This window comes from Marmota flaviventris, chromosome 5 (genome assembly GCF_047511675.1).
Source record: "Marmota flaviventris isolate mMarFla1 chromosome 5, mMarFla1.hap1, whole genome shotgun sequence".
NCBI classification, from domain to species: domain Eukaryota; kingdom Metazoa; phylum Chordata; class Mammalia; order Rodentia; family Sciuridae; genus Marmota; species Marmota flaviventris.
In genome coordinates, this window is record NC_092502.1 from 22,899,988 (window position 1) to 22,972,076 (window position 72,089).

Sequence of the window (72,089 nt, forward strand, 5' to 3'; positions counted from 1 at the left end):
GAGACCAGTATTTTGAAATCAAGGTATAGCAGATGGGTTTCTTCTGGAAGCTCTGACAGGAAAAAAAAATCTATTAAATGTCTCTTTCCTAACTTCTGGTGGCTCCTAGCAATCCTTGAAATTCTACAGCTTATAAATGCAGAACGCTTAGCTCTGCCTCCATGTTGGCCTTGTCTTCTCCTATCTATGTTCTGTTTTGATAAGGACTCCCAGTCAATGGATTTAGTCCAATATGATCTCACCTGAATTCTTAACTAATTACATCTCCAAAGGCCTATTTCCAAATAAGGTCCTACTGAGTTTTTAAGCATGGATTTTTAACTTATTACAAGAAATCCTGATGGAAATAATCATTGAAGGTATAGTTCCATCATTAAATAAATACCATCTCCTGCGAGACCTTGTAACATCAAGTAACCAACTCCTGAAATTCATATTTATGTTGACAATTATTATTGATAACTTTCCTTGAGAAATAATAAAAGTGAGGAAAAAATCTATTGACTCATGAAATCAAAAGATGACTTTCTATGTATTGAAACTTATTTTGTGTGGGGCTCAGAGTTTGAACGTAGAAAATAAAAACTTTTAAGGAAATTATTATAAATATGTTTGAAGAATTAAATAAGCTAATAATAAAATAATAAGCATTAAACATAGAAATATTAAAGGTTAAAAGAATTTTAGAGTTGAAAAGTATAATTGAAATAAAAATTTCACTGGATAAGCTCAATGGCAGAACTGAGATAGAAAGATCAGCAAGATTTAGATCAATAAAAAGTATCCAATTCAAAGAACAGAGGTAAAAAGAATTGAAGAAAAATGACAGAGCATCAGAAACTTACAAGAAATTTTCAACACATGTAAATGAGAGTCCAAGAAGGAGAGGAGAAAGAGAATGGGTGAAAAGTATTTGAAGAAATAATGGCTGAAAACATTCCAAATTAAAAGGAAGGAAGGAGAAAGGGAGGGAGGGAAAGAGGGAGGGAAAAGAAAAATAAAACAACTTATGTATTCAAAAATTTCAAAAACTCCAAGTAGATGAACATAAAGAGAGCCATTAGACATATCAGAATCAAATTGATGAAAGCCGAAAACAAAGAAAGTTCTGAATGCTTTAAGAGAAAAAATAACTGATCCAAAAATATGATTACAAGCTGACTTCTCAGAAACAAAGAGTGTGGTGAATGACACATTCAAGATGCCAAAAGAAAAAAGAAAACATGTTCAACCATGAATTCTATATCCAGTAAACTAGCTATTTATTTATTTGTTTGTTTGTTTATTTAATAGCTTAGTATTTCAAAACTATTTGAAGGCATAATCATAAGGCTATGTGAATATTTTGGTCTAGATATATACAATCATAGTCTATATCATGACATCCTCAAAATACAGCCCTCAAGCAGGTTAACAGGGTACTTTGATTGTTACTCTAGTCCCAAATTTATTCCATCATAAAGTCTTTTTCTTTTTTTTTAACTGAAGAAATTATTTATTGTATTTGTTTTTAGGTGTGCATGACTGTAGAGTGTATTTTGACATATTATACATACATGGAATACAACCCATTCCAATTAGGATCCCAGTCTTGTGGTTGTACAAAATGTGGAGTACACTGGACACGTATTCATATATGAATATAGGAAAGTTATGTCCAATTCATTCTACTATCTTTTCTATTCCCATCCCCTCTCTCTTCTCTTCATCTCCCTTTTTTATTCTTAGTTATACATGGCAGCAGAATGTGTTTTGACATATCATACACACATGGAGTATAACTTCCCATTTTTGTGGTTGTATGTGATGTGGAGTTACACTGATCATGTATTCATACGTGAACGGAGGAAGGTTTATGTCTGATTCATTCTACTATCCATTCCCATCCCCCATCCCTTCCTTTATTCTTTACCCACCCCCCTTATTGTGAATTAGCATCTGCATATCAGATAAAATATTTGGCCTTTGGTTTTGGGGGATTGGCTTATTTTACTTAGCATGATATTCTAAAGCTCCATCCATTTACTGGCAAATGCCATGATTTCATTCTTCTTTATGGCTGAGTAATATTCCATTTGGTATACGTATCACATTTTCTTTATCCATTCATCTGTTGAAGGGCACCTAGGTTGGTTTCATAGCTTAGCTATTGTGAGTTGAGCTACTATAAACATTGGTGTGGCTGCATCACTATATTATGCTGATTTGAACTCCTTTGGGTATAAACTGAGGAGTGGAATAACTGGTTTAAATAGTGGCTCCATTCCAAATTTTCAAAAGAATTGCCATACTGCTTTTCATAGTGGTTGTACCAATTTGCAGTCTTACCAGGAATAGATGAGTAAATCTTTTCTCCCACATCCTCACATTTATTATTACTTGTATTCTTGATAATTGCCATTCTGAGTGAGATAGAATATCTCAGTGTAGTTTTAATTTGTATTTCTCTGATTGCTAGAGATGTTGAATATTTTTTCGGACATTTCTAGATCATTTGCTTTTCTCTGTAAAGTGCCTGTTCAGAGTTCCTTTGCCCACTTATTGGTTGGGTTATTTGTTTTTATGGTGTTAAGTTTTTTGAGTTCTTTTTATATCCTGGGGATTAATGCTGTATCTGAGGTGCAGGTGGCAAAGATTTTCTCCCATTCTGTGGGCTCTCTCTTCATGTTATTGTTTCCTGTGCTGTGAAGAAACTTTTTAGTTTGATACTATCCCATTTATTGATTCTTACCTATTATTGATTCTTGATTTTACTCCTTGTGCTTTAGGAGTCTTGTTAAGGAAGTTGGTTCTTGAGCAAACATGATGGAGAGTTGGGCCTACTTTTTCTTCTAGTAGGCATGGGGTCTGTGGTCTAATGCCTAGGTCCTTGATCCACATTGAGTTGAGTTTTTTGCAGGGTGAGAGGTAAGTGTTCAATTTGAATCTACTACAAATGGATTTCCAATTTTCCCAGCACCATTTGTTGAAGAGGCTTCTTTTCTCCAATGCAGGTTTATGGCACTTTGACTAGTATGAGATAACTCTATTTATGTGGTTATGTCTCTATATCTTCTATTCTGTTCCATGGGTCTTATCTTTTTGTGCCAATACTATGTTGTTTTTGTTACTGTAGCTCTGTAGTATAATTTAAGGTCTGATATTTGATGCCTCCTACTTCCCTTTTCTCACTAAGAATTGTTTTGACTATTCTAAGCTTCCAAATGAATTTCACAACTGCTTTTTCTATGAAGAATATCATTGGAATTTTAATAGGAATTGCATTAAATCTAAATAGTGCTTTTGGTAGTATGGCTATTTTGACAATATTATTTCTGCTTATTCAAGAACATGGGAGATCTTTCCACTTTCTCAAGGTGAGTCTGAACATCAGAGCTCAAGGTGAGGCTGGAACATCAGAACAGGAGAGTGTGGTAGAGGGAAGCAGCTTATATCATAATCAGGAAGCAGAGAGAGACTCCACTCTCCAGATAAAAAATATCTTCTTCCATTTCTTTCTTTAGTGTTCTATAGTTTTCATTGTAGATATCTTTCACCTCTTTTGTTAGATTGGTTCCCAAGTATTTATTTATTTATTTTTTTGAGGCTATTGTTAATGGGATAGTTTTCCTGAATTCTCTTTCAGCTAATGCATCATTGGTGTACAGGAATGAAATTGATTTATGGATGTTAATTTTACCTCCTGCTACTTTGCTGAATTTGTTTATGAGTTCTAGATGCTTTCTGGAACAGTTTTTGGGTCTTCTAAATAAAGAGTCATGTCATCAGCAAATTGGGATAGTTTGAGCTCTTTTTTTCCTATGTGTATCCCTTTCTTTCTTTTGTCTAATTGCTCTGGATAGGGTTATAAGGACTATGTTGAATAGGAGTGGTGAAAGAGGGCATTCTTGTCTTATTGCAGTTTTTAGAGAGAATATTTTCAATTTTTCTCCATTTAAAATAATGTTGGCCTTGGGTTTAGCATATATAGCTTTTAGAATGTTGAGATATGTTCCTACTATTCCTAGTTTTCTTTTGTTTCAGTCATGAAGGGATGATGAATTTTGTCAAATGCTCTTTCTGCATCTAATGAGATAATTGTGTGGTTCTTGTCTTTACATGTATAGATGTGATGAATTACATTTATTGATTTCCATATGTTGAACCAACATTGCACCCATGAAATGAACCTCACTTGATCATGGTGTACTATATAATACTTTTTGTATACAATTTACCAATTTTTCACTAAGAATTGTTGCATTTATATTCATCAGGGATATTAGTCTGAAGTTTTCTCTTCTTGGTGTGTCTTTGTCTGGTTTTGATATCAGGGTGATATCATAGAATGAGTTTGGAAGGGTTTCCTCCTTTTCTATTTCATGGAATAATTCGAGGAATGTTGGTGTAAGTTCTTGTTTGAAGGTTTGGTAGAACTTGGCTGATAATCTATCTGGTCCTGGGGTTTTCTTTGTTGGTAAGCTTTTGATGGTGTCTTTAATTTCATTGCTTGAAATCCATCTGTTTAAATTTTCTATGTCCTCCTGATTCAGTTTGGGTGGGTCATATGTCTCTAGAAGTTTGTTAGGTATTTATGATTTTCTGTTTTACTGGAGTATAGATTTTCAAAGTGGTTTCTGATTATCATCTTCATTTCTGTAGTGTCCATGGTGATATTTCCTTTTCCATCATGAATTTTAGTGATTTGAGTTTTCTCTTTTTCTTTGTTAGCTTGGCTGAGGGTTCATTGATTTTATTGAAGTTTTCAAAGAACAAACTTTTTGAATTTTTTTTTTTTGGTATCAATTTTTTTTTTTATTTTGGCTTAGATTTTAACTATTTCCTGTCTTCTTCTTTTGGTGTTGATTTGTTCTTTTTATAGGGCTTTGATATGTAGTTTATTTATTTGGTGACTTTCTATTCTTTTAAAGAATGCGCTCAATGCAAAAAACTTTCCTCTTAGAACTACTTTCATAGTATCCCATTGATTTTGAGAAGTTGTGTTGCTACTCTCATTTACCTCTAAATATTTTTATTTCATTCCTGATTTCTTTTACTATCCATTGCTCATTCAATAGCATATTCTTTAATCTCCAGATGTTAGAGTAGCTTCTATTATTTATTTTATCATTGATTTCTAATTTCATTTCATTATGATTTGATAGAAAGGAAGGTATTATCTCTATTTTTTATTTATTTGCTAAGAGTTGCTTTGGTTGCTTTGTTGCCTAAGATAATAGTCTATTTTAGAGAAGGATCCATGTGCTGCTGGAAAAAAGTGTATTCAGTCATTGATGGATGAATTATTCTATATATGTCTGTTTTTTTAGTCAGTTTTTTCACTGCTGTGACTAAAAGACTTGACCAGAACAACTGTAAAGTCAGAAAGGTTTATTTAAGGGCTCACAGTTTCAGAGATCTTAGTCTACAGAAGGCTGGTTCCATTCCTTGAGGCTCAAGGTGAGTCTGAACATCAGAGCAGGAGAGTATGGCAGAGAAAAGCAGCTCATATCATAATCAAGAGGCAGAGGAGACTACACTCTCCAGATAGAAAATATATATACCCTATAGCCATGCCTCCAATTCCCACCTCCAGCCACACCCTACCACTTCAGTTACCACTCAGTTAATCCCTACTAGGGGATTAATTCACTGATTGGGTCAAGACTGTCACAACCCAATCATTTCTTCTTTGAACCTTCTTGCATTGTCTCACACATGAGCTTTAGGAGGACACCTCTCATCCAAACCACAACATCTGTTAAGTGTAAATTATTGTATTAATTCTATAGCTTCTTCAGTGATGAGAGACATGTTAAAGTCAACCAGTATTATTGTATTGTGGTCTATTTGATTCTTGAAATTGAGAAGGGTTTATTTGATATACATAGGTGTTCAACTGTTTGGGGCATAAACATTTATGATTGTTATGCCTTGTTAATGTATAAACACTATGAAATGACCTTCTTGGTCCCTTGTGATTAACTTTGGTTTGAAGTCCACTTTATCTGATGTGAGGATAAATACTCCTGCTAATTTACAAGATCCATGTGAATGATATGTTTTTCCCCTCCTTTTATCTTCAATCTGTGGATGTCTTTGCTTATGAGGTCAGTCTCTTGGAGACAGCATATTGGTGGGTCTCATTTTTTAATCCAATCTGCCAATCTATGTCTTTTGATTGATGAGTTTAGGCCATTCACATTCAATATTATCATTTTGATTTATTTCTGGTTTTTAATTTGAATTTGTTTCTCCTTTGATGATTATTCTAGTGTAGTTCCTCTCTTTGCTGGTTTTCTCTTTCATTTTTCATTTCTTCTTCATGAAATAATTTATTCAATGTTTTGTAATGCCGGCTTTCTAGTTGTGAATTTGTTTCACATTTATTATGGAAGGTTTTTATTTCATCATCAATTCTGAAGCTTTATATGGCTAGGTATAGTATTTTTGTCTGGCATCCATTTTCTTTTGGAGCTTGGTATACATTATTTCAAGTCCTCCTAACCTTTGAAGGTCTGTGTTGAGAAATCAGCCATGATCTGGATTGGTTTCCCTCTGTGACCTGTCACTTTTTTATGGCAGTCTTTAAAATTCTATCCTTATTTTGGATGTTAGGCATGTTCATAATAATGTGCCTTGGTGTGGGTTTGTGCCCCAGTCTGGCTGGGCACAATTCAGGAGCCACTTGTCAAAAGAAATGAACTTTATTTTTAGAACCACACACCAAAAAAAACAGCTCCTCAGGAAAACCTTCAGAGCCCAACTGCCACCACCAGCTTCCCACAAGCCTCTCAACCTCCCCCACTCCTCCTGCTCTTGAGGCTGATTGGCTGGGTCCTGTGGGCAGAGCCAAAAAAAGTCCCCCAATGAACAACTCCCTGGTCTGAAAGGGCGGGGAAACAGCCCAATGAGCATCACCGCAGAGGAGCCAATCAGTTGGCAGCTAGAAGTTGCTGGGGCCGCTGTGAGCCAATCATCAGCTGGCAGCTGGAAGTTTGCTGGCAGCTGGAAGTTTGCTGGGGCCCCTTTTGGCTGTGGCTCTCAACAGGTTTGTTGTAATTTTGCATGTCTGGGGTATTGTAAGCCTTCTGTATTTCTCTTTTCATTTTATTCTTAAGGTTTGGAAAACTTTCTGATATTATTTCATTGAAAAGATTGTGCATTCCTCTGATTTGTATCTCTGAGCCTTAATCCAACCCAATAAATTTTATGGTTGGTCTTTTCATGTTATCACATCTTTTTTTGGAAGTTTGGCTCATGGTATCTTAACATCTTTTCTCCATGGCCAATTTATGTTCAAGATCATATATTTTGTCTTCATTGCCTGAAAGTGTCTTTCAAGTGGTCTAGTCTGCTGGTTATACTTTCCAGTGAATTTTTAATTTGATTTATTGATTTTTTGAGAATTTCCAAGTGATTCTTCTTCAGGATCCTTATCTTCTTATTGTAATGATATTTCACATCTTCTATTTGATTTCTTTTCTTATGTCATCTTTTACCTCACAGATCAGTTTAACCATGAACTTTCTGAATTCCATCTGACATTTCCTCCACTGGGGAGTATATTATTGCAGTATTTTGTGTTGTGTGGAATGGCTTTGTTCCCTTGCTTTTTCATTGTGTTTGTGTTTCTATCCATCTATCTGGATGGACCTGATGCGGTAGTTTCTACCTTTGAGTTTATAGTGTCCCTCAATATTACTAGTACCTCACAGATTAGGAGGGGGAGTCCAATGATAGCGACAACTTAACACAAAAAATATATAGCAGTAGACTAGGTCCTTAGTTCCTATTTTGCTATCTAGTGTTTATTGTATTATGGGCCAGGCTATATGGGCAATGACCAAACAGACTCCATTTTGCTTTGAGACTCTCTGACTGTAGAAAAAGCTTCTCCCATGGTAACACCTCACCTCTGTACTTATCAGTAGTTGCTTAGCAAGGCATGTTTGGCAACACAAAATTGCAAGTTTCATATAATGTAAAATTGTTTTCTCTTTGGTTCCCATTTTTCTTGGTCAATATACCCTAGCTACATAGAATATTAGTGTTTGTTTAAATATTAGTTACTATTCTTTAAAGTGTACTCAACCAGGGTCATTTTGACCCACTTCCCCTTCTGCTTATGACTTGTAGATCTCATGACGTTTGTTTATGGAATTAAATCATAGTAACAATAACTTTTGATTAATGATTTGATATGTTTTACTTGTGATCTAAAAAAGATTTGTTCTGACTCTTGGAGGGGGTCAAAGAGTACAGACTTACAGTCCTTCCTTCTTTATTGTGTTATTCACCAAGTTGAAGGTTGGGGTTTAAGACTTCCCAACTTTGCTTCTTTAGAGATTAGTGCAGGTGGGCCAGGCTGCCTGCTAGGTGTCAAAGCAGCTGGCTGGGTTGGATGGGCCTGGCAGCAAAGTAGCATGCTGAGCAAGATTGGTTGTAGAAGGGTGGTTAAGTGGCTGGCCATGTCTGGGGGGCCCAGGTGGCCTGTGTTCCCCTGGGTGAAATGCTCCCAGTTTTTGAATTTCCGTGGATTTGCTAAGCCCAGCCCAATCCTTGCTAGGCTCCTTCAGACCTACCATCTGGCTGCAAACTCAGTTTCTTCTGGCTCCCCTGCAGTCCCAAGATGGTTACTGGATGGAACTAATAAACACAGGGCTGTGGGTTTTTTTTTTTTAATTTTTATTTTTTTAAGATCACTTTAATGAGTCTAACAGTCTGTGATTTGACTACAGCAGTCTCAGGATTTTTCACTCTAAGCCTCAGAGAGAAGCAGTATTCCCATTGCTTGAGTTCTAGGTAGCCAAGCTAGGAGAAATGTTGCCTTGCTCTAACCTGCCATCTTGCCTCCCCCTCCCCCCCCAAAACTAGCCCTTTAAAGATGGCCAGGTGTAGTAGCATATGTCTGTAAACACAGCTACTCAGGAGGATCACAGGTTCAAGATCAGCATGGGCCACTTAGCAAGACCCTGCCCTCAAAAAATAAAAAGGGCTAGGGATTTAAGTCAGTGGTAGAACACCCCTCAGTTCCACTTAAAAAAAAATAGAAAAAGAAAAAGAGAAAGAGAGAGATAAAGAAGTTTGAAGGTGAAATAAAGGTATTTGCAGATAAACAAAAACAGATTTTGTTGCTAGCAGACCTGTATTCCAAGAAAAACCACATATTGATGCTGGATAATAAGTTGGATATTCATGAAAGAAAGAATAGCATGGGGGAATAGTTAATAGTTAATATATGGCTAATGTAAAGCACTATATATTTTTCTCTCAATTTCTCTAAAAAAATCACAATTTTTTTTGAAAGTAATATTTTACTATGTTATCTGGTTTGTAAATTTATAAGATATATGTGTGTGCATGCACACACACACGTAAAATAGCATAAAGGGGGAAGATGAAAATGGAGTTCTGGTGAAATGTATTTATATGTGACAAGAATTAAGTGACTGTTAACCTGTATTAACTGTGATACATTAAAGCTGCACATATAACTAATACGAAAAAATTGCCTTTTAAAAGCAACAGAAGAATTTAAATGCTATACTAAAAATTTGTATAACCAAAAGAGAATAAAAAGCAGTATAGAAGAAACAAAGGAACAAAAAAGCATGGCAGACATAAATCTATCAATAATTACATTAAATTTTACTTGACTAAAAATCTCCAACCAATAGGCAAAAATAGTCACTTTATAAAAACAATATTATGTATGCAAAGGAAACAGTTAATATTTAAAATACAATAGATTAAAAGCAATAGGATGGGAAATTATGTATGAAGCAAACAGTAGCCATGAAAATTTTAGAAAACCTATGTTAAAATGCATTTTAATATATGTTACTAGAGACTAACAGGACTATTTCATAATGATTAAACAACTAATTCATCAAAAAGTTAAAGTAATTATAAATGTACTTCTGAAGCAAAAACTAACAGAATGAAAAGTCTATTCAGGAATTAGGCTATTTTAGTATTTCTTACTAAAATTTTTATTGATTTTATTTTTTAAATACATGACAGTGGAATGCATTACAATTCTTATTACATATATAGAGCAAAATTTTTTATATCTTTATATATAAAGCATGTTCACACCAATTTATGTCTTCATACATGTATGTTGGATAATGATGTCCATCACATTCCACCATCATTGCTAACCCCCTGCCCCCTTCCCTACCCCTCTACCCCTCTGCCCTATCTAGAGTTCATCTATTCCTCCCATGCTCCCCCTCCTACCCCACTATGAGTCAGTCACCTTATATCAGAGAAAACATTCGGCAATTTTTTTTTGGGGGGGGGGGATTGGCTAACTTCACTTAGCATTATCTTCTCCAATTCCATCCATTTACCTGCAAATGCCATGATTTTATTCTCTTTTATTGCTGAGTAATATTCCATTATGTATATAGGTCACATTTTTAAAATTCATTCATCTACTGAAGGGCATCTAGCTTGATTCCACAGTTAAGCTATTGTGAATTCTGCTGTTATAAACATTGATGTGCTGTGTCCCTGTAGTATGCTGTTTTTTTTATAGTCTTTTGGGTATAGACCGAGGGGAGGGATAGCTGGGTCAAATGGTGGTTCCATTCCCAATTCCAAGGAATCTCCATACTGCTTTCCATATTGGTGCACCAATTTGCAGTCCCACCAGCAGTGTATGAGTGTGCCTTTTTCCCCACATCCTCACCAACACTTATTGTTGTTTGTATTCTTAATAGCTTCCATTCTGACTGGAGTGAGATGGTATCTTAGATTTGCATTTCTCTAATTGCTAGCAATGATAAACACTGTTTCATATATTTGTTAATTAATTGTATATCCTCTTCTGAGAAGTGTCTTTTCAGGTCCTTGGCCCATTTATTGATTGGAAAGATCTACCTTGCTCTTGGATAGGCAGGATTAATGTTATCAAAATGACTATACTACCAAAAGCACTATACAGATTTAATGCAAATCCAATCAAAATCCCAATGGCATTCCTCATAGAAATAGAAAAAGTAATCATAAAATTCATCTGGAAAAATAAGAGACCCAGAATAGCTAAAGCAGACCTTAGCAGGAAGAGTGAATCAGGTAGCATCACTATACCAGAGCAATAGTAACAAAAACAGCATGGTATTGGCACCAAAACAGACGGGGTAGACCAATGGTACAAAATAGAGGACACAGAAACTAACTCACAAAATTATAATTATCTTAGACAAAAGTGCCAAAAACATGCATTGGAGAAAAGATAGCCTCTTCAACAAATGGTGCTGGGAAAACTGGAAATCCATATGCAACAAAATGAAATTAAACCCCTATCTCTCTGCACGCACAAAACTCAACTCAAAGTGGATCAAGGACCTAGGAATTAAACCAAAGACTCTGCGTCTATTAGAAGAAGAAGTAGGCCCTAATCTTTATCATGTGGGATTAGGCCCCAACTTCTTTAAAGACTCCTATAGTGCAAGAATTAAAACCAAAAATCAATAAATGGGATGGACTCAAACTAAAAAGTTTTTTCTCAGCAAAAGAAACAATCTGTGAGGTGAATAGAGAGCCTACATTTGGGAAGCAAATTTTTACCCCTCACATATAAGATAGAGCACTAATCTCAAGGGTATATAAAGAACTCAAAAAGCTAAGCACCAAGAAAAAAAACCCAAAACCCAAATAACCCAATCAATAAATGGGCCAAGGATGTTTCTCACTTTCACTAATTGATAACATGACTGGAAAGTAAGTCAGAAAGGGTATAGAATACTTGAGCAACACTATCAATCAAGTAGAATAATTCATCCAACACCAGTAGAATATATTCTTTTAAAGTACAAGTGAAACATTCTTCATAGTGGACAATAGGCAAGGTCATAAATCAAGTCACATTTCATTCATAAGGATGGAAATAATATAATGTTCTCTGATCACAATGAAATTAAATTAGAAATCAACAGCAGAAGAAAATCTAGAAAATCCTCACATAGTCAGAAACTAAACCACATGTTTCTAAATAACTGATGGGTCAAAGAAAAAAATCACCAGGGAAATTATAAAATATCTTCCACTAAATAAGCATAAAATCACAACATATAAAAATTAACAGAATGTAGGCAAAGCAGTATGTAGAGGGAAATCTACAGTTTTAAAAGATTACAAAGAAAGATTTAAAAATCATTAATTAAAAACATAATAACTAAGCTTCTACTTTAAACTAAAAAAAAAAAAAGAGCCAAAGTAAGCAGAATGAAGGGAATAATGAAAGTCACAGCTGAAAACAGTAAAAAGAAAACAGCAAAACAATACATAAAACCAATGAAACTTTTTAGTTGATTGATTTTTGAAAATATCTGAAATAAGTAAAAATTTTAGTAGAATAAAATAAAGTAAGAGATGACAAATTTTCAACAGGAAAATTTGTAGGAATAAAAACAGTAACATTCTGAACCCTACAGAAAGGAAAAGAATTATAAAGGAATATTATATCAGCAATTTGACAATTTAGATGAAACAGGCAAATTTATAGATAGAAATGATAAAAGTGGATTCATGAAGAAATATAAAATCAGAATAGTTCTAGATCAAGTAAAGGTACTAATATTTAATTAAGTTATTTAAAAGCTCTTTCTACAAAGGAAAATCCAGGTCTAGATGACTTGCCTGGTAAATTCTATTAATATTTAATGAATTAACAAGATCAATAAAAAAAAAGTCTTTTTGAAAGTAGAAGGAGACATGTTCTTGTTCATTTTATACTGCTGCCAACACCTTAGACAAAAAATATCCAAAGAAACTATAGACAGTACCTTTCATAAATATAAATGCCAAAATTCTTTTAGTGAATAGAGAAAGCAGATAGGGAAGGTAAGAGGGGAGAAAAAGCAAAAGTACTGAAGGATGAGATTGAATTATGTTATATGCATGTATGAATATGGCATATTCAGTAATATATAAAATGAATTACACTTATAACAACTTATAACCAAGTGGATTATTTCCCCTCTCCCAGGAAGAATTCATATTGGCTTATCATCTGAATAGTAATATAATACATTTACTTACTAATAGAATGACTTATAGACTAAATTAGGCATGCCTTCTGCATAGTTTTATTAGAATACTGCCATGCCTATTCATTTATAGATTGTCTATGATTGCTTTCATCCTTCAAATGCAGAGTTGATTGGTTACAACAGAGATCAGATAACTTAATTCAGAGTAAAAAATATTTACTATACAGCTTTTTAGAAAAAATTTTGCTGACCCCTAGAACAAAGGAGAAAGATATATGATCATTATCAGTAGATGTGAAAGAATTTGATAAAGTCAAACTTCATGATAAAGCTCTCAATGAAGCAGGAATAGAAGGAAACTTCCTTAACCTGATGAAAGGTAGCTACATACACCTACAACTAACAACAAGCTTAAAGGTGAATGATTGAATGTTTTCTCCCTAAAATTGGGTACAAGGCAAGGATGTCTACTCTCATCAATTTTGTTCAATTAGACTGGAGGTTCCAGCTAGTGCTATAAGGCAAGAAAATAAAAATAAAAAATCAATATATCCCAGCAATTCAGGAGGCTGAGGCAGGAAGATCACAAAGTTTGAGGCCAGCCTCAGCAATTCAGTGAGACCAGCAGCAACTTAATGAGACCCTGGTCTCAAAATTAAAAATAAAAAGGGCTGGGTGTAACTCAGTAGGTAAAGTGTACCTGAGGTCAATCCCCAATACCCGCCCCCCAATCAATATAAAATAAGAAATGAAAATAAGAAAATAATTACATTTGTAAGAGCATCCAAAATAATTAAGAGTAAAATAATATATTTAATGAAAGCAAGTGTGGAAATGTACACTGAAAATTACCAAACATTGTCAATAAAATAAAGAACTTGGGCTGGAGATGTGGCTCAAGCGGTAGCACCACATAAAAATAAAATAAAAAAGATGTTGTGTCCACCAAAAATTAAAAAATAAATATTAAAAAAATTCTCTTTCTCTCTCTCTCTCTTTAAAAAAAATAAAGAACTAAATAAATGAAGACAGGTTCCACTTTTGCAAATCAGAAAATTCAATATTTTTCAGATGACAGCTTCCCTAAAATTGATCCACAGAGTCAATACAATTCCTATTTAAATACCAGACTTTTCTAAATTGATAAAATAATCCTAATGTTTACATTTTAAATGTTAAGGACTGAGAGAAGCCAATCCAAATTTTTTTAAAGCTTATCTTTTTTTTATACCTTTATTTCACTTATTTATTTATTTTATGTGGTGCTGAGGATTGAACCCAGGGACTCCGACATGTGAGGCGAGTGCTCTACTGCTAAGCCACAACCCCAGCCCAAGCCAATGTAATTTTGAAAACAAAGTTCAAGAACTTAAATAACCTAATTTCAAAATTTACCATAAAGCTACAGTAATAAAGACCGTGGTACTGGAATAAAGATAGGCATATAGAAGGAAGGAACAGAATAGAGTTCAGAAATCAATCCATGCATACATTGTCAACCTATTTTCAGCAACTCAGATTGGAATATAAACTACAACATTGCAGAAAATCCAAAGTAACTTGATTTATTTGCCTCTCTTGTCAAACTCTGCTTATGCCCACACCCATTCTTTCATTTAAACTTTAGTCGGGTAGTTCTCAAAGTGTCATAGGGACTGATCCTTTCAGAGAGTTTGCTAGGTTGACTATTCGCATAATAGTTCTAATAATATTTGTTATTTTTCTTCATTATCTCATGAGTGTACAATAAAGTTTCCCAAAGCCTAAATGATCTATGATGGGAATCATAACAAAACAAATGCAGAAGATGTGGGAATCCAACTATTTTTAAAAGCCATACATTAGATCCACAATGCTCTTCTGTGAAAAAATTGGGCTTTTCCCCTCATGAAAATGTGTTATGTTAACACGTAAAGGATTGATATTTTAAATGAGCTGCTAACTTTAATTTTTTTCCTTTCATAATATGGTAATATTGACAGATAAAATCCACACCAAAAAAAAAAAAAATGGGGATCTTCAACAGTTTATATGGGTGTAAAGGGTTCCTGAGATTAAAATGCTCAAAAAAAACCATTGCCCTTGTCTGCCTGTAGGTGTTAAAAAATTCTATTCACCATATTTAACAATAGAGGACTATAGAGAATTAGAGTTGGTCTTCTTTGAGAAATACCATGGTTGCAAAAATCATCTACTGCAAAATAAATCTGTAGCTTTTAGTTGAGAAATGTAGCAAATGTTAATGCCAGATTTCTCTTTTTCTTGATGTGTAATGGAAATATAAATGCAATCCTAAAAAAGAAAAAAGGAATAGACATAGAAATGACCTGAAATAGTGCCCATCGAAAAAGGAAGACCTTAATAAAGGAAGTTCTCATTTGTTCATCGAGTATTTACTGAATGCTTACTGTATTCCAGGCTTAATGGTAATCACTGAGGATTGAATGCTGCACAAAAGATGAGCAGTTCTGCCCTAAGGAAGTTTTATAGCCAAGTGGGGGAGGCAGTACAGTCACATAAAGAAATATATAATTACCAATTGTGATAAGCCCTTTAAAGGAAGTGATGGAGGTATGAGTACATAAAGGAGATTCGACCGATTTTCAGTCTCAGAGCTACCAAGATACCAAGGGAGGAACAGCATCCTGGGTATGTAAAAAGGACCTGTGGTATGTAAGAATGATAAGGGGGCAGGGGATATATGGCTGAAGCACACAGAGCTGGAGTGATGAACAATAATAGGAGGTAAAGCCCAAGCCATTTGGACACTTAAAAGGTTTTGCCAAGGAATTTGGACCTTTACATCACGTGGACAGTGGGAAGCTACAGATAGGAAAACGATGTGACTGACTAGATTTGTATTTTTAAAAGATTTTGGCAGCTGTAATGGTACAAGAGTGAAAAGCAAGACTATTTATAGGACTATGGAAGGATCTAGGTGAAAGATGGTGGAAGCTTAAAAGAGGGTAACAGCGATGAAGCCCCAAAGAAACGGATGACTTTGGTGTGTATTCGGGAAATAGGGCCCAAAAGACCTGGCAATTGAAAGTTTCATAACACAATAACCACAGTAAATTGAATGTCATCCCCAAGCTTTCAACAAATAGGGTTACTGAGAAGTTGGAAATTCCCCCCACACCTCCTCGATGACGATCCCGACGTCCCGTCGATGTTCACGGTCGTCCTCGCAAAGCGCTGGCACAAGGCCTGGTTCCCAGCCCACGTAGGAGGCTCACGGCTTTATCCCTGGAGGTCAGTAGCTTGGAACAGCTCCGTCTCCAGGGCAACGCCATTGTCGGTGCTCCGGGCGGGGGAGGGGTAACTAAGGACAACGGCCGGAAGAGAACTGCGGAAGAGAGGGAGAGTCAGAGGGGGAAAATGGGGAACACGTGCTGCTGCTCCGGCTATCTCGGGTGATTCGAGGCTTCTGCACGAGGCAAGAGCTAAAGGCTGGAGGAGCCGAGGAACGTGCCTGCGATTGGTGTGCCGGGGGCGGCGGGACGCTTCCGATTGGACGAGGCTGAAACGGAGGCTGCATTTTGAACCGCGTAGGGTTCTGGGTAGCAAAGACCTTGGAAGGGTCTTAACCGAAAGGGGGAGGGGGAAGGTCGCCAACAAACGGCTGAGCTCACAATCCCGGCCGGGCCAGGCCGGGGCGCCCCCCTCCCCCCTATGGAGAGAGCCAGGCCGGAGCCGCCGCCTCAGCCGCGCCAACTGCCACGGGCGACCCCACCTCGCCGGTTGCGCCCCGCTCCGCCCCCGCTGCCGGTCGAGGGCACTGCCTTTAGGGCGGCGGCCGCCGAGCCTCCTCCGTCGCCGGCCCTGTGCGGGGCCGCCATTGCGACGGTGGCCTCGTCGTGCGGAGAGGCCCCGCCGTCGGGCGTCCAGTCCACCGCACAGCGGCTACTTCAGGTGAAGCCGGAACAGGTGTTATTGCTACCGCCCGGGCCACTACTGCCTCAGGCCCAGGACAAAGGCGCCGCCGTCTCGCCCGCGCAGGCGCGGCTGCTGCAGCTGAGGTCCGAGCTGCTGCTGTTGCCGCCTCCTCCGGCGTCCGAGGGCGCCCCCTGCAGGCCCGAGCTGCGTCCGGTGCTGCCGCGGGCGCTGCAGGTCAAGGCGGAGAAGCAGGAGCTGGGACCCGCCTTGGACCCGTCGACTGGCCCTCGGAGGGCGGTCGAGGCGGGCCCTAGAGCTTGCAGAGCGGCCAAAGTGGAAGGCCCCGGGCCGGCCCTCGACAGCCGCAGAGGAGACAAGAAGAAGGGCAAGCTGGAGGCCGAGGAGGTCATGAGGGATGCAGCAAAAGGCAGGGAAGGCAAAAGCCTGACGGCTGTCGGAGAAGGAGTCATCAAAACTGAGGAGCCCGAGAGACTCTCGGAGGACTGCAGGCTCGGCGCGGAGCCGGCCTCCAATGGCTTGGGCCATGGCAGCAAGGAGGTCATCCTAGCCCAGCCGTCTAGTGCTTTTGGGCCGCACCAGCAAGACCTCAGGATCCCTTTGACTCTCCACACTGTCCCCCCGGGGGCCCGGATCCAATTTCAGGGACCTCCACCTTCTGAGCTGATAAGGTTGACCAAAGTTCCCCTGACACCAGTGCCTATTAAAATGCAATCCTTATTGGAGCCTTCTGTAAAAATTGAAACCAAAGATGTCCCGCTCACCGTGCTTCCCTCAGACGCAGGTATTAGACGGCAGGGGAATCTGGTTTTCAAACTTCGCCTATGTTGCCCCATAGCAGACATGTCAGCAGTTCAGAAGCCTAAAGTAGAAAAATAAAATCATGGAACTGATTCTTAGTCTGCACAGGTATCACTTCTGATTGACTTGTACGTATACCAGTAAAATACACTTAACACGTTCAAGAGTCCCACATAGTTTTAAAGAATGTTTTAAGGACCAGTAAACAATAAGATTTAGCTAATTTTTGTACACAAAAAATAGAAATATTCTTGCTAGACAGTGGCAAAGCCTTCAGTTTATATGCTACAAAAAATCAACATTAAATATATCCTATTATAGTAGGTCAATACTAAGTATTAAGAAATAGAAGAAACAATGGTGTTTATACCCATTATGGAGGTTATCTTCTTCAAAAATGAACAATAAACGTTTTTCTAGGAGAAAACAATAAATGATTAAATGTAACTAGTCTAAAAACTTTTAGGACACTTTCTATTTTTATTGTATTTTCTAAACACTTTTATGTTTATTGTTTGTTTTTACTTTATTGATTTCACCTACCCAGCTTATTTGCTTGTTTTTATCTTCCCTAGTTTTGACTTTGCTTTCATTGTCTAAAAGAAATAATAGAATAGTTATCTTTACACTACATTTCTATCCTTTACTTTAATAATTTTATAAATCAAGTAATCCTACAATAAAGAGAAAAATATAGGAAGTTTACAGACAGTATTTTTATGAACTGCATAGAAATGTGAAGCTAGCCAATTTTCTTTATTTGAACAAGCTGTGACTCTTGAAATTCACTTTTATTTATTTTTTCCTGTTTATCTTGTAGAACATAGTTTAGTTGGACAGGAGCTTCATCATCACAGTGAAATACAATTAATATAGTATTATAAGTATTTTTGCTTCAAAGGACATTATAGCACCATGTAAATTAGTTCCTTTACACATATAGATAACATATACTTAATGGTAGACTTATAGTCCTGAATAAGTCATAGTTTTTCTCCTCTAATGATGGAGTGTTTTTTAGTGGTAAATAAATGTTAATTATTGTTAGAGGTTTTAATAAAGCTCAAAGGAATAATAAACCAGCAATTTACTGTGTCTTCAACATTATTATTTCATCAAAAGAGTCCTTCTAAGCTATAGTTTTGAATGCTGAGTTCAGGGATTATAAGGAATTCTGGAATATTAGTGATTCTTTGGCTGTATTGAAGTGTATAATTTCTTTGGATACTTAAAAAATAAGTATAGATGAAGGTACACTTCACTTTATGGTTGTATGTGTGTCACATTAATTTAGTCTCTTAATTTTTGTCATGTAGGAATACCAGATACTCCCTTCAGTAAGGACAGAAATGGTCACGTGAAGCGACCCATGAATGCATTTATGGTTTGGGCAAGGATCCACCGGCCAGCACTAGCCAAAGCTAACCCAGCGGCCAACAATGCAGAAATCAGTGTGCAGCTCGGGTTAGAGTGGAACAAACTTAGTGAAGAACAAAAGAAACCTTATTATGATGAAGCACAAAAGATTAAAGAAAAGCACAGAGAGGAATTTCCTGGTAATCAAATGAAATAAACAAAGTCTCTTTCTAACTTATTTTAAATTTATTTAGATACAAATTAAATTAGGTTGAGATGGAAGGACAAAAATGTGTAATTTTTTCCTAATCTGATAATGTGCAAGAAAGGGAATAGTGACCATTGTTATAGTAATGATTGATATACAAAGCATAAGTTTTCTTAAATGGAAATAAGTGGGGGGATATCTGAGTGGTCTCATATTTACCAACTAATGCAAACCAGGGGACATACAGTTTTACTGTAGTTTTGATTAAACCTAGACAGAAACATATATAGATAATGGCATAAATTTAATGGCAATAAATATCTACATTTCTGGGGTATACTGGATATATTAAAATCATGGCAACAGAAATGTACAGTATGTACTTAAAAGATAATGAAAAAGCAAGGACTAATACCATATTATATGGTTATTAGAACATCATCCTGTCTTTTGATTGATACACTTATTCCCTTCATGTTATAATTAAATGAATCTGATTCTTTCCCAGCAACAATGATGTTGAGATTAAGCTTAGGTAATTACACAGTATATGGCTAACATAACTACACAGGATTCAAAAGAATTAGTTTTTTTCCCTCGAAATATGAGCAAGGCGTCTTAGGAGGGAAGATCAGAGGTAGTAACTACAGAGAATCAGTGATTTTTCTGGTTATGCATTAGCTACAATTGCCCTAATGTTACTCTTCTGACTTTGAAAGGAAATTGAGTTATTTATGGTTTTGGAAATTGCTAGGTATAGAAGAGTGACTCCTTTTAAGCATAAAAATAGTGACTAGTTATTAATGTCTATTGTAGACAATTTTATCTTATGGAAAGGGAGGAAACAGGAGGAAATGAATAAAGTCTTATGGGGAGACATTGCTTTAGGAAAAATAAAAATAGGAGAGGAATGGCTTTTGGATTTAAACTCAATGGCTTTGAGGTAGATTCTGCTACAATTCAGTGTGTCACTGTATATAAGACATTTGACTTTCAGCTATGGGTTACAAAAGTGACAACTAGTTAGAAGCTATATGCCTATATATGTTAACTTGCACAATGGAGGAGTCATTCACAGAAATTTTATTATAGAAATGGAAAATATGCTTTTAAAAACTTTGAATTATATTACATTTCTAATTTAACAAAAAAGAATTATTTAAACGCTAATTAGTCTGTACTTTTATATTAAAAAGTCTATCTTCTTCTATAGGTTGGGTTTATCAGCCTCGTCCAGGGAAGCGAAAACGCTTCCCTCTAAGTGTTTCCAATGTATTTTCTGGTACCACACAGAATATTATCTCTACAAATCCTACAACAATTTATCCTTATCGCTCACCTACCTACTCTGTGGTAATTCCCAGCCTACAGAACACCATCACTCATCCAGTTGGTGAGTTGGTTTTATTGTAGATTACTATTTTTTAAATAGCTGCATGAAAATTTTAGCTCAAGTTGAAATGTTGTTTCTGAGAGGTGTAGATATTAGGCTTAGAATTTAGAAAAACAATATTAATGGAGGGGAATCAAAAAAAGAACATTAAATAGGAGAAGGAAAAATTTCAGTAGACCACGAAATACTTGGTTTGCCAGAGTAGCAAATGTGTAAAACCTCACCTTTTAAGCAAGTCAGGATGAGCCCTTAGATTAGTCAGATAATGCAGGAAACGACTGGCGACGTAATTTAGTAGGAAGTAGGAGTGTCTTCTCACTCTTAGCATAAAAGAAAGTCTCACTAATGGGGTATGAGGCATCCTGTTCTGGAACTTAGTAATAACACTGATCTGTTAAAGACCATTCTCTTGATGCCCTAGAAATGCAGTGGAAGTTATTCATTTTCTATAAAATATTTGTTTGGGTTATTGTATTCTTTCTCTCTAAATTTATTCTCTATTATCAGTTACTTTATTTATTTGTGGTATTGGGGATTGAACACAGGGGTACTCAACAACTGAGCTACATCACCAGTCCTTTTTATTTATTTTGAGACAGGGTCTCACTAAGTTGCTGAGGCTGATCTTGAACTTTTGATCCTCCTGCCTCAGACTCCTGAGTAGTTGAGATTACAGGTGTGTACCATGGTGCCTGGCTCTATTATCAGTTCTTTATAACATGTCTGTCTACTGATTGTAGGAGCTCAAAATTGAGAACCTTGTATCTTAATAACTTGTTGTTAGGCTATCCATCATTGGTTTGTTCTTCCTGAACTTATTTTAACCATGTAAAATAACCATATAAAAAAGCTCTTAGGAAGAGCTTTATCCATTGACTGTTTGCTATCACTTGTTAAAGTCTTCCTGATGACAAATCTACCCCTTTGAGAGGTATAGGTATCTTGGAAATTAACTTATTAGCATTTTAAGCATTTTCAATGTTTCTTTTACTGTATCATTTTAGCAATCAGTAGCAATAAAGCCATATCCAAGATGCCTAGACTCAAGAAAAAGATTCAGAAAGTTAATCTTGTAACCTTTTCCCCCTCCCAGCTTAGTCAGGCACTCTTACCCTTTACCGTTTGGTAGTATTGCCTTTAATCTTGTATTTTAAAATAGGCTTATTTATGTCTGTCTTTATTTTCTTTGTTTTCATGTTTTTTTTTTCTTTTTGTGATATTGGGGATTGAACTTGGGCAATCTACAACTGTCCCAGATATTTATCTATTTATTTTATTGGTGCATTATAATTATATGTAATAGTGGGATTTTTTGTTAAGTTACATGCACTTAAAATGATTTGGTCAGTTTCATTCCCAGAAGTAACTCTGTTTACCCTTTTCTCCTCCCTCCTTTTGGTCCCCTTTGTCTACTAGTCTCCTTTATATTTTCATGGCATCTTCCCTCTTATTTTCCCTTTTTTTCTCTCCAGTTTCCACATGTGAGAACATATGATCATTGACTTTCTGAGTCTGGCTTATTTCACTTCCAGCCCTTTATTTTTTATTTTTGAGGACTTGCAATCTTCCTGCCTCAGCTTCTTATATAGCTGGGACTGTAGGAACTTGCCACTATGCCCAGCATGCTATGTTATTTGTGATTTCTATTTTCATAATACATGTTTCTCCATTTTGTTCCTAAGACTTCATTTAGATCTGCTGCATCCACTGTTAAATACTATCTTTTTGCTTTCTTTCTTTCTTTTTTTTTGTTGAGGTGGTGGGTATCAGGGATTGAACTCAGTGTCACTCAACTCCTGAGCCACATCCCTAGCCCTAATTTGTATTTTATTTAGAGACAGAGTCTCACTGAGTTGCTCAGTCATCTCGCCATTGCTGAGGCTGGCTTTGAACTAAAGATCCTCCTGCCTCAGCCTCCTTAAATACTGTATGCTTTCTAAAAAACATTTTTATCAATGTTCTTATTTGAAGCAGTAGAAATTAATAATATACTATATTAATTTTATTCCATACAAAGTTATGAGAAAACTGGAAGGTTTTCTTCTAATGTTGCCCAGGTTCTTTCATCTGTGATGTTATATATAAGTATTGTAGACAGAATTATAGGAAGAAATTTATAATCATACACAATAATAACCAAAGACAAGGTAATGATTTATTTTTAACAATAGCCTTTTTTATGGTGGGAACTAATATCAGTAAATATTCCATTCTTGGATCTCAAATAACAATTAGATAATTTTATTTTATAAACATAGTTTGAGAATTATTTTCCCAGATACCTATCTTAATAATAAATATTTATATGCTACTATGCTGTCTAATCATACAGATTTTAAATATGTTATCTGAAGGCTGTTCTCATCAGCATGTTATATTACTTAGAGGAGTTAGTATAACTTGCAAATTTCACTGTAATATTTCATATTCTAAATAATTTATAAAACTGTTAATAACAAATTATAGCACAGATCTTTTGAGGAATCAGTTTTACTTTCTCATCATCTACAGATGATAATTTTTATACCTTCCTCTTTTGTTGTTTCTTTCAACTACTTTTATATTCTAAATATAAAGTCATGGAAATTTCATTTTTTAAGCACATTTGTTTTATTTCCATGGAAGAGAGATGTCAGAGTAGTGTGACTTTTCTCTTAAAAAAATTTATATTCTATTTTTTTTTCTAGCAAGTTTTGTATTCTAACTTGATAGTGTATTGATTTGATCAGGTTTCAGGTATAGAAAATAGACTTACCAAGCTAGAGTACTCAAGGTCAGCATTTTCAATAGCCAGAAGTTTTGTTGACTTTCCAAAAATGCTCTTGGAAGAGGCCATTTGTATTCACTTTATCTAATATTTTATCAGTTTTGCCTTTGAATTTCACTATAATTCTTAGATGAATACTACCTAAGATTATTTTTATTCATTCTGTTCTCTTGGATTAAAACATTTTGTGAACTTGCCATCTTACTGTAGTTAACCTAATATTCTTAACCTAGCTGCTGTCAAAGTTAATTAGGATTTAGAAATCTTTGTAAGGTCTTCAGTAGGAAGGAGTTTATTGAGTCTCTCTCGTCTTTTGTATTATAATGACTAAATGATTCCATTGATTTTCTTCTTTCTGTTAAAATATTTAGAAAGTCAATTCATATTGACTTTGAGATCTCTCAGACCTGGTTACTTAAGCTTTCCTTAGTGCTAATTTTTATTTGCATATAACTTACAATATTTGAATTTATTTGTTTTGCACATTAGGACAAGCTTTTAATGGGATCAATTTGATTTTGGACAGTTAGTCATAGCAGCTGTTGATCTGGGAGTACATATTTTTTCCTTCTGTGTTGTTAGCATTTATCATATAAAATAACCCTCAACTTTCTTTAACCTTTCGTTTTAGTTATCCTTATCAGTCTTCTCACCTTATTGAACATTTGGGTTCCAAAAGGAAATAATCCCAGGGTGGATTTTTTTTTTTCTTATTACTGAGGAATTTGAATTTAGAAATGCTATGATTACTACTGCACAATATTTAACATACTGAATTCATTGGCTTTTTAGTATCTTTCTCTATTATTGACACCTAATCAAGCTTATTACATTTTATTGTGTATTCTACTAACCCTGTTCTAATAAGCAATAATTTGTGCAGGTCTTCCTAGCATATTTTTATCCCTTTTGGCTCTTCAATCTATTTGAAGATTGGAAGTGTAATTTGATATTCTCCCTATTTTGGTGAATTTTGCTATCTCAGATTTTTCTGAATAAATTCTAAAACCATATTTGTTTGCCTGCCTATCTGTCCTTTCTGCTGCCTTATATTTATTAAATAACTATTGTATATCTGTGTTGTGAACAAAATATAAAGATTATTTTATAGTTTCTGTGGAATCAAAGTGTTCATAAGGTAGTTGTGGAAAAGATAGATACAAATTAAACTAATTTTACTATGTCTTTGATACAATTTATAGTAACTTTCTTGTCTGGTATTATTTTTAAATCCAACACATTATTTTCTCTGCCTCTCACATTTAATGCTATATTCCAAGATCTTTTCCTGTTTTTAATAACTGAAAGTGCTTATAGCATGATAGTCCAGAATTCTCTGTGGGTGTATTTTATCAAATGTCTTTGCTAGTTATGCCAGCATCTTTATTTTATATTAGTATTAGTATTCAAATGTAGTTAAAGGATTTAGAACTTCTGTAGAAATGGTATTTTATTTTCTTTTTAAATGTCACTTTGCATGTGTATGAATTTTCTTATTATATCATTGTGTCTTCTGCATTTCATTTGTCAAGCCTGAAATTGGTTTTCTGTACTAAATCTTTTTTTTTTTTTTTAAGAGAGAGAGAGAGAGAGAGAGTTTTTAATATTATTTTTTAGATTTCGGCAGACACAACATCTTTGTTTGTATGTGGTGCTGAGGATCGAACCCAGGCCGCACACATGCCAGGGGAACGTGCTACTGCTTGAGCCACATCCCCAGCCCCTGTACTAAATCTTAGTTGACATTTTCCTCTTCAGAAAATGTTTTCTCTAAATTTTTCATATGTTTTCTCTGAGTTTTTAATTTAGAAGTTTACTACTTCTAATATTTAATATTTTCATAGTAAATGCATGGAATTTTTAGTTTACCTATTTCTTGCTTAAACAAAACAGAACAAAAGAAAATACATTTTCATGATTCTGATGCTGTTAGGATTATATTATCATATAATTATATTCTGATATAATTGTTATAATTCAGATATCATTTTTTTAAAAGATGGTCTACTTGTCCTTGTCAAGGCCTTAAGATCCATTCCAGAAAAGTTTTATGTCCATAAGAAACTCAAATGTATCGAAAAAATTCCTTGAAAAGTGATGTAATTCTTGTAAGTTCTCTTGAAAAGTGGGAAGGAGGAATCACTTGGTTCAATGCAAAGTCTTCTTTTTTTTTTTTTTTTTTTTGGTTTCAGGGATTGAGCCCAGGGAGATTTAACCACTAAGTCACAGCTCTAGCCCTTTTATATATTTTATTTAGAGACAGGGTCTCCCTGAGTTGTTTAGGGCCTTGTTAAATTACTGAGGCTGGCTTTGAATTTGTAATCCTCCTGTCTCAGCCTCCTGAGTCACTGGGATTACAGGTGTGTGCCATCTGCAAAGTCTTCTTTTGCTCCTTATTACCTTTGTCTTTTCCTAAGCTCTACTTTTCTTAGCATTGTCTAACTATTCTCATTTCTCCATTTCCCATCTGTCTGTCCCCAGCTACATGCCATACATGTTCTCTTCTTATTATTACCTCTTATAGAAAAAAATTGGTTTGTGTCAGTTTCTGCCATGACTCTGTTGCTTCACTGTTCATCCCAATCATACAGCAAAAAATTGTACCTTTCTTTCATTGAACATGTGCAGTAGTTTTTTTGCTCTTAAGACAGTTTAAACACAAAGCTTATTTTTTTTACGCATGTAAAGTCCAAAATGGGTATTTTTGGTTGGTAAGTGGCTCTCTTCCAAAAGGTAATTTATAGACAAGCTAATCCTGATTTGTGGTTCTGCCATCTTTTAATATATGGCATCTAAGGCCTCTGTACTGTTGTGCCTGGACCTGCAGAAGGGAAAAGAACATGGATGGTCATGTGTGAGAGTCTTTCATGGGCCAGTCCTAGAAGAGATGGACATAGCTTCTGTTTACATTCTACCAGGTAGCCCTTATCTACATGGCACTCTTAACTGCAAGGGAGGCTGGCAAATATAACCTAGAAGAAGAGTAAACAAGGCACTGACTAGTTTCTGACTGGCTAGTTTCTACCATATATAGTTGTTTGATAGGTTAGAGGTCTGTCTTTTTCACAAACCTTCCTTGTTCATTGACAGTTTTAACAGTGGTGACTGTATGTTGCAGACTTTAACCTCCTATTTAACATCCTTGGTTTTGGCGGGTGGAATATCAATGATTGAACCCAGGGGTAATTAACCACTGAGTCACATCCCAGCTCTTTTTATTTTTTTATTTTGAGACAGGGTCAGGCTAAGTTGCTTAGGGCCTCACTAAGTTCCTGAGGCTGACCTTGAATTTGCAGTCCTTCTGTCTCAGCCTCCCACGTCTCTTGGATTAAAGGCATGCATGAACTCATGTGGCTTGAATTTTGACATGATGCTATGCTTTCATATAACTCCTTATCTACCTAATTTATGACCATAGAGCAAAAAGTGCCTGGAACATTTTAGTTGCTTAATGAATACTTGAATCGAATGAATGCATAATTATAGTGCCATGCCTCATTTTCACCTCTTCTTTTATAGAAATACATTTGGTAGAAAAGAACATTTGGTAAAAGACACAACCCTCCCTTCCTCAGTGACTGAAACTTTATTAATCGTTCTGTACAGCTCTTATAATTTACTTTTTGTTTGCTTAGAAAGACCATACTTCTTTACTGAAAACTAAGAGCTTTTTGTACTGGTTATAGGAAAAAGAAATCTGCACCAGAGGTAGATTTTTGGTAAATGTTTTGAGCACAAAAATAATGCAATTTATAAAATCTTGAGAGATTTTGAAAGTTAGAGCCTGACTTTAGAGGAGGTTTTTATCTTTAGGCTGATTTGTTAGTTTCTTCTTTTATCCACTCCAATCTTTCTTTATTTTTTATTAACCAGATTCTGGGGATACACTCTCAAGTGCCCAGCTTGGTGATTGTGGTAGGGGTGGTGGACATAAAAATATTTACACTATTTTGTGATAGTTATAGATTTGCAAGGTTTTGAGGAATGGTATTTATAGCAGGGCACAATGGGGATTAGGAAAGAAATTGTGCTTGATAAACCAGGAAAGGCCTGACGAAAGCCTGTGCCTCACAGGTGAGAGGACTAATCCATGCTACCTCATCAACTGAGCATCAGGATAGCTTCATTCATACTTTATTGTTACTTCACTGGGTCAGATACCATCTTGAAACAGATGCATGTGTCCCTTCATTCCCTATTTCCAGGATGTGGAGAGGAATTATCTGCATTAACTGAAATAAAGAAGGGGTGGTGTTATCTGGATATCGTTGAAAGACTGATCTATAATTTTTTGGCCTTGACAGAGACATTCCTAACTTCAGTCTGTTCTTGAACTGCACTTTTTTTTTAATTTCCAGTGCAGACAGCTAGCTGCATTGGAATATACTGTGTATTACTCTATTGCTATGACTTCTGTCAGTATTTAATTAGGAATATTTAGTTACATTAAGGATAGGTATGTCATTTGGATAAAAGGGCAACTCAGTCAGCATCCTGTCTTCAGGAACAGAAAGATAAAACACAAAATTGATTTACCTGACTTTAAAAATTCTGCCATAATCCCCATTGTGCCCTGCTCTAAATAGCATTTCCTTTAATATATGTCACAAATGGTTGATCTTTGCTAAGTTTACGTTTGTTGGGAAATTTCCTTATGGATTCATGTTGAATGCAATGGAGTGAAACAATGTTGTTTATCACTTAACTTTTTTCCAACAAAATTGTCATTTATAATTTAGTTTAATATACAGAAGTATATAAAAGAAAAATTACCCATACTACTACTCTGAAACTCTATTAATATTAAAAATAAAATTAATATATTTCAATTTATAAAATTCACATAATACCAAATCAAAGTCTAGCTTTTCCTACTGTTCAACTGTCCTGTTCCCTTTCCAAGATGACCTTTCAGGTAGTTATTGTCAGTAGTTATATTATTTGTTAGAAAAAATTATATATGCCTACCAGCATTTGTATATATTCCTGCTTTCAACTTATGAATAAGTAGTTTTATCAATTTATTTATTCATCCAAAACAATTTGTTGGGGGCTTAATCTGTGCCTTGCAGAACTCTGCCTCAGAGTGCAGTAATGAACAAAACAGAAAAAGTCTCTCTTTTTTTGGGACTTTGAGTTTGTTTGGGAAATAGATTTTTTTTTGGAAATATGAATAAAGAAATCATGGTGTCTTTCAGTTTGTTCAAAATGCTATAAATGAAATACAGCGGTTTGGTATGATAATGCTGTTAGGTAAGGTAATTATGAAGGCCTCTTAACAGTTCATTAAATTTTACTGGAAAAGGAAAAACATGCCATGATCAAATTAATGCTTGACCTATGCTCTTTTTATTTCTAAAGGTGAAGCCCCACCTGCCATCCAACTGCCCACACCTGCAGTCCAGCGCCCAAGCCCCATCACACTTTTCCAGCCCAGCGTCTCCAGTACTGCCCAGGTAGCCGTCCAGGCTCCAAGTCTGCCACTTCGCCCAGCACTCCCTCCTCAACGCTTTGCTGGGCCTTCCCAAACTGACACTAATCGGCTACCTTCTGGAGCCAATCGCTCTGTGAAGAGACCTACTCCTGTCTCTCTGGAGAGCACCAGCAGGATTCCAACTAGTGCAAGTACAGCCCATGCCAGATTTGCAACCTCAACCATCCAACCTCCCAAGGAGTATTCCAGCGTTTCCACTTGTCCCAGAAGTGCTCCAATCCCCCAGGCTTCTCCCCTTCCACACTCACATGTCTACCAGCCTCCTCCCCTTGGCCATCCAGCCACACTGTTTGGGACACCTCCACGATTCTCTTTCCATCACCCTTACTTCCTACCTGGACCTCACTACTTCCCATCAAGGTAAATGAACAGTTTTTTTTTTTTTCCTTTCACTTAAAAATGTAGCTAATGAATTTTACTTCTGAAGGCATATCTTTTTTTATTAAAAAGGGGACTTCCTCAGTTTAGAGACTGAATAGGAACCAAGCAATTTTCACAAATGGATGGGGATTGCAGGTGAGGCTTGGGGGAGCTAGAAAGAGTGCATGGCTTGCCTAACAAAATAGCTCTTACTCAGCCCTGTCCAGGTTTTTCCACATGAAAATATAGGCTTCAATATTGTCAGATGATTTTTTTCATAGGAAACAACTGTAAGGACCTTAAGATCTCCTTACTGTATGCTTTTTAAATTTTAATGTGTGCGTAAATTATGGGCATCTTCTTAAAATGCTTATCCTGATTTATTAGATCTGGGATGTAGTAGTATCCTGCTGGAGTATAGTATGCTTGATAGTCGGTATTTATTTATTTATTTAATTATTTAATTATTATTGTGGCATTGGGGATTGAACCCAGGAACTCTATCATTGAGCTATATCTCCAGCCCTTTTTATTTTTAAAAGTGAGTTTGAAACAGGGTCTCATTAAGTTACTGAAGCTGACCTTGAACCTATAAACCTCAGTCTCCAAAGTAGCTAGAACTATGAGCATGTGCCACTGCACTCAGTGATATTCTGCATTTCTAATAAGTTCCCAAATGATGCCAGTTCTGCTGGTTTGTGAACCACATTTTGAATAGCAAGGTAAAGAGGAAAGCTTTCCATCTAAGAAATTTTAAATGAGTAGGTCAAAGTTACTTTTCTTCTCAGTGCCTTTTTATCAAACCAGAAAATTTCCCATGTAATTTAACAATGAAGGAATTGATTTTCATAGGGAAATGTCTAGAGGAAACAAATTTATAACTTTTCATTTTTGGAGTGATAGAATTTAATGCCCTTAAAAGAATCCTGATAGACTGGTAACAACCTCTGTTTTTTAATTGCTGTTATATGGATAGAGATTTTCTTTTTTTAATCAGGTATTGAACCCAGGGGGTGCTTAACCACTACGCCACATCCTTAGTCCTTTTTATTTTTATTTTGAGAAAGGGTCTCACTAAGTTGCTTAGGATCTTGTGAAGTTACTGAGGCTGGCTTAGAACTTGTGATCTGCCTGCCTCAGCTTCCCCAGCTGCTGGGATTATAGGTATGTGCCACCATGGCTGGTCAGAGATAGATTTTGTTGACATTGGAGTGTTAGACATTTAACATTAATCATATATTGTTATTAGAAAGCAAAGCTACTCACCACTTGGGTATACTCACTTCTCAAAAGAAACAGCTTTTGAGGATATATTATATTGCTTCAATTCATAATAGGATTTCTTGCTTTCAAATACTTAGGTCAGAACTGGAAGAAAGTGGAACTAAAGGGGATTAGAATAGGAGAAAGGAGATTTTGCTATCTGAAGTTTGCTTTTTTTCCCCCCTCGTATATACTCTTTTTATCTTTTAGAAACTTACAGGAGTATTTTAGTTCAAGGGATCAAATATCAAGAGATTACTAAAGTCAGGGATTGATAATCTTTTCTCCTTGCTGTCTGCCAGGATCTGGGATTTTTATAGGACTTTTGGAGAATTTTATGAAATGTTTCCTACAGGAGGGTTGCGGGTGGGTTGTATCTCTGAGGTTTGATCTCCATAACTACAAAACAAAATAGCACCACCACCAACAACAACAAATTAAATGGGAGAAGAAGAGAAACTGTTTTAAATGTTTCCTAGAAAAAAGAAAAGTATTAGGAACATAATGGAATTTAATAAATGAGTAGATTTGGGGATACTTGGCCTCAATTAGAACCTTGAGGGGCCATAACTAAAGTTTCAGAAATTTTATTTGTTACATAATTCATTTTCTAATACAGGAAAGTCTTGGACAGTTTATTCACAGGAAAGTAGAAAATGAATCAGAAAGTCCTACAGTCTTACTCTAGCTGCTATTGTTTTTTGTTCACTGTATTTTTCTTCCTTTTTCTATGTTTTGGGAGACAGACATCTTTATGTGTGATTCTCACAACATTCATGTGACTTGGGTTTAATACTCCGTTTATCCAATAAATAAATTGATCAGATGTCAAATAGCTTTCCAAAACAGAAGGCAAGTCTTATAAATTATTACTTAAAATACTTTTAAAGTACTTTTCTGACTTTCATCTGTGTCTGACGATAATTTTCACCAGGAAATGGATAATCTAATTATTTATGCTTGCCTCACCTAGTATATTTCGGTAAAATGTAGTATGAGTAAATGACAAAATTGATTCTCTCTGTTTTCTTTTTTTCTGAATTGACAATGAAGTCTTCTACAAAGAAAAATTCTTCCTTAATCTATTTATGTGTGGAATTATTCAACTATTTGAATACCATAATTATAATGGATATTTGAGAAGTAGATATAAACATTTTGGGGTGTATATGTGTATTTTATATATTATTTTAATATTTTTGCTGAACTGGCTATTTCCCCCCTGTGTATCTAGAATAAAAATCAAGTAGGTTAGGTGGTATAATCAAGGAGTTATTTTGTAAAACAGATGAACACTCAGACGTGCTGATCCCTCTCTGAGGGCTAATATCATTATGCCTTTAAATCTTAACCATCTTCATTCTGTGCCTTTTGAACCCTCTTTTTCTGTATACTAATTTGATTCTGTAGAATAGTTCTTCTTTTCTCTCTACCCCTCCTTTTTCCTCCTCTTGTAGCACATTTTAAAATATATTTTTAGTTGTAAATGGACACAATACCTTTTTATTTACTTTCATGAGGTGCTGAGGATCAAACCCAGGGCCCCACACGTGTGAGGCAAGCGCTGTACCACTGAGCCACAGTCCCAGCCCTTGCAGTTCATTTTTATTTTCATATTCAAGAGAGACATGTAGAATTCTGATTCTATTGATTATTGAGTAAAAAAAAGTGTTACAAACCTATTGAAATTAGAGATATTGAAAGATACAAAAGACAAATGGGGAGCTGTTAACTTGAAACATAGAAAATATACTCAGATATGTATATGTGATAGAGAAGATGGGTCAAAGAACTCCTGAATTTGTAGGAATAGATAGCACCCTAATTGTAAAATTTTAGGCAAAAGGAACACAAGGTGAAAAACAATTATCTTTAACCTTTGTTTAGGTCATAGACTCATCTAAGAATTTGATTGCAATCTTAGACTCTCCCTGTAATAATGGACATACACATACATATATAAATTTTTACCTGAATTTTTGTGGGAGAAGGAAATTTATGGTCCCCAAATATGATAAATTTTCCATGCAATTCCTTCTGTTTTACTTAACATTGAATTTAAATATGAGCAATTTAATGCCTAGGTGAACCCATCGAAAGGAAAAGAAGTCTCCATGAGCCAAAGTGACCAATAAGCTAAAAACTCTTTATAGTAGTCCTGGAGATGTTTTCAAATTCATAATTTACCTAAGTTTTTCTAAACTTGGATTTTACTACTTGAGTAAGAAGAGGTGCATTATTGAATCTGTTCAAGGCAGGGTTAAGTACTAAACGTCTTCATAAGCCAGAACCCTAGAAGGGCTTTTCAACCTTGATTAAAAAAAAAAAAATAGAATATTTTTATTGTTGACTCAGATAAAGTACAAAGAGAAACTTTTTTTTTTTTAAAGAAAGGTTTAAGTCTTGAAAGGGGGAATAGCAAAGGAGGGCATTGTTTTTATTTTTCTTTTCTTTTTTTTTTTTTTTTAATGTGGTGCTGAGGATCGAACCCAGGGCCTCACATGTACAAGGCAGGCACTCAAGTCACTGAGCCACAATCCCAGCCCCTAGAAACTTGTTTTTACCCAGGGTTCTATGTGATTTCCACTAGAAGTCAAAACCCCAAGGTGTCTTTCACACATATAGAATCTAAAATCACCCTATCCACTTGATATAGAAATGTCTAAGTTGAGAAATTAGATCTGGGCTGGCAATTAACTGGACACTGCTTTAGCAGAACATTTGCATCATTCAGGTCATTTGGAGCTTTCAAAGGGGGAAAATTGTCAGAATATTGTAAAAGGATTAATTATTTGTAGATCTTAGTAGCCCAAGAATTTGAGATAACTGAAAACCAGAAAGAAACAAAATCAATATGTCAAATCATTAAATAAGACCTCTGTTCCAGTTGAAATGCAGAAATATGAATTGGATACACCTCTCTCTGAAACAATACAAAAACTACACAAAATATATGAAGATATGGTTTTCAAGATATTGAACATCAGGAAATGAAGGGCAGTGGCTCCATTAGAGATAGGAAACTAATGAATCAAGCCCTCCAGAGAAGGGAGTGGGACTTATTATTCAGAGTTGTCACAATATATTACCCAAAATTTGTAGTTTTTTTCTTTTTTTTTTTTTTTGAACTTGGGATTGAATCCAATGGTGCTATACCTCTGAGCTACATCACCCCCCCCCACATACTTTTCTTTTTTTCCTGTTTTTGAGATAGTGTCTAAGTTACCCAGGATGATCTCAAACTTGTTATCTCCTGTTTCAGCTTCCTGAACCACCCCACTTGGCAAAAAAGATACAGTTTTCAATAAAAAAAATATAAGACATACAAAGAAACTAGAAAATGTGACCCATTTAAAGTGTGTGTGGAGGGCAACAGGAACTGCTTTTGAGTGGTTTCAGTATTGGATTTGATAAAGATTTCAAGGCCATTATAAACATGTTCAAATAGCTAAAGGAAATCATGCTAAAAGACAAAGGAAATGATGATGATGATGATGTTTCAGCAAATAGAGAATATTTACAAGGATACAGAAATTGTAAAGAAGAAGCAAATAGAAATTCTGTAGTTGATCTGAAAAGTAGCCAAAGTGAAAAATCCAATAGAGAGATTAAGGGTAGAATTCAACTGGTAGAATTAAATTTGAAAGTAGACTGATAGATTTTATGCAATCTGAAGAACAGAGAGAAAAAAGACTGAAGAAAAATTAGCAGAGCCTCAGAACCACCACTTCAGAATGGAGCCACTATTAAACACAATAAATTATACATAATAGGAATACCTGAGAGAAAGAAGCATAAAAACTATTTGAAGAAAAAAAGGCTGAAAACTTTCCAAACAGCCTACATATTCAAGAAGCTTACTGAACTCTAAGTAGTTAAATGAAAAGAGATTATACCTAAACATATCATAGTGAAATGCTAGAAGACAAAGACAAAGGAAATCTTAAAAGCAGCAAGAGAAAAATAAATCATTTCCAGCTGGGTCCAGAGGTACAGACCTGGAATCATAGTTTCTGAAGAGACTGAGGCAGGAGAATTGAAATTTTGAAGTCAGCCTCAAAAACATAGCAAGACCTTTTCTAAAAAAAGTAATATTAAAAAGTGCTTGGGATGTAGCATGGCAATAGTACACCCCTGGGTTCAATCTCTAGTGACACACACACACACACACACAAAATCATCATACACAAAGTAACCCCAATAAAATTAACAACTCACTACAGTGGAGGTCACAATTCATATTTCAAAGTGTGGGAAAGACCTTTCTACCAAAAAACTTATATTCACTGAAGCTACCTTTCAAAAATGAAGGAAAAATAAAGACATTCTTAGTTCATCAAAAATGGAGATAATCTATTGCTATTAAATTTGCATTGCAAAAGAAATATTAAAGGAAGTTCTTTAGGCTGAAGCTAAGTGATGGCTAATAGTAACTGGAATCCAAACAAGAAAACAAAGAATACCAGTAAAAGTAATCATGTAATTAGAGAAACAAATTGTATATCTATATTTTCTCTGAATTTAATTGATTTTAAAAGTAATTACATAAAACAACATGTAATTATTGTTTGGGGGAAGGGATTCTGTAACATATGGAAATGTTATTTAGTCGAGAATAACAGTGCAAAATAATGAGTAGAATCAAAGTTGTTTTGGAGTAAGAACATGCCAGAGAATAATTTGAAACCACAGAAATAAATGAAGAGAACTAGAAATGGTAAATAAGAATATTAATGAGCATACTCTATAAACATATACTTCTTTATCTTTTCTCAGTTTATTTCAATATATTATTGGATTTGTAACATATATTGATATGGTTTTGTATCAATAAGAGCACATAAAGTGGAGAAGGAAACATAGAGCTATATAGAAGCAACATTTCTATATTTTACTGGAATTATTAATATAGGTTCAAAATAGATTCTGCTAAGTTTAGATAGATATGACAAATCATAGAGCAACTACTAAGAAAATAACTAAAAATAATTGTGAAAAATTTGTTAAAGGAACTAAAATGCTATACTAGTAAGTATTCATTTAAAGCAAAATAAAGCATTAAGTAACCAATAGAAGACTAAACAGAAACCATGAGATAAGTAGAAAACAAAAAATTTAAAATGGCAGATATGGACCTAACTATAAGGGCTGGGAGGGAATATGGCTCTGTGGTTGAGCATAGGCATGTACAAGGTCCCAGCACCACACACACATACACACACACACACACAAAATTAAATCTAACTATATCAATAATATCATTAAATATGAATGGGTTAAAGGTAGATATTGTTGTCTTGGATTAAAAAAAATCAAGACCCAATTATATGCTCTCTATAGGAGATGTTCTTTAAATTCAAACTCTTTAAACAATAAGAAAACGAATAACCCAATCAACAAATGGGCCAAGGATCTGAACAGACACTTCTCAGAGGAGGACATACAATCAATCAATAAGTACATGAAAAAATGCTCACCATCTCTAGCAGTCAGAGAAATGCAAATCAAAACCACCCTAAGATACCATCTCACTCCAGTAAGATTGGCAGCCATTATGAAGTCAAACAACAACAAGTGCTGGCGAGGATGTGGGGAAAAGGGTACACTTGTACATTGCTGGTGGGACTGCAAATTGGTGCAGCCAATTTGGAAAGCAGTATGGAGATTTCTTGGAAAGCTGGGAATGGAACCACCATTTGACCCAGCTATTCCCCTTCTCGGTCTATTCCCTAAAGACCTAAAAAGAGCATGCTACAGGGACACTACTACATCGATGTTCATAGCAGCACAATTCACAATAGCAAGACTGTGGAACCAACCTAGATGCCCTTCAATAGGCGAATGGATAAAAAAAATGTGGCATTTATACACAATGGAGTATTACTCTGCATTACAAAATGACAAAATCATAGAATTTGCAGGGAAATGGATGGCATTAGAGCAGATTATGCTAAGTGAAGCTAGCCAATCCCTAAAAAACAAATGCCAAATGTTTTCTTTGATATAAGGAGAGTAACTAAGAACAGAGTTGGGAGGAAGAGCATGAGAAGAAGATTAACATTAAACAGGGGTGAGAGGTGGGAGGGAAAAGGAAAGAGAAGGGAAATTGCATGGAAATGGAAGGAGACCCTCATGGTTATACAAAATTACATACAAGAGGAAGTGAGGGGAAAGGGGAAAAAAAAAACAAGGGAGGGAGAAATGAATTACAGTAGATGGGGTAGAGAGAGAAGATGGGAGGGGGAGGGGATGGGGGATAATAGAGGATAGGAAAGGCAGCAGAATACAACAGACACTAGTATAGCAATATGTAAATCAGTGGATGTGTAACTGATATGATGCTGCAATCTGTATCCGGGGTAAAAATGGGAGTTCATAACCCACTTGAATCAAAGTGTGAAATATGATTTGTCAAGATCTATGTAATGTTTTGAACAACCAACAATAAAAATTAAAGAAAAGAGAAAAAAAAAACCAAACTCTTCCAAAAAATAGAGGACCAGTAATGTCCTGATAACAAAAAAGACACAAGAAAAAGAAATTATTGGCCAATATTTCTTATGAGTATGAACACAAACATCCTCAAAAAATAGCAAACTGAATCCAACAGCATATTTAAAGAATGATATATCATAACCAAGTCAGACTTATCTCAGTAATACAGGGTTGGCTTTACATTTGTAAATCAATTATTGTATTATATCACGTCAATAAAATAAGAACAAAAATCACACGGTCATCTCAATAGACACAAAATAAGCATTTGACAAAATTCAGTTTTGTTGAACATGAAGTGTTCTAACAGACTAAGAATAAAGGAAAATTAGACAAAGAACATTTACAAAAAAGCCATAGCTAACATATTTAGTAGTGAAAGACTAAATACTTTCTAAAATCAGGGACAAGACAAAGTTGTCTGTTTCTGTCACTTCTATCCAACATTTTATTAAAGGTTTATTCCAGGACAATTTAGACTTGAAAAATATATAAAAGGCATTTAGATTGTAAAAGAAGAAATTTTATAAATCTGTATTTATAAATGATGTGATCTGAGAAAGAATCTAAAGGAATTTACAAAAAAACTATTATTTTAGTAAAAAAAGGTAAGTTTATAGAATATAATACCAATATGCAAAAATCAATTGCATTTCTACATAAAAGCAATGAAAAAACAGAAAATGAAATTGAGAAACCAACTTCTTTTATAATAGCATCAAAATAATGGAAAAATCTTAGAAGTGAATTTAACAGAAGAAGTGTGAAACTTAATACTCTGAAAACTACAAAACTTTGCTGAGGAAGGATGTCATTGAGAATTGTAGAATAAGGGAACTCCAGCAATCTTTCTAACAAAGTAACAAGCTGGTAAGAACAGAATCAACTTTTTTTGAACTCTGGAGTTTAATCAAAAACAGAACAACTGTAGGAAATGCTTAATGAAGGATAAAGCTTTTAAATTTTGGCAAGAGGGGGTTCTGGCATTTTGTTTATCCACTTACAATTCTCTACTTTCCTGCTCAGCATTGCCCAGTTTCCTCTTGAAGCTTGTTGCTGTTAGCGAAGGCTATGCAGACCTCATTCTCAAAAGAACTTTGATTGTGCATTTTGCTTTATCAGTCTGCTCTTTGAGGAATGGCTTAGAGAGACTTGTCTTTGTTTTATCCGTACCTCCTCAGAACTCTGTCAGGGCTGGAGTTGTTTCCCAGGGTGATGGTAGAAAATATTTAAAGGTATTGATTATTTGCTGTTGCCTGGAGAAAGGAACAACAGACAAAGCAAGCGGCAGACAGATAAGAAGCTTAGAAGAGACTGCAAAAGGAGATACATGGGAGAATCTGTGAAGCACCCACATATAGCAGGGAATCCAAAATGCTCCCCTCATGCCCAGAGCTATATACATGCTCAGAAATTATCTGAAAAGACCCTGAAATTCCACTTCTGGTCGATCATTAGGCTCTGTTTAAGCAGGAAGTGAAGGCTAAGTCAGAGTTGAAAATGGCCTAAGGATTTTTTTTTTAAGTTGTCAATAGTTCTTTATTTTATTTATTTATATTCAGTGCTGAGAATTAAACCCAGTGCCTCACACATGCTAGGCAAACGCTCTACCACTGAGCCACAATCCCAACCCCTGGCTAAGAATTGAAGCAATGCCTGAACCCAGATACATTCTCCAAAGATCAAGGGGAATATTTTTGTTTTGCTTTTGTGTCTAGGTAATTAAGGAAATCTCTGTCACATCAGCAGCTGAACACTAAGCTAAGAGAACAAACACTTCAATGATCATGATTGCCAAAAAATACGTTTTAAAAAGTTACCAACCACCAGGTGGCGCATGCCTGTAATCCCAGGAGCTTGGGAGGCTGAGGCAGGAGGATCACAAGTTCAAAACCAGCTTCAGTGACTTAGCAAGGCCCTAAGCAACTCAGTGAGACCCTGTCTTTAAATAAAATACAAAATAGAGCTGGGGATGTGGCTCAGTGGTTGAGTGTCCCTGAGTTCAGTCCCTAGTACTGCCCGCAAAAAAGTCACCAACCATCTACTACCCCAAAACAAACAGCAACAGCAAATTGTGGGTGGAGGAAAATTTTGTTTCAAAGAGCATACATTCAGTATTCATAATATGCATATTAACAAATGAACATACTATTAAAAATGTGCAGTTTTTTAAAAATCAGAAGATATCAAAGGAAAGTATGGCATTTACAGGAAAAATAAAACAGCAACTCTTTGATTTTCCTAAGAAAACAAAATATTGGACTTATATAAATCAATAGTCTTAAGTATGCTCCATGGACAAAAGGGGGAAGGAGGAAGAGAGAGAAAGGGGAAATACTTGGGAATGATATTGGCCAAATCATATTGTTATATTGTGTGTATGTGTGTATATGTAACAACAAATCTCACCATTATGTAAAACTATAATGCATCAATAATAAAATGATAAAAAAGAAATAACTAAAGAAAACAAGAAGGATGTTTTATTAAACAGAGAATATGAATGAAGAGGTGGAAATAAAATGGAGTAAAATATAAAATTAAGATAACAGAAATGAAAAATTCCTTAGGGCTGGGTGCAGCTCAGTAGTAGGAACTTGCCTAGCATGTGTGAGGTCTTGGGTTCTGTCCCCAGCACTACCAGAAAGAAAAAAGGTATTCATTAGAAGGGTTCTGAAGCATATTTGAGAAGGCAGAGGAAAGAACCAGTGAAACTGAATATAGGTCAATTGAAAATATCCATTCTGGGAAATAGGAAAAAAAATGAAAAAAGTGAATATAACCTAAGGTGCCTTTAGTATATTATTAAGTGTACCAAAAGTAGAGGAAGGCACTGAAAGAATGTTTAAAGAAATAATGGCCCAAAAACTTCGAAAAATTTTAAGAAAGATGTGAATCTACATGCTATGGTTTGGATGTGAAAATGTCCCCCAAAAGCTTCTGTTTTAATGCAGAAATGTTCCGAGCTGAAATTATGGGATCATGAAAGCTATAACCTAATCAACCCATCCTAGCTGAATAGATCAACTGGGTGATCATTGTAGGTAGGTGGGGTGTTGCTGGGGAAGGTGGGTCACTGGGGGTGTGGCATGCCCTTGAAGAATTCTACTCTTTACCTTCTTCTCCTTCTCTCTCTGCTCTGAATGTCTGTGAGCAGCTTGCCTCCTCCATGCCCTTTTGCCGTGATGTTCTGCCTCATCTAAGGCCCAGAGCAGTGAAGCTGGACCACCATAGACCAAATTTCTGAATTGAGCCAAAATATGCTTTCCCTTCTTTAAGTTGTCCTCATCAGGTATTTTGGTCACAGCTACAAAAAGCTAACTTAACACACCATAGATACAAGAAGTTCAAATGAACAAAAAACAAGTTAGATAATCTAAAGAAATCTACACCAAGATACATATAATCAAGATACCAAAAGACAGAAGAGATAAAAAGAGAATTTGAAAAGCCACAAGACAGAAGTGCCTCGTGATGTACAGGGAATTTTCAAAAAGGTCAACAGTAAAGTTCTCCTCAGAAACCATGCAAGCCAGAAAGGAGAAAGAATCAAACAACGCCTTATCTAGTTTGTACTGTTATAACAGAATACCCAAGATTGGTAATTTATGAAGGACAGAAAATTACCTCAGTTCTGGTGACTGGGAAGACCCATGATCATGGTGCCAGTACCTGGTGAGGGTCTTCTTGCTGTGTCCTTACATTTTGTAAGGAAAAATGGCAAGAAGAACCAACTCAAGTCCCTTTATAAGGGCTCCTAATCCCATTCAGGAGGGAGAAGCCCATATATGGTTAATCATTTCCTGAAGGCCTCACCTCTTAATACTACCCTATTGATAACACCTAAATTTGAAAGGAAGACATTTAAAAAGTAGCAACTAAGAATTTTATAGCAAAACTGTCCTTCAAAAATGAGAAAGAAACTTATATTCCTGGATAAAAGTTGGGAAAGTTTGCCACTAGTAGAACTGCCCTATAATATTTTGAGATAGAGTCTTGTTATGTTGCCTTGAACCTCACAATTGCCTTATATCAGCCTCCTGAGTAGCTGGGATTATAGCCATGCAGTACCTTGCCTAGCTCCTATAATAAATCCTAGAGAGAGTACTTTTGGTTGGCATGAAATGACTTGAGAAAGTGTATAAAAACCATATAAAGAAATGGAGAACACTGGTAAAGATCATATAGAGGTAGATGTAAATGACATTATATTTTTGGTAATAACTCTTTGTTCCCCAGATTATTTAAAAGGACAATGTATAAAATAATTATTAGAATTTGTGTTAATGGGCACAAAATGTTTAAAGATGTAATTAATGAGAATAATAACCTAAAGAGGATAAAACCACATATGAGCAGAGATTTTTGTGTGCTACTAAAGTTTGTGTCAATTAAAACTAGATCATTATAAATTGAAAATGTTTAATTGAAATCTCCATGGTAACCATTAAGAAAATAGTTTAAAATATATGAAAAGGAAATGAGGGAATCAAAATTATATAAGAGAAAAATCATTTAAACAAAAAATAAGGCAAAAATAGAGGAATTAAGGAATAAAAAAGATGTAAGATATATAGAAAACAAATAACAAAACAGAGTAAGACTTTCCTTATCAGTAATCACTCTAAGTGTAAATGAATTTAAATCTCTAATTAAAAGAAAGAGATCAGCAGAATGAGAAAGAGATCACAAAAATGTTAAGCTGTAGCTTATCTGCAAGAGGCTAGTTTTGAAGTAGGCTATAAATAGGTGTAAAGTGAAATTGGAAAAGGTATTGTGTGTAAATAGTAACTGCTACTGTTTGGATCTTGAAGGTCCTGAAAAGCCTGTGTGTTGAAGACTTGGAACCCAGCCTGGGGTGCTCTTAGGAGGTGGTCCAATTTTTAGGAGTTGAGACCTAGAGCAAGAAAGTTGTGGTTGGGATCATGCCCCTTGAAGGGGATATTGGGATTCTGGCTTCTACCCATCTTTCTTTGATTTTTGGCTGCTATGAGGTGAACAGGCCTTCTCTATCTGCCACACACCACAAGCTCCAACCATGATGTACTGTGTCATTACAAACCAAAAGCAACAGTGCCCATCAACCATGGACTGAAACTTCTGAAATGGCAGGCTGAAATAAACCTTTCCTCTTTATAAGTTGATTTATTTCAGGTGTTTGTACAGCAATGGAAAGCTGACTCACACAATAACTAAAAGAGAGATAGGGTGGCTATAATATCAGACAAAGTAGATTGTAAGTAAAAAATTATTACAAGAAACAGGGACTATTATGGTTATGATATAAGGTGCCCCCAAAAGCTCTTGAGTTAATACAGGAATATTCAGAGGTGAAATGATTAAATCATGAGTACTATAATCAGTACATTCTAGTTCGAATGGACTGAGTGATAACAGTAAGCAGGTGGGGTGTGGGCTGGAGGAGGTAGATCTCTGGGGGCATGCTTGGGAAGGATTCATCTTCTCTGCAGGCCCTTCCCGTTCCACACTCTCTCCTTCCTGTCTGCCATGATGTGAACAGTTTCCTTCCCCCATGCCCTTCCATCATGCTGTTCTGCCTCACTTTAGGCTCAGAGGCAGTGGAGTTGGCCCACCATGGACTGAACCTCTGAAACTGTCAGCCAATATAGACTTTCCCTCTTATAAGTTGTCAAGTGTTTTGGATGGCAATGAGGAGCTTACTAACACAAGGATGTTGCATATTGGCCTAAGCATCAAAACATTAATAAAGCAATTATATATATATATATATATATATATATATATATATATATACACACACACACACACACACACACAACAACAGGACCCAAAAATATAAGAAGCAAAAATTGAAAGAATTGAGGGAAGAAATAGGCAGAACTACAAGACTTCAATACCCCACTGTAATAGATAGATGATCCAAAATATATCCAATAATGGAGATCAATAAGGAAATAAAGGACTGAAAACACTATAAACCAGCTAGACCTAAGATGCACATAAACACCCATTCTACCTAACAATTATATACAGACTTCTCACATGTACAGGGAACATTCTAAAGTAGATCAGTTTTAGATCACAAAAATGTCTCAATAAATTTTAAAAATATGAAATTATGTAAGGTGTCTTTTCTATAATGGAATGATATTTAAAAAATAATAGAAGGAAAACTGAAAAAGTCACAAATATATGGGCATTAACACACTTTTAAACAACCAGTGGGTCAAAGAAGTTATAAAAGAAGAAAAATATTTTGAGTCATGTGTGGTAGCTCACATCTGTGATTCCAATAACTAGGAAGGTTGAATCAGGATGATTATATGTCTGAGGCCAGCCTTTGTAACTTAGTGAGCCTCTGTCTCAAAAATAAAAAATAAAAAGGACTGGGGAATTTATTTAGCTCATTGGTAAAGCACCCTTGGTTTTAATCCCTTGGACCAAACACACACACACACACACACACACACACACACACGAAGAAAGAAAAAGAAACAAGAGACAAATACTTTGTGATGAAAGAAAATGAAAATCCAACATACTAAAACATATGTGTTTCTGTATTGAAAGCAGTGGTCAGATTTAAATTTATATCCTTAATGGATGGTCTACATTTAAAAAGAAAAATCTCAAATCAAAAACTCAACTTTACATTTTAAAAGCTGTAAAAAGAACAGCAGACCAAAGCTAAAGTACAAGAGAGAAAGTAGATATCAAAATACATATAGATAAAATAGTAGAAAACCAATCAATAAAAGTGAAAAATGTGTAGCTACACTATGAAAAAAAGATATAAATCACTAAAATCAGAAATGATATTGGGGATATTACTATCATCCTTACAGAATTAACAGTGATTATTAGAGTATACTGTATACAATTGTACTCTATAAATTAGATAACCTAGATGAAATGGAAAAATTCTTAGAAATACTCAAATTACCAAAACTGACTCAAGAAGAAAGAAAAATCTAAACAAAACTATAGGTTATAATCAATAATTTAAAACCTCCCCCCAAAGAAAAGCTGTGGACCAGATAGCATCACTGGTGAACTCTACCAGACACTGAAAGAGGTATTAACACCAGCCCTTCACAAACTCTTCCACAATAGAGGAGAGAGGGGAACACTTTTAAGGTCATGTTACCCTATTACTAAAGGCAGACATCCAGGGGAAAAAAAATTACATATACTTTATGAATGTAGATACAAAATATATTCAACAAAATACTAGCAGCCAGTCATAGTGACATATACCTAATCCTAGCTTCTTGGGAGGCTGAGGCAGGAAGACCACAAGTTGAAGTTCAACCTCAGCAATTTAGTGAGACCCTGTCTCAAAATAAAAAATAAAATTGACTGGGAATGTAGCTCAATGACTGAGTGCTTGTCTAGCATGTGTTAAGCTTTGGATTCAATCCCCAATGCCACAAACAAGCACAAACTAGAATATTGATGTAGCAGCATATAAACAATAGCATGCAGGATTTATTCCAGTTATGAAAGCATGGTTCAGTCTCTGAAAGTTGATTAGTAGTGAAACTACATATCATCTCAACTGATTCAGAAAAGTATTTTACAAAACCCAATACCCTTTTATTGAGAAAAATTAATTCCTAGTTTCAAAACTTACTCATCAAACTAGGAAGAGAAAGGAATTTCCTCAATATAATAAAGAAATTTATCAAAAACACACAACTAACATCATACTCAATAATGAAGGATGGAAAGCTTTCCCCATAAAGTCAGGAATAAGAAAAGGATGTCCATTTTCATTACTTCTATTGAACATTGGAAGTTCAATCTAGATCAATTAGCAAGAAGAAAAAATAATGAAAAGATTCCACGATAAAAGGAAGTAAAACTACCTCAATTCTCATTGATGTAATTCTGTATGTAGAAAATCTTAAGAGTTCACAAAAAAGACATTAGAGTTAATAAACAAATGAAGTAATTTGAGGGCATAATAGTGAAAATTAGGAAAGCAATTTCATTTATAATAGCATCAAAAAGAATAAAATAGGAATAAATTTAATCAAGGAGACATAAGAATTGTAAACTGAAAACTGCAAAATGTTGCTAAAGGAAATTAGAGAAGATATAAATAAATTGAAAGACATCTGTGTTTGTGGATTGGAAGATTTAATATTGTAAAGATTCCAAAGCAATTTACAGAGTTATTGCAATCCCTCTAAAAATCCTAATTTTTTTTCCAGAAGTGGAAAATATCTTAAAATTCATGTGAAATTTTAACTGAACTTAAAATAGCCAAAACTGTCTTGAAAAGAACAAAGCTTTGAAGGACTCATAAGTCCTGATCTCAAAACTTACTGTAAAACAATATCTCTTTTGATGTGGCACAAGAGAATGAGAAGATAAGCCACACACTGGTTTAAAATATTTGCAAAAGACATACCTGATAAACAACTTATCCAAAATGCACCAAAAACTCTGAAGATTCAACAATAAGAAAACAAGAAGCTTATAATTAAAAAATGAGCAAAAGACCTGAATAAACATCTCACTAACGAAGCTATTTTGAAGGAAACAATGAGAAATATCACATCTTTAGGGAGTTGCAAATTAAAACAGCAAGATACCACTACACACATATTTGAATGTTAAACACAAAGCATTGCTGGATGAGTATGTGGAGCAACAGGAACTCTCATTTATTGTTGATGGAAATGCAAAATGACACAGCTACTTTGGAAAACAGATTGGCAGTTTCTTACAAAACTAAACATGATCCAGTAATTGTGTTGCTTGGTATTTACCCAAAGAAATTGAATTTTGTGTCCACTCAAAAACCTGTATATGGATGTTTACAGAGGCTTTATTCATAATTTCCAAAACTTGGAAGCAATTGAGAATGTCCTTCAGTAGGTGAATGGATAAACTGTGGGACACCCAAACAATGAATATTATTCAGTGCTAGAAAAAAAATGAACTATTAAGCCATGAAAAGACATGGAGGAAACTTAAATGAATCTTGCTAGGTGAAAGAAGCCAATATGAAAAGACTACATAGTGTAAGATTCCAACTATGTTACCTTCTGGAAAAGATAAAACCTCGGACATGATAGAAGAATTGCAAGGTTCCTTGTAAGGAAGGGATGCATCAGCTGAGCACAGAAGATTTTCAGGGTGGTGAAACTTCTGTATGACAATTTAATGGTAGATTTATGCCATTATACATTTGCGAAAATCTATAGAATTTATAACACCAAGAGTAAGTCCTAATGTCAACTGTGAACCTTGGGTGATAATGATGTGTCGATGCAGGTTCTTCAGTTTTAATAAATGTTCCACTTTTATATGGGATATGCTAATAGAGAGAATGTTGTCCATTGTGTGTGTGTGTGGGGTGGATTATATGGGAGATACCTGTACTTCTGCTCCATTTTGTCATGCACCTAAAATTTTTCTAAGAGATAAAGTATATTTTTTAAAAATGTATACCATATTTTTAAAAAACTATGGTACTAGCGTAAGGATAGAGATATATTTAGATCAATTGAATAGAATTGAGAGGTATAGAAATAAATACATATATCTGTGGTCAATTGATTTTCAACAGGGGTGCCAAGACTATTTAATGGGGAAAGAATAATGTCTTCAACAACTGGATATCCACATGCAAGAGAATGAAGTTGGATTCTTACCTCACACTACATACAAAAATTGAGTGAATTGAAGAAACTTTTTGACCTTGGATTTGAGAATAGTTTTATAGATATCAGAAACAAGCAACAAAAGAAAAATAGATAACCGGACTTTTTCAAAATTAAAAACATTTTTGCATCAAAAGATACACTCAGAAAGTAAATAGATAACCTACAGAATAAAAATATTTGCAAATCATGCATAATAAGGGACTTTTATCCAGAATATACAAAGAACTCACAACTAAATGAAAAAAAATGGGCAGAAAATCTGAATAGACATTTCTTCAGAGAAGTTATCCTTATGTCCAAAAAGTACTTGTAAAGATATTCAGTGGCCCCAGTGGCTCAGAAGGCTGAGGCAAGAGGATTCCAAGTTCAAAACCAGCCTCAACAACTTAACAAGACCCTGTTTTTAAATGAAATATAAAACCAGCTAAGGATGTGACTAAGGGGTTAAGTGTCCTGGGTTCAATTCCCAGTACAAAAAAAAAAAAAAAAAAAAAGACTTTCAGAATTAGTCATTAGGGAAGAGCAAATCAAAAGGACAATGATTTACCATGTAACACCATTAATATGGCTAGAATTTTAAAAAATATTTTAAAAAATTTTTAAAAACATTTTGGATGACTGTGTGGAGAACTGAAAGGCTCTTATATTGCCGGTGGGAATAAAAATGGTATAGACATTTTAGAAAAATGGTAGTTTCTCAAAAATACTAAATATAGAATTAGCAATGAGTCTACATCTAGGTATATATACCAAAGAGAATTGTATACTCAAACACTTGTCATTACAGAAACCATTTGAATAGATGGAAGAAATAAAGAGCAGTTGTGGTTATTTTTGGACTTTTGCAGAATGGAAGTTATCATTTTAAGCAATTCAGACTCTAAATTAGATATAGTTAATTTTAGGATTGATATCAAGCTGAAATTTGAATTGAACTAGAGTTAGTTTACTATTGCTGCTACAGCAAATTATTACAAGCATAGTAGCTTAAACAATATAAATTTCTGGAAGTCAGAAGTCTGAAATGTGCTTCTGGGCTGCATTAGATTCCTAGGGCTAACATAACAAATTACCACAAACTTAGTGACTTAAGGAAATAATAATTATTCTTTCATAGTTCTGGAGGATAGAAGTCTAAAATTAATTTGTCAACAGGGCCATCTACCTCCAAAGATTCTGGGGAAGAATTCTTCCAAGCCTCTTCCCAACTTCTGGTGGCTCCTGACCCTTCTCAGCTCCCCTTTCCTTTTGTTTGCATCATTCTAATCTCTTTCTTTATCATCACCTGGCCTCTTTTCTGTGTGTGTATGTATGTCTCTGTGTGTCATCTTCTCTTTATAAGGACACCAGTCATTGGAATTAGTTCTACCCTAACCAAGTATAATCTCAATTTAACTGTTATCTGAAAATATCCTATTTCCAAATAAGGTCACATTCTGAGATTCAGGGTAAATGTGAATTTGGGGGGACACTATTCAATCCACTGTGTGGGCTAAAAAAATGTGGGCAGGGCTGTACTTTTCTCGGAGTCTCTAGGGGAGAAAGTTTCCTTCTCTTTTCAGCTTCTACATACCACCTGTGTACCCTTTGCTCCTGGTTCTGTCCTCAAATCACTCTAACCTCTGCTTCTATTGTCACATCTCTTTTCATTCTGATGCTCCTGGTTACATGGAGCCTTAACTGGATAATCTGGGATATTCTTTCCATCTCAAAATCCCTGGTTTATGAGCAGAGTCCTTTTTGTTATTAAGGTTATGTACTCACAGGTTCCAGGGGTGTCTTTGGGGGACTATTATTTAGCCTGTCACAGCATCCTTGTTTCATGTCGGGTACTTTACAATCCATAGTTATTTGCATTTCTATTTATAGATTATGTTTAAAGAGGGTTTTAGAAGCATAGATCTTTAACATACTATACTTTGTTATTTTCATAGTTGGAGATACATCTAGCACTTACCCATGGTACATATTCAATGGACTATATATAGCAACTCACCAAGTTTCAAAGTTGTTGATTTCGTTCCCTGAATTGCTTGCCAACCCAGTGACTTTATTCCATGGATCATGCATTTTATTTTGGAATGAATTTAAACAACACAGTACACTCAATCTATAGTTGAGCACTTTTGAGGTTAATGTGAGTGGAAGAAGGAATGTACAAATCCATGAATTGTCATTTTGCATGTGTCTTACTCTAGTTCCTGGGCATTCTCAAAGGAGAAAAGCAGAGCACAGAAGATTTTCAGGGTGGTGAATCAGTGTCTGTATGACACTTTAATGGTAGATTTATGCCGTTATACATTTGCTAAAATCTATAGAATTTATAACACTAAAAGTAAGTACTAATGTCTTTAGCCCCTCTACTGGGACTAAAGACTATCCACAATTCCAGCCACAGTAGAGGGTTTTTTCCAGGGCAGTAAGCACGAAGGTTGAATCCTTGGTAGAATGTGCTAAAGACTAGAAGAAACTCTTGTTTCCTTCAGTAATAGAGGGAAAACTTGCTTTCAATTCCTCATGAATGGTATATTTTATTTATCAGTTTTTGTAGAAAATTTCATTTGTAAAACAGAATAGTAGTTTGAGGAATAATTGAAAACAACATAAAATCTTTAGCCAATGCCTAGAAAATATCATTCGAATCATTTTCAATGATGCTTTCCCCACTACTATCACAATGCTTTTATTGTCATTTATTTTCATTCATGTAATCTGGGATTACCATTGTCTTAATTGAAATTTTCGTTCTCTGAGTATGACACTAACCTTTCATTTCTGCACCAATATGTAGCATATCTAGTACATATCGAGATATTAGGTCATTAAAAAAATTCTCTCCTTCAATAGTAGAATCTCCATGAACCCATCACCTAGCTTCAACAATTAACATTTTTGCTTTTCTCGTTTATCCTATTTCCTATGACTTTTTTGAAGGAAGAGGTCTTAAATATTTTAAAGCAAATCACAGACATATAATTTCATCTACAAATACATCAATACAGGTTGAAATCCCTAATTCCAAAATCCATAATGCTCCAAAATCTAAAACTTCATGTGTCTTATCAGTGCTCAAAAAGTCTCAGATTTGGGAGCATTTCAGATTTCAGGTTTGGGATTAGAGATGCTCAATTGGTATTGTCTCTGTAACTATGACAAAATCCAAAAAACTCTGAAATCAAAAACATTTCTGGTCCCAAGCATTTTGGATAAAATATCCTCAACCTGCCTGTCTCATTCTCTAGTGACCCCTATTCCATTCTATTCTTCTACAAGATCAACTTTTTAGTTTCCACAAATGAGTTGAGAACATTTGATATTCGTCTTTCCATGTCTGATGTATTTTGCTCAACATCATGACTTCAAATTCCTGCAAATGACAGGCTTTCATTCTTTATATGACTGAATAATATTCTGTTATATAGATAATACCATATTTTCTTTATCCATTCATCCACTGGAGGGCAACTGGTTGACTCTTTATTTTGGCTATTATGAATAGTGCAATAAATATGAGAGTGAAAATATCTTTTTGGTATAATGATTCAATATATATACCCAGTAGTGGAATTGCTGGATCATATGGTATTTATAGTTTTAGTTTTTTGAAGAATCTCCATACTGTTTTCCATAACGGTGAAACTAATTTATATTACCACTAACAGTGTACAGAATTCTTGCCAGAATTTGTTACTTTTTAACTTTTTGATGATAGTCATTCTAACTTAAGGGAGATGATATCACATTGTGGTTTGGATTTATATTTCCTGATGACTAGTGATGCTGAGCATTTTTTCATATACCATTTATATGTCTATCAAAGATTTTAGCTCTTTGGCACAGTGTGTTCCACATTCATCTCATAGGTTATCTATTTGAGACCTGGAACCAGCCATTTTCCCCAGAAGCCCTGGTTCCTTTTAGTGAAAGTAGTATTTAGAAATTATAATTTGAGCAATAGGGACGCTCACTACTATTGAATTAACAAAGTATGTAGGCCTTGTCAGTGGAAATTATTTGAATATGTGTATTTTTGAATGAGAAAAGATTACAAGTTTATTGCTACTTCCCAAATAAATACAATATTGCAGAGTTTTGATTTCTTTGATTTTTTTATGAGGTAGTATCTTTTCAGTCAAATTAAAAATTTTAGTTTCCAATAATGATTACATAATTATTTGCTTTATCATACTAAACATGTTTTTTTCCTGAGCATAATTTTAAAATGATAGCGATAGTTTCAAATCAGCAATATCACTAACAATAAAATTCTTCAGTACAGTTTAAGATTCATTTGTGATTCATTTTATCTTTATGATATATGTTACCAGCAAGGTACAATAAAAATACTCGATTTAAATTATTAGGGATTGAATCTAGGGTGCTTTACAGTGACTAAGGTACTTTCCCAGTTCTTTTTATTCTATTTTGTAATAGGGTCTTAACTAAGTTGGTGAGGGACTTTCTAAATTACTATGCTGGCCTCAAACTTGTGATCCTCCTGCCTCAGTCTCCCAAGTCACTGGGAATACAGATGTATCACTTTGCCTGGTTAGTGATTGACTTTAAAAAAAATAAGTTCATTTAAAAATTGTGTAATATTCATGTGGTTTCAAAGTCCAAACCATAATTCAAGTTGTATGTTTACAAAGATCTAGCTTCTATCCCTGTCTCCTCTCTCCTTTCTTCTTTACCCCATTGATAACCATCTTTATTTACATTTTTTCCTAGCTTTGTTTTCGTTCTTTTTGAAAGTAAAAGTAAAATGTACATTTATGTGTGTTTATGAGCACATTATTAAATATAACTTCCTGTGAGACTTACCAATCACACACTGAAATAGTATTTCCAGTTTCCAAAGTACTTATACATATCCTCTTGTTTCTCATAACAGACCTTTTAAATTGACAGAACAGGCAATGTTATTGCTATTTTATTAAGGACCCAAGTCTCAGATGATTGAAGAGCTACTTAAGTTTACCAGGTTTGTATGTGGCACAACTAGAACTAGTGCCCAGATAGTGTGGCATGGTATTTAAGTAAACAAGCTCTGGAGTCAGAGTGCCCTGTACTGTTCTGCCACTTACTAATTATGAGATTGTATAATATTAACCTCTTCTAAGGCTCAGTTTCCTCCACTGAAGAGATATTTATAGTATCTATCTCATAGGATTGTTCTGAGGAATAATTGAGACAACATAAAATCCTTAGCCAATGCCTAGAAAATATTATTCTAATCATTTTCACTGATGCTTTCCCCACTACCATCACAATGCTCTTATTGTCATTTATTTTCATCCGTGTAATCTGGGATTACCTTTGTCTTAATTGAATTTTTCATTCTCTGAGTATGACACTAACCTGTCTTTGCTGCATCAATGTAGTCGTCGTAATGCTGGCATTACAAACTTTAGCACACCTAGTATATATCAAGATATTAGGTCGTTAAAAAATTTCTCCTTCAGGCCTTGCATAGTGTCTTGCTTACACTGAATCTTGAAAAAGATAGTTACTGGGTGAATTATTTCTACCTGAAGTGAGGACTTTGTGGAGCAGGTAGATTTAATATTCCTTCTGGAGAACCTATAAAATGCAATGGACCAAGAGACCTATAGCTGGGAAGTTGCATGAACAAAATCATAGTAGCTAGAAGGATAGTGTATTCAGTACTAATACATATCCTCTTGTTTCTCATAACAGACCTTTTAAATTGAGGGAACACGTATTACATTTAAAAAGCCGGAACTAAGATGTGGCAGTAGGAATGGAAAGCTGAAAATTTGGGGAAGCTTTGCCTCACATTTGTGATATTTAACATGAACAAGGAACCTAGCATTTGAAGATTTGGAAGTGGGAATTAGTTTCACAGTTTGAGATAGTAATATAATATGTCAGTCATATTTATATTCTTAAAAGTAAACAAATTGACTGACTGGCTTCTCTTTCTTTCTTTCAAACGCGGGGTCGTAAAATGAAATACCCAACTCATCATAGGTTTTGCCTAATGCATATAGTTATTGTGTTTAAATTATTTGTCACTAGATGGAGTCCACGAGCCCACGGTGGTAGACCTTTTCTATACTTCTTCCTATAATTCCTGTTCTTGACTTTTGAAGGAGATAATAATACTTTTTAAAAAACTGGCAAATGATTTTGAATGGCAGAATTATTTGGTTTGCAAAAGTCTTTTTTCCCCCACATTCTTCTTTTCCAAAAAATGTTTGCAAAAGACCTTAAAGATCACAGTTAAATTTCAGTTCTAAATCTTGATGGTATATGGTATGTGATAGTAAGAGTGTTTTTAATTTACTCTGTTATTGAATGTTAATTAAAAAATAAAGTTGTCATCTTCTGTTCCAGGAATTCAGTGTTTAGGAGCTCTTGATTTCAACCCTTTTAACTTATATATTTTCTACCCCCCATGAGCTTTCTTTCAAACACCAGTAAGAACAATTGTTGAATTATTTACCATGTGATTTGTTAGCTTGACAAAACATGTACCTTTATTTCCAAAACCTTTCATAATGTGAAATACCCTAAGAGGCCAGGATAAGCAATTTTTCTTTATCAAGGTCAGCAAAAGGTAAGAAGGCAGGAGCAAGTAATAAATAAATACTGGTGGTTATTCTAGTTGCAGACTTCCTTTGCTATTTATTTTGAGTAGGACTTGGGCAGTGGGGAAAGAGCAAATGAATATATGAAATGGTTTCATAAAGGATCTTGGGAACTTTCCAGGCCCCAAAGAGAATGCAGTTAACTTTCTCAATTAGTTGGTATGCAAGGAAAGATTCGGGCAAGATCTAATCTAATTCCTTTTTTGTATCTTTCTGCCACAGCACATGTCCTTACAGTCGGCCTCCCTTTGGCTATGGGAATTTTCCAAGCTCAATGCCAGAATGCCTTGGTTATTATGAAGACAGGTACCAAAAACACGAGGCTATGTTTTCAGCTTTAAATAGAGACTACCCTTTCAGAGACTACCCAGACGAGCGCACACACAATGAAGATTCTCGGGGTTGTGAGAGCATGGATGGGACCTCTTACTATAACAGCCACAGCCACAGTGGGGAAGAATACTTAAATCCCATACCCCAGCTGGACATTGGGGCTTTGGAGAACGTCTTCACAGCTCCCACCTCAACTCCCTCTAGTATCCAGCAAGTCAACGTGACTGACAGTGATGAGGAGGAAGAAGAAAAAGTGCTCAGGAATTTATAATTTTAAAACAAATATGCACAGAAAATAAACATTTCTTAAAATATACTCTGGGTCAGTTGGTGTGAGAAAAAAAGCCTAGAATCCTTTGCTGAGAGTTTTCAGCCATGATTCGAGGAGTCAAAACCAAATTCTATTCATGTCTTCATAAAATGTTGATTAATGAAACTGGAGTCCTGATGTTTCATCGTAGGAATATTTAAAATATGAAGCAGATTGCTTTTATGGCTGAAATTTGCACCAACATGTTATCATTACTTTATGTTGGCATGTACAAAATACAGAAACCTCACAATTGTGTGTGAGGAGAAAGGTAGTATATATCTGGCATAAGAAGTGTGATTTGCATTTTATCTCAGGATACATAAATATTCTTAAATAATTTTTGTTTGGTGTTTATATAATACTTATATTGTCAGTTTTTATGTAACATTTTGAAAATATTTTGATAACTTTTAGAAGTGAATTGGGACTCAGTTACTAATTTACACCAATAACCAATTATAAGTTGCAAATGTGTTTTAATGGCACCTGGGTAATTCTTTCAGCTATATTTAGTCATTGCTGTCCCTAAACGTTTTTATCATCATTTTAAAATATATTTTTTCCATTTGGTATGCATTGTTGTATTTTTGTTATAATTAAATAAACATAGATAAAATTGTTCTTGATGGATGTTTTCTGTTTGGATGATAGAAATAAGTATAATGAATATTGTTCATTTAAGATTATTTTTCATACCACATACAGATATTTATTTTTGTTTAATGGCTTTTAGAATTGTAAAGAATCCCATTATCTTGCATGAGAATTGATATTGTATTAATAAAGATGTGCACATACTTATATTATTTCAAAACTGTTTATACATGTGTACATGTAACTTAAACACTCCTATGAAGGGGCAATGGTTCCAGATTTGGTTCAAGCAGCTGTCTTGAAAACCATGAGTTTACTCAAAAGCATGTGGAATTTATTTAATCCACAATACACAAAAGCCCCTACTTACTAACCCCTGCTATGGGCAAATGCCCAATTATAGATAGCAAAGACCTTTGGAATGGGATCAGGACCACCAGAGATGGGATCATGGTAAAAGACAGATCTAGAGGGCACAAAGTGAGTTGATGATGGATAATTGCCATAAATCAGTACACTTTTCCCTCAGTGATCAGTATAATTTGTGTAAATTGAGGTCTTGTTACTAAACTGGTTGGAAATTGTGTATAGAAAACTGTTTTAAGCTTCCAACTTCTTCCTTTACGAAACCTGCATTTGTTTCTTAAACAAAGGTTGTTAATGTGATACATTTCATCAACCCTATTCTGACTGTACATAACATTTTCACTCCCAATAAAATTTTTTATTTTCATGTTTTATATTTTTGTTATCACTCAACCCAATGCCATTTTGATGTGGTTAAAGAGCAAAACATGAATTTCTTGCTTGGTAGAGACTAAACATTATATCATTTCACATCCGAACTAGAGCAACATTGGTTGTATATACATTTAATGTCTATACCTTAGGAGTGATGTATGCAACAATTTGACCCATTTTGCCAGATCTCATTTTAATAACACCTATGTAATTAAACTAGGTCTTCATCATAGACCTTATTCTTACAGAAAAATTGGTTGGGAGAATCACTGTGTAAAGTAGTGGAATGATAATAGAGCATAGTTCAGTATTTCTACCTGTTTTCAGGGTAGTCTTCCCCAGTCTTTTCTCTTAATGGCTGGACATTTCTTTTAATCTTCTCCTTTTTCTTTAGTGCTGGGATCAGAAGTCAGGAATTTAGAATATTTATAGATCCATGGTATAATTTGGGTTAGGAAATATGCTTATCTCTTATTTAGAAAAGTGCCCAATTGTAGATAAGCATGCATAACTACATATATAGTTATGTATATAGTTATAGCTCTTCAAATCACTGACTAAAGAACTACAGACTAAACAAAGCCCTGCCCCGTTGGCAATAATTGATCTGCCTCTCCAAGTCATCAAAGGGAAAATGTTTTGATCTGGAAGCCACAAGTACATTGTAATAGGTCTCATTGCCTTGTTTGTTCTTATTATGAATTGGAGTTCATGATATTTGTTATAAGAATAGTTTCCCTTTCAAAGTATGTTGCAACGTCAATATGTTTAGGATGTCACTCAAACTGTTCCATGCTTTTGACATAACTGTTCTAGTCATTTGCAAATAAAAATAACCAGTTTGACAGCAAATAGATTGAAAATATGTTTAGTTCCAACTTTCAAGGAGCTGAGTTATCAGACTTAGAAAGGCAAGAGATATGTTTCTCCATGTGTGTTAGTTAGAACCCAAGCCATTCAGATATTCTGACAAAATCTGGTCAAATAAGTTTTGGAAACTCATACCATTCCCTGCTACCTTGGAGAATGTTAACATTCATCTCCATTGTAATGTCTCAAAAGTATAGCTGTAAAGACCTCTGCTTGTCTCTGTGTTTCCCCAGTGCATGAGACCCCCACTCTTGTTTGTTTTCTTTTTAACAATGCCTACTAACATCTCATGGAATACACTTTGGAAAATGCTAATACAGTAAGTAATATCTGGTGGCCTTGTTTTAAAAATTGTTGACTTTACATATGGTTTTCTGCATTGGTTACCTCAAATCCTTTACTGAAAGAAAACAGTAGCTGAATAAACTTTTTTGAATTAAATATGTAATGATCTTAAGAGATTAAAGAACTGAAACTAAAAATTGTTGTCAGTTGCTGTTGGCTATTAAACTGGCTTTTTAATGAAAGTTGATATTGCACCGAAGAATTCAAGTAGGCAAAAGTGCTAAATGCGTACACAGTATATTTTTCACTGGTTGACAGTGCCAACCAGCTGTCAATGGGTTTATATCTGAGCCAAAGAAAGCCTGAGCTGCTTTTGAAAATTGTAGTTTGGAACTGATTTTGAAGTGAATTTCTGGGGATTCTGTGAACTGCTTGCAGTATTTTCAAGTAGTCTAATTCTGATGTGGGCAGAGTAACTGAAATGTTTTAATTCTGCATTTTAAACAGATTCTGCTGAAACACATCCTTTTTAGCTTTCTTAATGATCTTAAGTTTTATGGATTTAAGAGAAATTCCAAAGGCATCCCAATACTTATCTAAAAATAATTACAAAAGGAGAAAGCACCTTTTATCTAATTCTACTTAATAGAAAACTTTCACACCCTTTGTTTTGGGTTCTGACTGCATGACCCAACCTTATCCCTCTGCTTTGTGATGAGTTTAACATATCAAGCTTAATAAAAATTTCACTACTGAATGGTTATTGGGAAAGGGGGCTGGCAAATGGGGGAGGGTTCTTGCTCTACACCTTTATATCTCCTCCTCTGAGAGCACTTCAGGGAAATGTCTTCTTTCTAAAAAGAATGTCCTGCATCTAATACATATTCTTTTTCAAAGGAAGATCATTAGAAAGCTGGTTTTGACTGTGTCCTGGGGCACTGTGGGGCTGACAATCCCTCCTGTAGAATGTTTTTTTTTTTTTTTTAAGCTACAAGTAATTACCCAGTCAGTGAGTTTATTTCTAAGCCAAAGAAAGTCTGAGCTGCTTTTGAAAGTACACAGGTTATAGGATATGAAAAGATATAAGACTACCAATCCTCCTGGTCCCACTATGCCAGGGACTGAAGAGCAGAGGGTTCCTGGACAAGGGACTTTTCAGTGCTAAAACTGGGAAACTTCTGTGTCAACTAGGGTGAATTGGTCACCCTAATGAGTAAAATGAATATTGAATCACCTACAGAGCTGGCTTTCGAAATTATTCTACCCCACATAGAGTTTGAAATTGGCAAGTCTCACTTTCGAAGGCAGATCATGGCTGAACTTGTAGGAGAGCCCATTAGAAAGAGGTGGGATAAGACACAGGATGTGTGGAGATTCATAACAATTAATACTGGGGATGCTTTTACCAGACAACTTCAAGTTTTACTTGGAAGACTAAGAGAAAAATGATCCTAGCTGTGCCTTTTAGTGACATTTCACTTTCCAAACCAGGGAGAAGGGTGTGTTTTCATTAACATGGAGTCTTTGTTTTGAACTTTTTTAGTTTCCCCAATAATTATAGAGGGATATGAGTCTAGAGCCTTTAGCACAACACAAAGCTGAGTTACTTTGGCACAGATATTGTCCCACCCATTTTCAGGTGTCTGTGAGACATCATGTCAGTGTTTTTCAATAAACTACCTCCAAAAAGTTGAGCCCAGATGCTTGTGTAAAAAGTAATCATTCTCCAATGTGTACACTTGATCTCTTGAACTGGAGCCTGGTAATGGCACTCTTTCTTTAGTGGTAAACTGCATTTTTTTTTTTTTTTTTTTGTACCAGGGATTGAACCCAGGGGTGCTTTACAACATTAGCCACATTCCAACCCTTTTTGTATTTTTTAAAATTTAGAGACAGTGTCTTGCTGAGTTGCTTAGGGCCTTGCTAAGTTTCTGAGGCTGGCTTTGAATTCAAATCCTCCTGCCTCAGCCTCCCCAGCTAAGGGATTACAGGTGTGTAAACTGCATTTTTAATAAGCTCATCACATTACAGAGCAATAGTAACAAAAACAGCATGGTACTGGTACCAAAACAGGCGGGTGGACCAATGGTACAGAATAGAGGACACAGAAACCAATCCACAAAACTACAACTATCTTATATTTGATAAAGGGGCTAAAAGCATGCAATGGAGGAAGGATAGCATCTTCAGCAAATGGTGCTGGGAAAACTGGAAATCCATATGCAACAAAATGAAACTGAATCCCTTTCTCTCACCATGCACAAAAGTTAATTCAAAATGGATCAAGGAGCTTGATATCAAATCAGAGACACGCTGTCTGATAGAAGAAAAAGTTGGCTACGATCTACATACTGTGGGGTCAGGCTCCAAATTCCTCAATAGGACACCCATAGCACAAAAGTTAATAACTAGAATCAACAAATGGGACTTAAACTAAAAAGTTTTTTCTCAGCAAAAGAAACAATAAGAGAGGTAAATAGGGAGCCTACATCCTGGGAACAAATCTTTACTCCTCACACTTCAGATAGAGCCCTAATATCCAGAGTATACAAAGAACTCAAAAAATTAGACAATAAGATAACAACCCAATCAACAAATGGGCCAAGGACCTGAACAGACACTTCTCAGAGGAGGACATACAATCAATCAACAAGTACATGAAAAAATGCTCACCATCTCTAGCAGTCAGAGAAATGCAAATCAAAACCACCCTAAGATACCATCTCACTCCAGTAAGATTGGCAGCCATTATGAAGTCAAACAACAACAAGTGCTGGCGAGGATGTGGGGAAAAGGGTACACTTGTACATTGCTGGTGGGACTGCAGATTGGTGCAGCCAATTTGGAAAGCAGTATGGAGATTTCTTGGAAAGCTGGGAATGGAACCACCATTTGACCCAGCTATTCCCCTTCTCGGTCTATTCCCTAAAGACCTAAAAAGAGCATGCTACAGGGACACTGCTACATCGATGTTCATAGCAGCACAATTCACAATAGCAAGACTGTGGAACCAACCTAGATGCCCTTCAATAGACGAATGGATAAAAAAAAATGTGGCATTTATACACAATGGAGTATTACTCTGCATTAAAAAATGACAAAATCATAGAATTTGCAGGGAAATGGATGGCATTAGAGCAGATTATGCTAAGTGAAGCTAGCCAATCCCTAAAAAACAAATGGCAAATGTCTTCTTTGATATAAGGAGAGTAACTAAGAACAGAGTAGGGACGAAGAGCATGAGAAGAAGATTAACATTAAATAGGGATGAGAGGTGGGAGGGAAAGGGAGAGAGAAGGGAAATTGCATGGAAATGGAAGGAGACACTCAGGGTTATACAAAATTACATACAAGAGGAAGTGAGGGGAAAGGGAAAAATAATACAAGGGGGAGAAATGAATGACAGTAGAGGGGGTAGAGAGAGAAGAGGGGAGGGGAGGGGAGGGGAGGGGGATAGTAGAGGATAGGAAAGGCAGCAGAATACAACAGACACTAGTATGGCAACATGTAAATCAGTGGATGTGTAACTGATATGATTCTGCAATCTGTATACGGGGTAAAAATGGGAGTTCATAACCCACTTGAATCAAAGTGTGAAATATGATATATCAAGAACTATGTAATGTTTTGAACAACCAACAATAAAAAATTAAAAAAAAATAAGCTCATCACATGATTGTCATGCACCTCTATCAGTGACACCATGTAATGTTTGCAAGACTTATTTTCAAATTTTGTTTTGAAATCAATATAGCTACATTAAAGAGAATTTTCAGAGGAGGAAAAAAAAGGCTTTAATCCAAATTCAGTAATTATTTCTGTTTTTTGATGTTCTTTCTAATATTTGTCCACACACATACACATTTTCACATGATTATAATCACCACACATGCACAAATTTTCCATTTTATCTATTTCATTATGAGCTGTTTATCCTACTTTATGCCTTCAAATTGATCACCTTTCATGTTTGCATATTATTCTCTAACGGATGTGTCATTTGAAAGAGTTGAGATTATAGGGCCTTCTAAATTGGCGTCAGTAATCGGTCCTAACAAATTTCAACAATGAGCTCCGAGTGAGCTCTCACACTGACAGACCAAAAGGAGGGGTTTCTCTAAGCAGTCATCATTCTGGGGGTTATGATGCATTTTGCTGTTTGAGTTGGGCTAAAGGCATTCTGGATCTAGCTAGTAGGGCAAGCAGGCTCATGCCAGGTGGGCTCCGGACCACAATAAGCATGATGAGCAGAGTAAGTGGAAAGACGCGTGCTACATGTGTCCCTCTGACCGTGGGCCACACCAGTTCTTTCTGGAAAGTCTACTTCTGATGTCTTTTGTCTAATTGCCTATCATTTTCCAAATCGCAGAGATTTTCTAGTTGTCGCCCAACGGCATCTTTTATTTCCTTTTTTTCTTAGCAGAACCCTGTATTTTTACTTACATACATGGCTATTTTGAATAAAGACTTGTCTCTTAAAGAAAGGTGTGGCCAAATGCCTAAGTTCTGGACTCTAAGATAACAATGGAAGCTTCATGTTCAACTTTCAAAAAAATTCTTAAATGGCGAGGTTAAGCCCTTCTTTGCTCCTATATCTTTTCTATTGGCAGAAATATGAAAGTGATGGCTGGAATGTAAGCAACTATCTTGGAACACATAGACCTTCCACTGAAGATGGTAGAAAAGAAGAGGGAAGCCCCAAATCAGGACTGGATTGCTTTCCTTAAGACTATATGAGATAAAATATATCTATCTGCAGTAATCCTCAATAATTTTGTATTCTCCATCACATACAGTGGAATCAAATTCTAAATTTAGATTCTTCTCCTCTAGAAAGTGTTCTCTAACCCTCAAAGACTGAGTTAATTGCTCCTGCTTCTTGTTCCCACAGCACCCTTATTTTTTTTTTAATCTCCTGCCAATTTTAAGATCGTTGGTGACCAGCCAAGATCAATGTCTTATTCTATAAACTAGAAAAAAAAATATGTTGTTCAACAGAATAACAGTTTGTATTACCAGCCTCACTGGCTACAGCAATTCATAGATTGGTGGGCAAGCTTCCTATGTCTGATTGCCTGAGAATTACCAGGAATTTTTTTTTTAAAAAAAAGAAAGAAAGATAGGAAGAATAAAGAATAAAAAAATAAAAGAGGGAAGAAAGGAAAGAAAGACAAACTCTGGACTGCTGGAATTTAAATACTTGAAGATGGGACCTGGGAATCTAAATCTTAAAGACTTCCCAAGTGATCTGAAAACCCACCAGGCAAGGATTCATAAAATGGAATTGGGCAAGCTCTGGGATAGCACCAGATTTTCCTCCTGACAACATTCCATTTTCCATTCCTCTATCTTCTCCGTGGCACCTTAAGGAAAAATGGTTCAATGTCTTACTACACTCAAGTTTGAGGTAATTGTTGATCTCTCTTGAGGACAGTTCACATCACAGATAGAAGTGGAGAAAGATTGAAAAGGAGGTTTCAAAATCCCTGGCAGAGGGGTTTTACACTAATAATAAGTATAAACTTAGAAATAATTTTACGTTTTTCAAAGCCCTTATCACCTTCTTTAAATATATGGTTAGTTTCCTTGCTTATTTTCTTCCTACAAACCTCACTGCTAGAAGCTCCAAGAGAACAGGAATGTTGCATTTCTCGCTTGATGCATTATCTCTAATACCTAGTACTGCTTCTGCCAGTGTGTTACATGCTCAATAAAAATATTTGTTGAATTAATCGATAGATGCTCTACTTTGCTGAGCACCTACTATGTTCCACCAGAGAGAGCTGGGTGTGGTGGCACATGCCTGTCATCCCAGTGACTCGGGAGGCAGAGACAGGAAGATTGCAAATTCAAGGCTAGTCTCAGCAACTGGGTACTACCATATCTGCTATTTCATGTGATTATCTCACTTAGTCCTCCCAACAAGCTTCTAAATAAGTATTGTGTTTAACAAAGGAAAAAAAATTGAAGACTTTAAGGGATGAATCGACTTATCCAAGGCCACCCAACAAGTGATAGAAACACTGAGAAACGAACTCAAGTCAGTCTGCCTCCAAACCTGGCGCTCTTTCTACTCTACCACGTTGCTATGACTGACAAACAATCCTGGAGTAAAATCCACTTAAACTGAATCAGATGAAGTCCTTTCTTCTGTCAGGTATGGGCATCCTGACCAGAGCCTGAGCTAGCTTAGGATGGAGGAAAACACAAATCTAGCTCCAAGTTGAAAGGAACATCCCCATATTCCCAATTCCAGCCATATATGACAGAGCCCTCCTACGTTTTCCATCTATTTGTGACAACCACCCTCACCCCATGTGTTCCTTTGGGGGATCCTTTGCAGTTGGGTATTTCTGGTGTAGCTGATCACAACAGTGCCCCTGGTCACGCTGATTCAGGGCTGGCTGTGCTGCCAGTCAGAGCCTTCACAAGGATTTTCCTAAGTGGGTAGGCTGGGGCAACTTTGCTTTCCTCATGAAAAATGATTCTCTCATTTTTTCTCATTTTTTATTGGTGCATTATAGTTGTACACAATTGTGGGATTCGTTGTTACATATTTATACATGCACAAAATATAACAAATGCAGCTTGGCCAATATCATTCCCCAGGATTTCCTTTTTCCTTCACTCTCCTCTCTGCTTCACCTCCTCTCTTCTGGTACCTTTCCTCTACTCTACTAATCTCTCTCCAATATTCATGAAACCACTTCCTTTCTTTTCCTTTTTCCCTTCTAGCTTCCACATATGAGGGAAAACAGATGACCCTTGTCCTTCTGAGTCTGACTTATTTCACTTAACATATTGGTCTCAAGTTCCATCCATTTTCCTGCAAATGACATAATTTCATTTTGGTTTATGGCTGAATAAAACTACTTTATATATGTGTGTGTGTGTGTGTGTGTGTGTGTGTGTGTGTGAACATATCACATTTTATTTATCCGTTCATGTGTTGATGGACACCTAGGCTGGATGGCTGGATTCATAGTCTGGTTATTGTGACTTGTTAAACATGGATACACATGTATCACCATAGTATTCTGACTTTAGTTCTTTAGGAAAAATACTGAGGAGTAGTATAACTGAGTCATATAATGGTTCCATTTCTAGTCTTTTGAGGAACCTCCATACTGATTTCTACAGTAGTTGTACTAATTTACATCCCCACCAAAAGAGTAAAATTATTCCTTTTTCTCCTTATTCTCTCCATAACTCATTATTGTTTGTATTTTTGATGACTGCCCTTTTACAAGTGTGAGATGAAGTCTCAGTGGGTTTTGATTTGTATTTCCCTAATTGTTAATGATGTTGAATATTTTTTCATATATTTATTGGCTATTTGTATTTCTTCTTTTCAGATGGCATTTGCCCATTTAATAATCAAGTCATTTTTGTTGTTGTTGTTAAGTGTTTGGGGTTTTTAATATATTTTAGATATTAAGCCTCTGTCAGAAGAGAAGCTAGCAAAGGTTTTCTTCCATTGTGTAGGTTCTCTCTTCACGTTATTAATTGCTTCCTTTGCTGTGCAGAGCTTTTTAATTTGATGCAATCTCATTCATTATTTCTTGGCTTTATTTCCAAGCTTTATGGATCCTATTCAGAAAGTTGTTGCCTGTGCTCATATGCTGGAGTGTTGACTGTTTTCTTCTAGGAGTTGCATAACTTCTGGTCTAATTCCTCAATCTATGATCTATTTTGAGTTGATTTTTTGTTGTTGTTCAGGGTGGGAGAGGAGAGTCCAGTCTTATTGTTCTGTATATGAATAACTGTTTTTTTCATCACTATTTGTTTAAAAGGTGGTCCCTTTCCTCTAATGGATGTTTTTGGTGCCTTTGTTAAGGATCAGATGACTGTTATCTATGTGTCTTTGTCTTCTCTTTTGTACCACTGGTCTATATGTCTGCTTTTATGCCAGTACCATGCAGTTTTTGTTACTATACCTCTGGAGTGTACTTTAAAGTCTCCAGCATTGCTGTTTTTGGATTAGAATTGCTTTGGCTATTCTGGGTCTTTCATTATTCCAAATGAATTTTAGGAATTTTTTTTCCTAGCTCTGTGAAGAATGTCATTGGTATTTTGATAGGGATTGCATTGAATCTGTGTATTGCTTTTGGTAGTATGACCATTTCAGCAATATTAATTCTGCCTATCCATGAATATGGAAGATCTTTCCACCTCCTTTTTAAAATTTGTTCTTATTAGTTATACATGATAGTAGAGTGTATTTTGGCATATTATACATATATAGAGTATAACTTCTCATTCTTCTGGTTGTACATGATATAGAATTACATTGGTTGCAATCATATATGCACATAGGTCAGTGATGTCTGATTTATTCTACTATTTTTTCTATTCCCATTCTCCCTCCCTCCTTTTCATTCCCCTTTGTTTAATCTAAAGTACTGCTGTTCTTCCATAACTGCCCCCTAACTGTCAGTCAGCATCTGCATATCAGAGAAAACATTTGGCCTTTGGTTTTTTGGGATTGGCTTATTTCACATAGCATGATATTCTCCAGTTCTACCCATTTATGGGCAAATGTCATCTTTCCATCTTTTTATGTCTTCTTCATGCGTTCCTTAGTCCTCATGGTAGAGATCTTTCACCTCTTTGGTAAGGTTTATTCCTAGCATTTTTCTTCTCTCTTTTTTTGAGCCTATTGTGAACGGAATTGTTGTCCTGATTTCCTTCTCAGCAGTTTCGTTGTTGGTATATAGGAAACCTGTTGATTCTGTAAACTCCTTTGCTGGATTTGATTATTAGCCCTATGTTTTAGTCAGCCTTTTCACTGCTGTGACTAAAGAATCTGACAGAACAACTGTAGAGTAGGAAAGATTTATTTGGGGGCTCATGGTTTCAGAGGTCTCAACCCATAGACAGCAGACTCCATTCCTTGGGGCTCAAGGTATGGCAGGACATGGTGGCAGAAGAGTGTGGCAGAGGGAAGCAGCTCACATGGTGATCAGAAAGCAGAGGGACAGGGATGAGGTGGAGGCTGTCTCCATTGGCCAGACACAAATATATACCCCCAAGCCTCAATTAACCACTTCCTCCAGCCACACCTCACCTGCCTCCAGTTACCATACAGTTAATCCCATCGGGATTGACCACAGATTAGGTTAAGGCTATAACCCAATAATTTCTTCTCCAAGCCTTCTTGCATTGTCTCATATGTGAGCTTTTGGGGAGCACCACATCTAACCCATAACACCCTATAAGTCTTCTGGTGAGGATCATATGGGATCATATCATCTGCTAACAGTGATGATTTGATTTCTTCCTTCCTACTTTCATCTATTTTACTTTCTTCTTTTGCCTTATAGCTCTGACTAGGATTTCTAGTACTATACTAAATATCAGTGGTGAGACATCCTTGTCTTGTTCCAGAATTTAATTTTTTTTAGTTGCAGTTGGACACAATATCTTTATTTATTTATTTATTTATTTATTTATTTATTTATTTATTTATTTTTGATGTGCTGAGGATGGAACCCAGTGCCTCGCATGTGCTTAGGTGAGTGCTTTAATACTGAGCCACAACCCCAGTCCCCTTGTTCCAGATTTTAAGGGGAACATTTTCAGTTTTTCCCCAGTCACTCTGATGTTGGCTTTGGATGTTTTGTATATAACCCTTATGAAGTAGGTTTTATCCCTAGTTTTTTCCATGAATGGGTGCTGAATTTTGTCAAAGGCTTTCTCTGCATCTATTGAGATAGCTAAGTGATTTTTGTCCTTAATTCTATTTATGTGATGATGACATTTATTGGTTTGCATATGTTAAACCATCCTTGCGACCCTGAGATAAAACCAATTTGGTAATGATGTACAATCTTCTTAATACATTGTTGAATATGGTTTGGTAATATTTTATTGAGGATTTCTGCATCTAAGTTCATGAGGGGGATTTTGGTCTGTAGTTTTCTTTCCTTGATGTGACCTTATCTGGTTTAGGTATGAGTGTATACTGGCTTCATCGAATAAATTTGGAAGTGTTCCAACCTTTTCTATTCCATGAAATAATTTGAGAAGCATTAGCTTTAATTATCCTTTAAAGATATGGTAGACTTCAGGTGAGAATCTATCTGGTCCAGGAATTTCCCTTGTTGGAAGACTTCTTATTACTGCTCATATCTCAGTACTACATATTGGTCTGTTTAAATATTCAGTGTCCTCTTGATTCTATTTTGGCAGGTTATTTGTGTCCAGAAACATATCTATTTCTTATAGGTTTTCCAATATTTTGGAGCATAAGTTTTTTTAATATTTATTTTTTAGTTTCTTTTAGGTGGACACAATATCTTTATTTTTTATTTTTATGTGGTGTTGAAGATCGAACCCAGAGCCCCGCACATGTCAGGTGAGCACACTACCGCTTGAGCCCCATCCTTAGCCCGGAACATAAGTTTTAAAAATAGTTCCTAACAATCCTCTATTTCTGTGTTGTCTGTGGTGATTTCTCCTTTTCATCATTTTTTGTTTCATTAATTTGGGACTTCTCTCTTTTTCTTTTGGTTAGTTTGGCTCCATATTTTCAATCCTGCTTATCTTTTCAAAGAGCAAACTTTTAATTTTATTGATCTTTTGTAATTAAACTGAGAATAAATAAGGCTCTGATCTTAATTATTTTCTTTCTTATACTGGATTTGGAATTGGTTTTTGAAATGCATCATTAGATTGCTTATTTGGGATCTTTCTGATTTTCTTATTATAGGCATTTACAGTTCAAAACTTTCCCCTTAGAACTACCTTCATAGTGTCTCAGTGGCATATCACTATTCTCATTTGATTCTACACATTTTAAAATTTCTCCCCTGATTTCTTCTATAAGACATTCATCATTCAAAAATATAGTTTAATCTCCATGTGTTTATGTAGTTTCTGTAGGGTTTTTTGTTAATTTCTAATTTCATTCCAGTATAATATGATAAGATGAAAGGAATTATATCAAATTTTTATATTGTCTAAGAGCTGCTTTGTGTCCTAAAGATGGTCTATTTTGGAGAAGGTTCCATGATCTGCTAAGAAGAAAGTGTATTGATTTACAATATTTTTCAGGTTCAAAGAGTCTTTGCTGAGTTTATGTCTGGATGACCTTGTATGGGTGAAAGTGGCAGAAATCACCCAGTATTATTATACTGGTGTTTCTCTGAGTCTTTAATTTCAGGACTGTTTCTTTTATGTAATTAGGTATACCAATGTTTGGGGCATAAATATTTACTATCATTATATCTTTTTGTTGGATTTTTCTCCTTACCAGTATAAAGTGACCTTCTTTGTCTCTTCCGATTAACTTTGGCTTGAAATCTGCTTTGTTGGATGTGAGAGTAGCTACTCCTGCTTGTTTAGGGATCTAGTCTCATGGTATATCAATTTTCATCCTTTCATGTTCAGCCTGAGGCTATATAAGATGAGCCTTTTACAAACAACATATAGTTGCACCTTGTTTCTTAATTCATTCTGCCAGCCTATGTCTTTTAATTGAAGAGTTGAGATCATTTACATTCAATGTTACTATAGAGAGATGTTTATTAATTTCTTCCATTTTGTTTCATTTCTAATGTTTAATTGGTCCTATTTCTCATTTGCTTAGCTATTATTCAAATGAGATTTGTTCATTTGTGAGCTCTGGGGTTTGTTTTTGATTTCTTCTCCCTGGAGTATTTCTTCAAGTAAGTTCTGTAGTGTTAGATCAGTAGTCATGAGTTTTTTTTAGCTTCTGCTTGTCTTGTAAGATTTTTATTTCTTTGGTTTTGAAGGATAGTTTCACTGGATATAGCAATCTTGGTTGACAGTTAATTTCTTTCAGGTCTTGGAACACATTATTCAAAACCCTTTTGGCTATACTGAGAAATCAGAATTCTGATTGTGACCTGATGTTTTTCTCTTGGGGCTTTTAAAATTCTATTCTTATTCTGTAAGTTAGGAATTTTATTTAATGTTTCATGGAGAGGTTCTTTTTTGATCTTGTCTATTGGTGGTTCTGAATGTTTTCTGTTATCTGGATGTTCAGCTCCTTCTCAAGGTTTGGAATTTTTGGTATTATTTCCCTGAAGAGGTTGTCAATTCCATTAGCTTTTCATCTCACAACACTCTTCAATTCCAATAATTCTTAAATTTGCTCTCTTACTGTCCCAGAGCTTTTATGTGTTCTGATTATGGTTAGATATTTTATTTTAATAGTGGCTGAATGGTCAAGGCTGTTCTCTTTGTCTTCCAGCTCTGAGATTCTGTCTTTATCATTATCTACTTGGAGATGTTCAATTGAATCTGTTACTTGACTTATTGTATCTTTCATTTCTAAGATTTCTGTTTGGGTCTTTTTCAATATCTCTATTTCCTTATTGAATTTCTCATTCACTCAGTTGTTTTTCTGTATTTTCTTGGAATTTTTTAATAATAATTTTTAAAATGTTTATTTAGCTGTAGATAAACACAAAGTATCTTTTATTTTTATTTTTATGTGGTGCTGAAGATTTAACCCAGTGCCTCACACATACGAGGCAAGTACTTTAACCACTGAGCTACAGCCTCAGCCCCTAATAATAATTTTTATAATTATACTTTTTAACTCTTTTCTGGTATCTTATTCACTTCAATATCTTTGGAATCAGTTGCTGGTGAATTGTGAATTTTAAGAGGCATCTTGTTAGCTTACATTAAAAAAAATTTAAATATATTGAGACAGCATCTCACTTGTTGCTAAGTTGCCTTGCTAAGTTGTTCAGGCTGGCCTTGAACTTCTAATACTGCTGCCTCTGCCTCCTGAGTTTTTGAAATTACAGGCATGCACTACTGGGATTAGCCACATTACCTTGTATTTTCATATTCTATGTATTCTATTGTTGGTTTTTTGGCATATGTTAGAATGGATTTCTCTTCCACTCTTATATTTGGGTTTTTTATTAGGGCATGAACTTCTCTTGCCAAAGTAATCTAAATCCTAAAGTGATCTAAATTGAGATGCTCTCATAGGTGTGGTATACAAAGACTTTGTGTTAATCATCTCTGTTTTTGTTATAGAAGTGGATGTCTGTGTGTGGGACCTGATGGTGCACTCCTAGCCATTCCTATTGGGACCTGTTCATTAGTTTGGCTTTTTGTACTTTATATTCTTTGTTTCAAAGTATAGCTGAAGTTTTAGTGTTGTTAGTTTGTGTGTGTAACAGAGTGTGCTATCTTGTGATTGAGATTAGTTCAGCAGAAGAATCTCTACCCTGTGAACTTTAGTGTTCCAGTAGATTCCCAGCACCCCCCAGAAAAGGGGAAAACAACCAATAGTAGCAACTGATGCAAACAATATACAGCATTAAACTAAATATGCTGTGCCTACTATGGTATTTACAATACCAATTACCACAAAGAGAGGAATGGTGGGCTCAGAAATTGCCAACAGCAAAACAAATAAATAACTGCAAACTAGTTCTGGCATTAAACCCAATAGTAGATGTCAACTATGTGATCGCCAGCAATAATAAATGCAACGACATGTATGGTGGGGGTAGGAGTTACATAAATCAAATAGGTGGTAAAAATACAGTTTATTAAGAGAAAAGAAAATGTGATAGGAAGGTAGAAGAGAGTTTAGAATGTTCAAAAAGTTCACAGAGAGAATGCAGAAGAAACGTAGCAAGTGATGGTTATAAAAGAGGAGAAAAATAGGAAGAACAAATTAAAGGGAGAGATAAGAACAGGAGGATTTGGCTGTTAGCAGGAGAAGAAAGTAGAAAACGAGAAACAAGTAAACAATAACAAAACAAAAATAACAAACTCAAAACCTTAACCCTTAAAAGACAAGGCAAGGAAAAATAACTATTTTTAAAAATGCTAAAAATTAGCAAAAAACAAATATATATATGAGACAATGTGTGTGTGTATCTGCAAGTCAATTATCACAGCAAGAACACCCACCCACCCACACACACACACACACACACACACACACACAGAAAAAAATATTTTTAATGAAAAATCAAAGCATCATCTCCACTGAAGTATTCAAAACAGTCTATGAGAATGGATGGTCACTGCCTATACCCAGTTGTCCTTTACATTTCTTCCTGGGTTATAGAAAGAGAGGGAGGGAAAAGGCCAGGGTTGGGGGTTGTTAACCCTTTTTCTTTTTGTGTGGTTCACTAAGCTGCCAGTTGGAATGACCTAAAACCAAAGCTGGTTGAAATAGCACTCAGTGTCCCTTCTCACCAGTATAAGACAGGATAGAACTGGACCTTTGCCTGACCAGATCCCTGCACTCCTGGGGTGGGACTGCTGGGGAGTTCTATGAAGGGAGTTCTGCAGCTCCAGCTTAGGTCTAATCAGGCCTCACGGGACTTGTATCTGCTCTGCAGAGATTAGATCAGCCTTTCCTTAGGGCCCCGCAGTTGCAGATCTCTGTCAGGAACTTCCCAAGAATTCTCCCTCAGGCAGGGAAGCTCATCCTGCACACACTGTGCTGCTGAGCACACAACCTTCCCTGGGCTTAGTCCCTGAGTGTATTCACACCTGCCTGTTCAGATTTCTGGCCCACTTTAGCCTGAAAGGAAAAGCACATTGGGCTCCCCTTTGTTCTTGTGACTTGAATTCCCCTGGGTACAATCTTCATGGTTCCTGTTTCACTCACAAAATTGCTAGGTACACCCTCGGGCACTTATTAGGCACTTGGGTAGTATGGCAATGTTTGCTATAATTTCCAAACTCTACAGCAGCAAATCACACTTTGGCCACCTCAAGCCGGCTTGCACCTCAGATCTCCCAAACACCACTTCCCTGAGCATCCTCTGGATAAACTAAGTTCAGGCTGCTTTTCTGATCGACGGGTTTTTTCATGCCAAATCTGTCTGCTGTGTTTCTCTGTTTAATTATTCCCTTTTGTGCTGAACCAATGTCATGGCCACTGCCAGAGCTGGCTTGCATTCTTTCTTGTTCTTTCTTCAATGAACTTGAATTTCTGAGTCTTTAAGACACTCTGACTGTTCAATTTTGAATTTTGGTAAATTCCTCTTTCACCCATCTCACTGAGACGCAGTACTCCCATTACTTGAATCTCAAGCCATGCAGCAACTGAAAAAGTGGCCTTCCTCTAATCAACCTTTTCTCTTGAAAAAGGGTTCCCTAAGAGTGCATGGCCATGTCCTCACGGGTTCGGGTAAAACTCATGTTTGTTAGGAGCAAATGATACCAACACAGAAACAGAGAAAGGAAATAGAGAATCCTGACAATGTTTGAATCTCTGGTTTTTTCCACTAAAGAGCTCAACTTTATACCCACACTGGTTCTTGGGCCAGTTGGCTAGCTCAAGACTTTTATTGTGCTAGTGGTAGGGTTTCTTCTTTCTTACAAATTAGTCTGCACAAACACAGGGACACATAAAGAGGCCCCTTCATGCAAGAAGCCAGCCACATCTTACAGCCCAGTGAATGCTTTTCACACTGCCCATTTCTCACCATTTGTGTGGTTGTACAGTATAGTGTGTAAGGATGTCAGTTTTGGAATCAGGCATGTATGGTAAAGTCTCCTGGCTCCATGATTTTTGGAACTGTGTGACATTGAGCTAGTAACTTAAGTTCTTTATATCTCAGTGTTCTTTCCTATATAGTAATAATTATAATTATATGTACTTCATAGGGTTGTTGTGGAGGGGTAGTGATCATCTGCAGTGCTGGGTGCATCATA

The 72,089-nt window shown here is 35.6% G+C and overlaps 1 protein-coding gene across 2 annotated transcripts; it reads left to right on the forward strand.

Annotated features, from left to right (window-relative positions):
* The first annotated feature begins 16,616 nt into the window (after nt 1-16,616).
* On the forward strand, nt 16,617-55,264 carry Sox30 (SRY-box transcription factor 30). 2 transcript variants are annotated; one of them, XM_027938695.3, is made up of 5 exons: nt 16,617-17,661; nt 18,995-19,234; nt 20,456-20,635; nt 28,764-29,256; nt 53,507-55,264. In XM_027938695.3, the coding sequence occupies exons 1-5, from the start codon at nt 16,656-16,658 to the stop codon at nt 53,886-53,888; spliced, it is 2,301 nt and encodes a 766-aa protein (XP_027794496.1). In that variant the 5' UTR covers nt 16,617-16,655; the 3' UTR covers nt 53,889-55,264. The 2 variants fall into 2 exon arrangements, with proteins under 2 accessions (XP_027794496.1, XP_027794497.1); XM_027938696.2 differs by lacking the exon at nt 28,764-29,256 and having other exon boundaries at nt 53,507-53,717.
* Nucleotides 55,265-72,089: the final 16,825 nt, after the last annotated feature.

What these genes read in the sequence shown, in the direction of transcription:
- Sox30 (XM_027938695.3), top strand. Translation starts at nt 16,656, where the DNA reads ATGGAGAGAGCCAGGCCGGAGCCGCCGCCTCAGCCGCGCCAACTGCCA. An exon ending in GCACAGAGAGGAATTTCCTG is followed by an intron (nt 19,235 to 20,455) that starts GTAATCAAATGA and finishes CTTCTTCTATAG; the next exon opens with GTTGGGTTTATCAGCCTCGT. An exon ending in CACCATCACTCATCCAGTTG is followed by an intron (nt 20,636 to 28,763) that starts GTGAGTTGGTTT and finishes TTATTTCTAAAG; the next exon opens with GTGAAGCCCCACCTGCCATC.